Genomic DNA, 66,629 nt, shown 5'->3' with positions numbered 1-66,629 from the left:
TTTGTTAATCACGATTAACATAAAAGGTTTTTGTGTGTGTGAGTGTGTGAGTGTGTGTGTGTGTGTATATATATATATATATATATATATATATATATATATATACAAACTTTTATGGTAGATGTGATTAATCAATTTGACAGCACTAGTAGGTCAGACTTATTTGGTTATAGGTCATATTTCATATACTATGGTATTTTCATGGTACTCCAATTACTATATTACTATATTAATTTCAAATACCATATTAACATGGTACAAAAAATCCTAGCAATACCATTCTATGTACACAGGTTAATATAGGTGTGGTTGTACAAAAATTATACAAATTTAACATTAAATTTAAACTAAAGGAGACTCAAGTCTTGAATCAACAAGAATAAACTGCTTAGGGAACCCAAGAAGGAAAATTCTGTCATCATTTCCTCACCCTGATGTCATTGATAACCGGTATGTCTCTTTCTTCTTTGCAATGTAAAAGAAGATATTTTGAGAAAAGTCTCAGGACTTCAGTCTCAGAATTTGCCTTTAAAATGTCTTGCTATTGACAAGCATTGTATGCTGGTTGCCCTTTTTATGCACATTAAGTTGTAAAGTGTTGCTGTTATGTCATTAGGTCCTTTCTGAGATTATGTTTTACATGAAGGGTCTTTATTGCATTTAGGGCCAATTACTGCATTTGTTCCCTCTGCATCATATGGCAATTTCCTGTGAGCACCAGACTCTTAGCAATGCTTTCTATGTGCTTACATGTCTTAAGAGTTTATGTTTTCTGTTTTATCCCTGAATCTCCACGACAGAGATCCGATTGCTAAGAAATGGGCTGCTTATAGTGCTCACAGGAAATGAATTAGCTGGACATCTTAATCAAAGCCTCTTTGAAAATGAGACCCAATTGCCTGTAGTAGCTTGTGTGTTTTCACTGATAGTGTTTTGATATCTTTTGTTACAGAGAGTTCTGTAAACAGCTTTGAAGAGGCTGATGAGTCAAAAGATGACTACGAGCTTTCAATTCTGACATCTGATGAACTTAATTTATGGGAACCTCCCAAAACAAGTGAGCTCCTCACACAAGTATAACAGAACTGATCTGGGTGAAATGAAACTAGACATGTACCCCACTGAAAACTATGACTTTAAAGGGATTGTTCACCTGAAAATGAACATTCTGTCAGAATTTACTCACCCTCATGTCATTCCAACCCCATAAGACTTTCATTCATCTTTAAAACACATATTAATATATTTGTAAAGAAACCTAAGAAGTGAATGAAAGAGAAGTGAAAAAAGAAAGAAAGAAATGCAAAATTTGGAGACATCATTCCAGAATTTTTTTTAAAAAAGATGGAAATTCCAGAATAGGTTATGCTCCTTATTCATTCTTACATACACATCAAATATTAATTTCAACTTTAACTTGATCATTATGATTATACAGTATAATAATCACACAGAGGCTGTAATAAATTAATCCTCTGGGTGGCGATGTTTATTCATATGTCTAGACAAGTATCAAACAGTGTAAAGCCATTGGCAGACTGTCATTCACATGCAGCTACTGTAATGTTCCTGTCAAGATAAACTAACAGTGTTTTAAATACTGGAGATGCTTGATGCTTGCATCCCAGTGACTGAATAATCACTGCATGTTGGATATTTGAAACTGTCAACAAATATAAAAAAAAAAAAAAACAGCAGCAATAAAAGCAATGAACAGTACAACAAACAGCAGGTGTCTGGAACTATCACAGTATTATCAATACCCACAGTTCCCAGTTTGCTGGAAAATGCTCATGTTCGAAAGAATCACAGTAAAGTCAGGAAAAAAGCTTTGCATTTCAAATATTAGCATATTACCATTCCTGCCATTTCTTTAGTTGGGATGCACTTAAATGCTAAAGTGAAAGTATCAAAGGTTGTTGTTTTGCAAAGTTGGGAACACACTGAAACATCTTTTTATGTTTGATCACACCATAAGTAGGTAGTCCATTGAAGGGTTAGTTCACCCAAAAATGAAATTTCTGTCATTAATTACTCACCCTCATGTCGTTCCACACCCGTAAGACCTTTGTTCATCTTCGGAACACAAATTAAGATATTTTTGATAAAATCCGATGGCTCAGTGAGGCCTGCATTGACAGCAAGACAACACTTTCAGATGCCCAGAAAGGTACAAAAAGTAAAGACATATTTAAAACAGTTCATGTGACTACAGTGGTTCAACCTTAATGTTATGAAGCGACGCGAATACTTTTTGTGTACCAAAAAACAAAATAACGACTTTATTCAACAATATCTGCTTCATAAAGCATCGAAGCTTTACGAATCTTTTATTTCGAGTCAGTGGTTCAGAGCGTGATTTAAGTCACATGATTTCAGTAAACGAGGCTTCGTTACGTCGTAAGGGTTTCGAAACGTTTCAAAATTTCAATGGTTCACTACTAGGGGGCGTGACTTTGGCAGTTTGATTCACACTCTGAACCACTGATTCGAAACAAAAGATTCATAAAGCTTCAAAGCTTCATGAAGCAGTGTTTTGAAATCGCCCATCACTAGATATTGTTGAATAAAGTCATTATTTATTTATTTATTTTGCCGCACAAAAAGTATTCTCGTCGCTTCATAACATTAAGGTTGAACCACTGTAGTCACATGAACTGTTTTAAATATGTTTTTAGTAGCTTTCTGGGCATTTGAAAGAGTTAATTATCTTTCTGGCAATGCAGGCCTCACTGAGCCATCGGATTTTATCAAAAATATCTCAATTTGTGTTCCAAAGATGAACGAAGGTCTTACGGGTGTGGAACAACATGAGGGTGAGTAATTAATGACAGAATTTTCATTTTTGGGTGAACTAACCCTTAAAGACTTCTTCCTGAGGAAAAAATAAATAAAAAATTGCCAAAAGAAGAGTAATGTGTTTTATTTTAATGTACATATTTTGTACATATAATGTACAGCCTCTTTCTGAGCTGTGAGTGATGCATGTTGATTACAGTATCCTCTCCTATGGACTCTGTGGGTTGAATAATGGCATCAAATGGACTCCAAATGGAGGCTGAAGAGTCCAGTGATGTCAACAGATGGTAACACACATCCTGGCATCTCCATACAGAAGATACTGAGCATTAGGGTGAAGAAACACTCTATGATGTTCTGCCTGTCTGAGGAAACTCTAGAGATGGTTTCCAGAAATTAGAAAGCAATTAGGTGCTATGAGAATTCTTTTTTTTTTTTTTTTTTTTCAATGAAGAATTCACACCTCATTTGACTGCAGGTTAGCTTTTCTATGGAGTATCATTGGTTAACATTGCAAAACATCTTAGTTATTTAAACAATTTGCACGAGAACCAAACTTGTATGAGACTTTTTTCAGAAAATATATCTTGAATTCACTAAATTGTTTTCATGAATTCTTTTTTTTTTTTTTTTTGTCTATAAATGTCCTATCCATCTTATTTCTACGCCCCGTGACGCTTTGCGCGAATTATGGGTGTAACTTCTTTTAAGCCGTAAACAGTCAGTGAAAGGCTCGCTCTATGAACGCAATAATACGTTTTTTTTTTTAAACTGGGTACAATGAGATAACATTATTCTACTCACCCTTCAACCAACGAACATTAAAAGGACATTTAAAAGTGTAAAAGCATCAACAAGGTACTTTCAACAGGCCATGAAAAAGCGCGATTCTTTCCACAGCAATAACGGACGGGTTAAATATAACTATAGGGATATATATCTGTATTATGTAATATACGTTGCCTTAATAAAAAATGTTCATGAACTTCAGCATTGTGTGATACTATTTCAAAGTGATTTCCATCATTTTTACAGATAATAAATTGTATTTACCTGTGAAAACAAACCTGGAAAGAGAGGTGAGGCTTTGAGGAGAAAAACGAGAGATTCTTCGTGCATTCCAGTGAATTATTAATGGGATATATCGTAAATTATATCGGGAGAACAGACCACAAATGTGCAGTATGTGTTGTCATTTTTCATACTATTACAGCGGTATGCAAAGGGACAAAAGAAATAATCACGAGGATGGAAAGCAGCGGCTGAAAAGAGCTTTTGCCATAGATATTCTTGTTATAACATGTTACGTTAAAATACCAAGCGTTACGTTATTCTCATGATGTCTGAAAATAAAACATGAAAGAAAAATTGACAGCTCATTCAGTCAAACTGACGGATAAGCTTTATTTGTAGGGCAACCTTATGATTTGAAACTATTCGTTTCAGTTTTTTTAAATGGAAGTTCCCCAAACCGGAAGTGCAACCCATAATTCAAAACGCAGTAGGCCTAGGCTAGTCAGGAATAAGGTGGATGTATTTATGGTTGTATATAATCAAAATGCCTTGATTATGGTCTTAACACAGATTTTCTGGTAACTGAATAATGATGTTTATTCATGTCTAGCCATTCATGTCTAGCCTTTTTCTTCTTCTTCTTTTTTTTTTTTTTCTCAAATTGTGGACAACTCCAGTGAGCCTACAAAATGTCCCTTACCTCTCTATAATTTGCTCTGCAGACCTATTAAAACTTATTTTGTTCAGTTGTATTCCTGCAGATGCCTGAAAAGATAATACTCTCCAAAATGCATAGACTGAGCAAATTTGCAACTTTTTTTCATTGAGACGCAACATCCAGTAGATGGAAAAATGAAAATAGTGCATACAGAGCTTCAGGAGACACGCCCACAAAACAATCATCATCTATTCATAATTTAGTGCCAGTGATGTCATCATTTTCACACTCAGAAATCAAGAACGACACTGTACGGCTGTGGCTATTTAGGATTCAGAAATTTGACCATTTTAAGTTGTTCAAAAGTACATTTTACAGAGTTAGAAACTGCCAGCTGATCTGTAATCATGGGAGTGAAAACGGTCTTGCTTTTAATTATAGTTGCACAGACATGCACTGCAGTCAGTGGTGAGTACATCAACTCAACCAACATAATCTGATCATTTTGAATTCCAAGACATTTGTCAGTTATGTCTTACTGAATTGCTGTACTAGTATTTACATACTAATATAGAATTTATTAATATTTTGAATTAGCTTTTATTTTTATATTTCCATTTTAAGCTTAAGTTTTAGTAATTTTGTTAAGTGCTCTTGCCTTATGTCTTAGTTTTTTTAAATTTCTATTTAGCTTTAATTTATTTTCATTTTAGTACTTCAACTTATTTTACTTCAGTCTAATTTTTATTTAGGTTTTTTAAGTTTACATTTTCATCTAATGTTTATATTTTGGTTTAGTTTTTAACAATTTTTAATAATTTTTAACAATTTTTAATTTGATTTTAGTTTTAGTTAATGATAACACTGTGCTGTATATAATACAGATGGGTGATAGAAATCTTAATTTATTTATCATATGAGAGTAACAGCTATTTATGGGTTGGACTGTGAGGTGATCTATAGTTGTCAAATATTGCTTGATGGATGTTTGCATTTAAGGAAGTGTATTTCACAAAAGTCAGTTTCTATCAGTGGCATAGGTTTCATTTCAACATTGCAAATGCTAATTGCTGTAAATCATATTTCATCCCTCATAAGCAGCCTTTTAATGGGCACGAGTGAATATGTGTGTCTGTGTGTGGAGGTTCTGTGTTTATCTGCATGTAATGTACATCATTCATGCAATATAAATATCTCCAAGTTTGAAATGAAATTCCTCCAATCTCCATCAAAGCCTTTTTAAAAAATGTGTCCAGGTTCTTTTAATTATTCTCTGATGGTAGCTTTCACTAATGGTCTTTTTGATTATAGACTTTGCTCCGCCTCTTCCGCCTTACAGAATCAGCATTAATCTCAACTCTTCAACAACAAATAACAGTAATATGCAACACAATCTTATCAATCTCATTTGTAACTATTTACGTTTTGCAGAATTGGTGGCTTATTCATATAAATTTCATTTGTAAAGTTTTTGTACGATACGCCTCACTGCAGGCACCTTGATGTTGAAAAGGCTGTTGAAAGAAGAAATCAAACTGATGTTAAAAACTTGATGTTCATTTGACATTCACACACTGATGTCCAATTGATGTTTTAAAAAAACCATCAAATTGACATCAAAAAACAGGTCAAAAATGCAAATCAAACTGACTTGAAACAAACTTGATGTCCATTTGACATTCACACACTGATGTCCAATTGATGTTTAAAAAAAAAACATCAAATTGACATCAAAAAACAGGTAAAAAATGCGAATCAAACTGACGTCAAAAACTTGATGTCCATTTGACATTCACACACCGATGTGCAACTGATGTTTAAAAAAAAACATCAAATTGACGTCAAAAAACAGGTCAAAAATGCAAATCAAACTGATGTCAAAAACTTGATGTCCATTTGACATTCACACACTGATGTCCAACTGATGTTTAAAAAAAAAAAAAACATCAAATTGATGTCAAAAAGGAGGTCAAAATTGCAAATCAAACTGACGTCAAAAACTTGATGTCCATTTGACATTCACACACTGATGTCCAATTGATGTTTAAAAAAACATCAAATTGATGTTCAAAATCCCCAGAGTTAAATCAACTCTGCGCAGCGTACTTATGTTCCCTCTCTAAATAGTGTTAAAGTAACACTGAAGCAGAGTTCAAATTAATGAGATAATTAAGCGATTTATTAAGTGATGATTGAGCATTAGTGATGAACACCTGCTGTTAACAAGCAGAATCACTAAAGAAAAGAGAAACACAAAAACTACAACTGACTTTAACTCTGCTTCAGTGTTACTTTAACAATATTTAGAGAGGGACCATATGTACTCTAAGCAGAGTTGATTTAACTCTGGGGATTTTGCTGTGTAGGAAGCGCGTCTCTGACTGTTTCTATAGGAACCGGAGCTTCTAACAGCCACTGCAGTGATGCGATGACTTGATCAGCGATTGGCTCTTATTTAGAAGGCGGGACTTATTCTGCCATATTGCGCGTCACACTTTCTCCAATTCAAAACAATCTGAGTGATGCATCTTGTGTTAATCTATAGTCTTTGATCAAATACAAATCATTGCTGTCAATAGCCCCTTTCACACATACAGTCACATACTGGTAAATTACCAGTAAGAGATCATGTGTGAACAGGACCTTTCAAAAATACCGGTAAATTGGTTCTGGCAAACCCAGCCTTCATTTCCATTCATCAGCACTGCAGCTCTGCAGTTGTATACTATTATGCACATCTTTTTAAGGGCAAACACACGCTCCGTTTCATCGTATTTTATGCCCGTCACTCAGACATCAAAAAATGTTGTCAAATTGAACAGGTACTGAAACTAAAGCGCTTCTCCTCATGCGGGTGGATGAAGACAACAGCGCAGCATTTAAAGATCATTTCATGATGACTGACATCACAGAATTTACCGGTATTTTGGTGCTGATGTGTGAATGGTCTCTTAATGTTAAAAAGCCAGAATGCTGTTGCTTGTGTGAACAGCATATTTGTTTATTTACCAGTAAAGTCATTCTGGTAATTTTACAGGAATTTACCGGGATTGCTGTGTGAAAGGAGCTAATAGTATTTGATTGATGTAAACTGAATGTCAAACATATTGGCCTGCATATACATTAAACCAATTTCAGTGTGGGTATTAACTTCCTCTTTTCACCTAATTGCCACTGGAAGAAACTGCCGTCCAAACTGACCTTAAAATGATGTTATGCAGCATCTTGATCAAGTCTTGACTAACATTTGTTGTCAAATTGATATCAAGGTGCCTGCTGGGTTACATCTCAGTGATCGTTATGTTTAGAGGTGGATCTCATGCTTGCGTTTTTTCTAATAGTTGTACGTTTTAGTGACTTTCACTCATTGTGTTTTGTGCTGGTTACAGATTCCGAATGCCCTGGTCCAGGTGGTTTTTTAACCCATTCTAGGAAAAATGCAGCAGCATATAGTCAAAACACTACAAACCACATCCCTGAGACATTAAACATCTCAGTCAAGTCTGCTGTCTTTCTCAAAGGCCTGCTGGTCACACGCGTCATGCCCTTGTTCTACATCTTTGTCATCCTCATTAGTTTGCCCCTGAACGCTTTGGCCGTGGTGACGTTCTTCTGTAAGATTCAAGCGAAGAAACCAGCAGTGATCTACATGTCTCACCTGGCGTGTGTGGACCTGCTCTTCACCCTGCTGCTGCCTCTGAAGATCCACTACCAGCTGAACGCTTCAGATTGGGTGTTCGGTGAGGTGGCGTGTCGTGTGATCAGTGCAGCTTACTACTGCTACATGTACTGCTCCATACTGCTGATGATGTGCATGAGTGTAGGACAGACTGCTGGCCGTGGTGTATCCCGTCACCTCTCTAACCTGGAGGAGTGCAAGGAAAGCCACGTGCGTATGTGTGCTGGTCTGGCTGCTGGCGCTCGCTGGTACGGTGCCACTTCTCTCAATGAGACAAACGGCTAATATTAAGGATGTGGGCGTCACTTGTCATGACGTACTGCACCACAACGACCCTACAGTGCTGTATTATGTGTACCTGTTCTCCATCCTCTCCTGTCTCTACTTCTTCTTGCCGCTAGTCGTCACCTTAGTAAGCAACTTTACCATCATATATGTGCTCAGAGGAAAGTCTAACCGCTTAGCAACATCATCATCATCTTCAGACAACCGAAGGAGAGCTGTGATTATGGCTATCGCTGTGCTAATTGAGTTTGTGGTGTGTTTCACTCCAACCAATGGCATCCTGATGTACCACTGTGTTCGTTTAGCTGGAGGAAACAGCGGGGAGGGAGATTCATCATATGCTGCTTATCTGGTGGCTGTGTGTTTGGGGAGTGCAAGTGTTTTTCTAGACCCTCTTCTGTACTACTATGGCTCGTCTCAGTGCAGACAGAAGATCAGATCTGTTTTTTGGTGCAGAAAGCCAAAAAGAGCAAAAACACCACCAAATACATGAAATGCTCTCACTACAGCTGCACAATACAAAACAAAAATGAAGTGGATCTCTCTTAAAGCAACAAATGGCATATTCTTACTTGCTAAGTTCACTACACTGTATTTATCTGCCAGTATTAACCGACATGGAATGAAGTGTATGCACACATATATTATTCTATTTTACTACTATATGCATGCAATATACTGACAAAATCTATAGCTACCGTGTTATGTCAGTGAAGGTTTTGGAGCAGCGTTTATGATGCATAATATATTATCTGTGTATTATCATACATACATAAATTTGTCACCCATTTCCATCTATGGTAATAAAATAATAATTATAATAAAACTTGTTATAGCTTCTGATGTGTGTGCTCTGAAAACCATTTCTGTGTTCACACTTGCAAATAAGTCATATAGAATAAATGGTATGCATATTTGGCGTGCTGTCCAAGGAGATGGCTCCAAGCTCTGTATTTGGCCCGAACCCAGAGTACTCCCTCCGTATTCCTGGCTGTTGTAGGAACAAGCCAAGAGTGAGGAGTCGGGTGGTGGAGGGATGCTGAAAACTGTCGAGGAATGTAGGTGAGTCAACTGTGTGTGTGTATATATATATATATATATATATATATATACACAGGCACATTCTGGGGACACCTGAGACTTATATTACATCTTGTAAAAATGAGCATAATAGGTCCCCTTGATATATTTTATTTAATAGTTTATAAAAAAAAAAAAAAAAACATTACTGGTGTGCATCTTGAGACAAAACAATGGCTCTGACATTTTAAGACATGTCATGACATTACTTTCAGCTCAAACATGCATTTTAGTCTAGGACTAGCTTAAGCCTTGTCTATGAAACCAGGGGTTTATATGTTCTGCCTACGTAACAGGAAGGGACTAGGGATTGAAGTTCTTTTCACTTCTCTTGCAACCATTTAAGCATGCACTCTGGACAAAATGTGCCCTATAGCAGGTCCTATTAGGTCACCATGCTCCTTTTACAGCGCGTAGAATAACTTGTTGTGGGTTTTTTTAACACCTTTAAGAGAATGTCTTGGATCTTGTATTATCTGCAAAGATGAAACAAGCATATTTTTGATACCCAGGTACATCACATAATCAATTCTGATGGAAAACATCCTGGTTAACAGGATGAACCCCTCAATCTTACAGCACAGAAGAGACACAAAAGATCTTACATTTCAGAATAATCAAACATATAAGTAAGCAATAAGGTATGAGAGATTGTGCTGTATCGTGAATAAGTCACGGCTGAAGGGCGGTATTAAGCACAACGCGAGTGCCTGCAACCCCTTCAGCCATGACTTATTCATGATAAAGCACTTGCCTTGAGTACCTTATTGCTTTTAGAAAAGGGTTACCACACAATACAAATATTAAATCCAAAAATATGTATCAATGCAACTTTCATGAAGTAAACTTTCACTAAAAGCATTCCTTCCGCTGGAAAAAATAGTCCCTGACCGTGAACAGCAACAGAAGTTACATTATTACGCCATTAGATGGCGGCAAAGACTGTCTTTATGAGTGTGTCAGTCAGTAGCGAAGACTTTTACATTGAAAAGACTGAAATGTTGTGAACACGGAACAACGCAACTGACAAATGCTTTGACTAGCTGTCAGTCACAGGAAACCCCTTAACTGTTAAAAGGACAAGATATCGCAGTGGACATTTAAACAGATTTTTTTATTATGAACATTGGACTGACCTTAAGGAAAATGCTAAATCTGAATGCAGGTAATAAACTCGCTCACTCGATCTCTTTCTCACAATACTCCTCTACATAATACAGTGAGCTTCAATGAACAATATCAATTGAGAACAAACAGTTTACATTGCTAAGAGTGGTTACTAAGGGAGTTGTGTAGTGATACACAGAACCGTTGAGTGAAGCGGTCATAGCCGTGTTTTATTGTGAATAAAACACAGCTATTGACCAATCAGAATCAAGGACTGGAACTAACCGTTTTATGGGAGTATATATAGAATATATGTAAATAATTAAAGAAATCAATAACAAAAATCAATAAAGAATAATCATTCAACATAAGGAATAAATTGATTAACGATGACTAAATGAATACATAGCTATCAATGACTATAAAGATTAATAAGATTCATAAAAAGGAAAAATGAATAAAAGAAATGAATAAAAAGATATTAAAACAAAAGAATAAAATTGAATAAATTTGAATATGAATAATTTTGAATACACCTCAGATAATACTGAAGCTTTAAACCTTTGGTGTATCACAATGTAGACCAAACACCTTTCAGAAATGTACTTCATTAGTAGCCTATGCTTACTTTTTGAGTTACATTTACAATGTAGCTACTTGACATTACTGGCAGTTATTATTAATTGCAATTACTATAAAACGGTACTATTATTCTAAATCTTTTGATTGTGCATTGACTTTATTTCTTTGTCTTAATGGTGCACAGAGGGTGTGAACGATCATTTCAGGATGTCCCAAATCGACCATCTCCCACTACACATTAATGGATCTTTAAAGAGACAGTCATAAGCATCAAGTTTCAAGATCACATGGGCTCTTACGGCACATTCTGTGGAAAAAGTGCAGTAAGAGCCCAACCACATGCATCACTTTATGATCTGAGTGCAATGGTTCAGACTGCATGACCCTCAAATACATTTGCTCTCCTATTTATTGTTATTTATTGATTGTTTTTAGTATGTCTTAATTGAAGTGCTTAATTTTGTTTACAGTGTATATGAAGTATTCCTTGTGCTCTCTGTAGTTTGTTTTGCAGACCTAGTAAGACAATATAATGTTCCATTGTTATTATGCTTAAAAAGACAATACTCTCACAAATACATGGAGTCACTTTGCACCCTTTTTCTTGGAGATGTATATATATATATATATATATATATATATATATATATATATATATATATATGATCATATTAAAGGGTTAGTTCACCCCAAAATGACAATTTGTCATTGTTGTAATGACAAAATGGTAAAATTGCCCCTTCATGTCAAACATACCTAGTGTTTTCATTCATAATGGATCAGTTTGTGATCTGACCTGGATTTAGGACTTACACTGCTTTTGTTAATGAGAGTGAACATTTGTAGCCTAAAGTAAGATATTGTTTTCATGTGTATCTGATTTGTCTTTATTTGACTAATCATTAATAACTACCCACATAGAAGGTGACGTTCTCGTGACCTTGCGCAACGTTCCCTAAAAGTTTCTAAAGGTGATGAAAATTCTGAACCTTTACAGAACATTAGGGATGTTCGTAAAACGTCCTCTTTTGGTAATGAAGGTGCTGCAGTTCAAGGTTTCTTATATGACTTCAGGGGGACGTTCCATTTTGGTTATTTTGTGGTCACATAAGAACGTTACAAAGAGGACATTTGGAATGTTACAGAACGTTCCCACATGGTCCTCTGTTGTTCATTTAATAACGTTCCCGATATGACTTTAGGGGGGCATTCTATTTTGGTTATTTTATGGTCAAGCGAGAACATTACAAAGAGGACATTTGGGAGGTTAACAGAACGTCCTAGAGTAATAGTCCCCTAAACATTTCCAGAAAGTCCTGAATGTTCCCTGAAGGTCCGCCAAATAACATCCCCCAACCCTTAAAAAAACTCCACATCATGACTGTCTCTGAACGTTCTGGGAACGTTACCAGGTGACAGGTTAGATGTTGAGGTTTTATAGAAAATAATAAAGTTTGAAGTCACCGTTATGGAGTTGAGTGTTTGCTTTAGATGGGTTCTTGATTCTTGATATTTTAATGTTAGATTTTCTCTGGCTGCTTTAACTGTATTTCCAAAACATGCTTGTTACAGTAAAAATCGCAAGAGAAATTCTGATCAGATGAATTTGGTTATTTAATGATGGTGATTCAATCATCATGGAGTGTCCCGATTCACTGATCCTCTCCTGAGTCTAAACTCTGAGTGTGTTAACTGTTAGTTGCTGTTTTTTTTTTATGACAGTCAAATGTTCTTCATTATACAGAGTTTTGAGCAGTGTCTTTTAGACTCACACAGACATCACGAATCAGCGTATGAACCTCAACAATGGTGACAATAAACAAAAATCTTTTTTGTGACTTTAGTAGCTTGTTTTGTGATGCTCAGAGTTGATCTGTTTATCTGAAAATCTTGTCACCATTGTTGAGGTTCATACGCAGAATCTTGAAGTCTGTGTGAGTCTACAGGATCCTGCCTGAATAATTTCTGCATAATGACCTAAAAGCTTTAGAGAATGTCCTGAATTTTCTGTGAAGGTCTGCCAAATAACATCCCCCAACCCTTAAAAGAACTCCATATTGTGACCGTCTCGTAACGTACTGGGAAAGTTACTAGGCAACGTTCTTAACACCAACGTTCTGAGAATGTTCTGGGAACGTAAAATTTCTAGCGGGGTATGAAACATTTCCTTATATTTAATATGCAGAGGATGTGAACCACTTTAGGAAGCCCCCAAATCCCACTACACAATGGATCCTCAAAGAAACAGTTATAAGCATAATTTATAGATCTGCTCTTTACTGGCAACATCACTTGAGCTCTTACTACACATTCTGTGGTGATTTGTGTCCTACCACATGCATCACTGTATAATGTGGAGAGTGCAATGCTTCAGTCCGCAAAACCCTGCATTGTACAGTATTTCACAGAAGTGAGTACACCCCTCACATTTTTGTAAATATTTTATATCTTTTCATGTGACAACGCTGAAGAAATGACACTTGTAAATGTAAAGTAGTGAGTGTACAGCTTGTATAACAGTGTAAATTTGCTGTCCCCTCAAAATAACTCAACACACAGCCATTAATGTCTAAACCGCTGGCCACAAAAGCGAGTACACCCCTAAGTAAAAATGTCCAAATTGGGCCCAATTAGCCATTTTCTCTCCCCGGTGTCATGTGACTCGTTAGTGTTACAAGGTCTCAGGTGTGAATGGGGAGCAGGTGTGTTAAATTTGGTGTTATCGCTCTCACTCTCTCATACTGGTCACCGGAAGTTCAACATGGCACCTCATGGCAAAGAACTCTCTGAGGATCTGAAAAAAAGAATTGTTGCTCTACATAAAGATGGCGTAGGCTATAAGAAGATTGCCAAGACCCTGAAACTGAGCTGCAGCACGGTGGTCAAGACCATACAGCGGTTTAACAGGACAGGTTCCACTCAGAACAGGCCTCGCCATGGTCGACCAAAGAAGTTGAGTGCACGTGCTCAGCATCATATCCAGAGCTTGTGTTTGGGAAATAGAGGTATGAGTGCTGCCAGCAGGGGTGGGGGGTCAGCCTGTCAGTGCTCAGACCATACACCACACACTGCATCAAATTGGTCTACATGGCTGTCATCCCAGAAGGAAGCCTCTTCTAAAGATGATTCTCAAGAAAGCCCGCAAACAGTTTGCTGAAAAGAAATTTTATAACAGTGTAAAATAATTTTACTACAAATACCATAAACTATAGTGTAGCAAAACCATGGTTGATTTGTGGTTACCATGGTTAACAACAATAACCATTTTGTTTTATTTGTAGTAAAACCGTGGTCTTCTTTGAGCTATTTCTTTTGAGCTATTTAAAAGGCATAATTTATTATATTAACGTTATTATTTTTTTTTAATCTTTTCTTGTGACAACACTGAAGAAATGACACTTTCCTACAATGTAAAGTAGTGAGTGTACAGCTTGTATAACAGTGTAAATTTGCTTTTTTACACTGTTATAAAATTTCTTCAGCAAACTGTTTGCGGGTTTTTTTGAGTATCATCTTTAGAAGAGGCTTCCTTCTGGGATGACAGCCATGCAGACCAATTTGATGCAGTGTGTGGTGTATGGTCTGAGTACTGACAGGCTGAACCCCCACCCCTGCTGGCAGCACTCATACGTCTATTTCCCAAACACAACCTCTGGATATGATGCTGAGCACATGCACTCAACTTCTTTGGTTGACCATGGCGAGGCCTGTTCTGAGTGGAACCTGTCCTGTTAAACCGCTGTATGGTCTTGGCCACCGTGCTGCAGCTCAGTTTCAGGGTCTTGACAAACTTCTTATAGCCTACGCCATCTTTATGTAGAGCAACAATTCTTTTTTTCAGATCCTCAGAGAGTTCTTTGCCATGAGGTGCCATGTTGAACTTCCGGTGACCAGTATGAGAGAGTGAGAGCGATAACACCAAATTTAACACACCTGCTCCCCATTCACACCTGAGACCTTGTAACACATGAGTAACATGACACTGGGGAGAGAAAATTTTTACTTAGGGGTGTACTCGCTTTTGTGGCCAGCGGTTTAGACATTAATAGCTGTGTGTTGAGTTATTTTGAGGGGACAGCAAATTTACACTGTTATACAAGCTGTACACTGTATAACAGTGTAAATTTGCTGTCCCCTCAAAATAACTCAACACACAGGTGTCTCTCCCCGGTGTCATGTTACTCATGTGTTACAAGGTCTCAGGTGTGAATGGGGAGCAGGTGTGTTAAATTTGGTGTTATCGCTCTCACTCTCTCATACTGGTCACCGGAAGTTCAACATGGCACCTCATGGCAAAGAAATCTCTGAGGATCTGAAAAAAAGAATTGTTGCTCTACATAAAGATGGTTTAGGCTATAAGAAGTTTGTCAAAACCCTGAAACGGAGCTGCAGCACGGTGGCCAAGACCATACAGCGGTTTAACAGGACAGGTTCCACTCAGAACAGGCCTCGCCATGGTCGACCAAAGAAGTTGAGTGCACGTGCTCAGCATCATATCCAGAGGTTGTTTCTGACATTACTTGTAATGTTATTTAGTACATTATTTAGTACATTATGATAAATACTTTGCTTGTTACATATACGTGCAACATTTCAGCCGTAAATAAATTATAAATGTTTGCTAGATTATGTTAATTACCTGTCTAGCAATGTATATTTATGCTGAAATGTAATAAAATAATGGTTTGTATTTTAAAAAAAAAAATATTGCATGTCATTATGTGTAGTGAGTTTGCTCACGTGATTTAAGTTTCGCGCTTCAGAACTTACGTTAAGGGAGCATAGTGAGTGAATGGTTCAGTACCCTGGAAGGATTCTGCGATTGAGATAGCCCTTAAAATAGCCGGCTCCCTGATCAGTGCTCTGACTACTGAACTAGGGAGCTGATGGAGACACACCCTAGGAAACATGTAGTTCAACCCGGAAACCGTAGCCAAAACGCTGCACACCGGTTTGAGCTTGAATGTGCCCCTGCTGTAGATCAGCTTCCCCGGAAGTCTCCGTAACTGGCAGATTTAAAGAAAATTACCGTTGTTTGGCAAATAAATAAATTACGGACAGTTACATACGCATTACCAATCATGTAGGCTTTATGGATACACCTCAAACAAGGGATTTAATAGTAATTTATAATGGCTTGGGTATGCAGAGCATTTGCAGCTTATATGGACCGCACACCACTGATATATATATATATATATATATATATATATATATATATATGTGTGTGTGTGTATATATATATATATATATATATATGTATATATATATAGTTACACTTTGCAATAAGGTTTCAATTGTTAACATTAGTTAACTACATTAGTCAACATTAACTAACATTTACTAATACATTATTAAGATCAAAAGTTGTAGGCTACATTAGTTAATTCACTGTGAACTAATATGAACATGAATATTTTAACTAGAATTAACAAAGGCTAATGAATGCTGTAATATATTGTTCATATATTGTTAGTTCATGTTAGTTACTGCATTAACTAATGTTAACAAATGAGACCTTTTTGTAAAGTGTTACCATATATTATTTTCAGTTGTTTTTTTAACAGAAGTGCATATTATGAAGTTTTTATCATACTTTCAGCCTGTATTTTCAGTATTTGCAGTCAAGTATTACAGTCTGTAATTTGCTCCACAGACCTAGTAAAACAATATTATGTTCTAATATATTCCTGTATATGAAAAGATGGTAAACAAATTTGACAAGACACACCCAAACCATTCAATTTAACTTCTCATCTCACTCTATCGAGACTGAAGGCTTCGTGATGTCACCACATTTTATATCCTGTCCTTTTCACACAGAAGAAATCACTCATGAGTGAAGAACAACACTGTACGTCCACATCCATCCATCGTTTAAGTTAAAGTAGTGAAATACTTTAGAGTTCCAATCTGACAGCTCATCTGAATTCATGGAGTACATAAATACATTTAATCAAACGTTCAGTGGATTAAATGGTAAGTACATCAGAGATCTCATTGAGTGTCATGACTTTCACTTGTGTCTTGCTGATGTGATGAATTTAAATTTATGTACTGTATTAGGTAAAGTAGTGCAACAGAGAATGGATTTTTATTTTTTTGTCAGATGGTTTCTATTTTGCATGAAAGTCAGTCAATTAAAGCACTGATTGTGTTGTGTTTTGATTACAGATTCTGGCTGTATGAATGCTTCTCCATTTGACTTCCTTAACCAAACAAATGAGATGTTTAACAGAAATAATAGTGCAGTGACATACAATAACAAAACTATGCGATACTCTGTGAAACTGGCCATACCAAAGGAGGCAGTTATGCTATTTAAAGGCTTGATGGTCACGCGTGTCATGCCCTCGTTCTACATCTTTGTAATGCTCATTAGTTTGCCCCTGAACGCTTTGGCCTTGGTGACGTTCACCTGTAAGATTCGAGTGAAGAAACCAGCGATGATCTACATGTCTCACCTGGCGTGTGTGGACCTGCTCTTCACCCTGCTGCTGCCTCTGAAGATCCACTACCAGCTGAACGCTTCAGATTGGGTGTTCGGTGAGGTGGCGTGTCGTGTGCTCAGTGTAGCGTACTACTGCAACATGTACTGCTCCATACTGCTGATGATGTGCATAAGTGTAGGACAGACTGCTGGCCGTGGCGCTTCCCGTCGCCTCTCTAACCTGGAGGAGCCCAAGGAAAGCCACATGCGTATGTGTGCTGGTCTGGCTGCTGGCGCTCGCTGGTACGGTGCCAACTCTCTTAGTGAGACAAACTGCCAATGTCAAGAATGTGGGGGTCACCTGCTTTGATGTGCTGCAAAGACACGGCTTTTCAATGCAGTTTTACTTGTACTTGTTCTCCATCATTCCCTGCATCTACTTCTTCCTGCCGCTGGTTGTCATCTTGGTGAGCTACTCTATCATCATATATGTGCTCTGTGTCAAACCTACTCGTTTAACAACATCATCTTCTTCCTCACACAACGAAAGAAGAGCCATGATTATGGCTACTGCTGTGTTGACTGAGTTTGTAATGTGTTTTGCACCATCCAATGGCACCCTGTTGTACCGCTGTGTTCATTTATCTACTGGAGGAAACAAAGCAGTAGATACCTATGCTGCTTACCTGTTGGCTGTGTGTTTGGGGAGCTCAAGTGTTTTCCTGGACCCTCTGCTGTACTATTACGGCTCGTCTCAGTACAGACAGCAGATCAGCTCTGTGTTTTGGGGCAGGAAGGCAATAAGAGCAAAACAACAATCAAGCACAAACACACAGACACTTACCTTAGCTGCACCGTAAAATAAACTGGAACAAGACTTTACCATTTTATCATTGTTGTAATACATTATATGTATATTATCTTCACACATCTATTTACACAAATATATATATAAACACATGATAGTGATGCCAAGAAACCTGAAAAAAATAAAATAATTAAATTAAATTAGACACTTCATAAATTAAATTAGACATTTAAAACAAAAATTACATTTTTAAAAATTTTAATTGTCAGAATAGAAAAGTACATTTTCTAAAAATTCTTCATAAGGACAAAATCAACTAAAATAAAGAGCTGGACTTAGGCATTAAATGACTCTGGATATAATTTCAACATCATTATCATCGTCAGAGTTGAGGTCCGTCCTGCACTTAACATATTCACCACAATGTATTCATTTGCCAGTATTAATCAATACATGAAGTGTATGTATTTAGTGTCTCTGCATGTGAGTTGCATGTATAGATTACTGTATTATAACTTTTAACTACAACTATATGCATACAGTAGGCTATATTAATATCATGCTGTGCTAATGAAGGATCTGTCTGTCTACTTATCTATCGATGAATTTATGTAATTGTGCAATAAAATAATAATCAATAAAAACTGTAATAAGATTTGATCGTTTCTTTCTTTTAAACATTTTTTAACATGACACAGAGAGGCTGTGATTAAGCAATCCTCTAGGTGGCGGTGTTTATCCATATGTCTACCCAACGCATACGCCATAACTGGCAAACTACATATGCTGTCTTCAATGCTGTCTAGATTAAGTAACCAAAATACTCTACACCAAGCTAGTTCATCGTTAATTACATTCAAAAGGCTCTTACACATTTTGAAGGTGGTACTAAATTAATTAAATGGTATAATTGTATGCATAGAAAGAATAATTGGGGTATGGCATTTTTACAGTAACCAAGGTGACCGTGGTTAACGTAGGTGACAGAAACTATAGATATTTTGACTGCAGTAACAATAGGTCTATCAAGTGATTTATTGTTTATAAGGAATTCACTTACCCTACCTTCTCAGTAGACTGTCATCACTTCTACTAATATCTTTACTGATATAAGTACAAACCTCTTGCGGAAACTCAAACGTGGAAGCGGGAGAAATGCTAAACATTTGACGTAGACAACTGCTTGTAAACTACTGGATAAATCTAAAAGAACATGGAGATAATCATCCAACCAAAAGAATACTGCAAGCTAACTGGGAAAGTTTTGGGTAGATAGGAGATGGCAGCTAGAGATTTGGGAGTGTATGAAAAAAGGTCAGCCCAACTGTAATATGGCATGATTCCCCTGTATGGAAGCTAGAAACCATGGAAGCTGATTTTAAGTTACTTCAAGTCAAAAAAAGTAAACAGCAGTACAGATCTGGTAGCTGCTTTTAATAGATATATAGACTATAAATATAAAGATTATGTGCAGATTTATACAGATGGAACAAAGGACCCAGAATCAGGAAGAACTGGCTCTGCAATTGTCATTTTAAATCAAACAGGTGAGGTAAACAGAAGAACAACAAATGATCAAATGATGAATGTTTATACAGTTGAATTCTAAGCTATCATGATGGCACTAGAATGGATTGGGAAAAACAAAATAAATAAAACTTTAATTGGAAATGATTCGGTGTCGGCTCTGTATAGTCTTATGACAGGTCTGCAAGAATAAGGCAAAAATGCTCTGAGATACAACGGATTTGGATTCCTGCTCATATTGGCATTATGGGTAATGAGAGAGTGGACAAATTAGCCAAACAAGCTATTAAAAAAGAGAGCACTGAAGCTAATATTAAGTCGTCAAAATCTGAAGGTAAGAGTATAATATGGAAACAAGCCATTAGCGAATGGCAATATCAGTGGGACAGAGAGACTAGAGACATTTGTATGTTGTTTAAAATAAAGTTGGTGCTGTGAAGAATAGGGGAGGGAATAGAAAGTTATGACCAGATTAAGGATAGGTCACTGTAATACATTATAAGGAAGCACCCAGCTGGTTTTTGTGGCTATTGTTAGGTTTCAGAAACTATAGAACATGTGCTTATGAGTTGCAGACAATATGAAGAACAGAGGAAAAAGATGATGGAAGAGTTAGGAAAAGTTGGTCTAATAAGGGCAAGTGCTGAGAATGAACAAGGCAGAAGAAGTATTTGCAGTTTTTTTTTTTTACAAGGACTGGACCGATGAGGAGAATATGATGTAATGGACTTTAGAGGAAAATAAACCTGGAAGATGGCAGTAGTGCAATGTTAATGGATGCAAGCTGCTGTTAAGGCCCCGATATACTTCAAAGGAAGATCTTTCTTGTTCTTCATTTAGGAGTAAAACGAAGTTCGAAATAAGTTCGAAAAAAGTCTCAAAAGGGGCAGGGAAGTCACTAAATTTAGTGACAAAATCCCTAAATTGGCAACACTCCAGAGAAGAGTTCCCCGTGAAAGAAGGCGGAGCCTCAGCGCACACCTCCTATTACATTATCGTCACAGACCAATGGTAGTACAAAGGTGTTTTGCAGCTGGAGCGAACTTTTCCAGAAAGTTCACTTTGGCAAGCCATTTCGAACTCCCAAAACGAATTTCGTTTTGGCCTGATTTTGTTCGAAATGACGTCACATCAGTTCGTTCTTCGATTTTGTTTGAAGTATATCGGGGCCTTTAAACCCTCTAAAGAAGAAAAAGAAGAAGAAGAAAGCTCAAACATGCTGCGTAACCAATAAGGTTCATTCTTGTGTGTTACGCAGCATGTTTGAACTTCCGAAAGTGGTTTGTTCTTGCGTGTCATTCAGGTTCGGTTGAGCTTCTGTTTACGTTCACTGATCAAAGTACATATCTGGAAGTGCCAATCTCTTTATGAACTTTTTGAAGCGTAAAAGTTTCAGTTGTGTAGGCTATCAACGGAGGGACAGAAAGCTCTCAGATTTCATCAAAAAGACCTTTATTTGCGTTCCGGAGATGAACGAAAGTCTTATGGGTTTGGAACAACATGAGGGTGAGTAATTAATGATAGAATTTTCATTTTTGGGTGAACAGCGCCCTTTCATATCGAACACACCTAATGTTTTCATTCATAATGGATCAGTTCATGATCTGACCTGAGGCCTGTTGCATGAAGCTAGTTGAACAAACTATGAGTTTTGGAGTTGACAAATCCAGATAAATCCAACCTGGTTTAAATCAGGGGACTGTACCATGAAGCTGATTAACTCTGAAGCACATGCACCTGAAAGTGTGACATATGCGGCAAACAGCCAATCACACGGAACATGGAGAACCTCCGTTTGATTCACTTCTCACGAGAGAGACGCGCAATTCACTTCACTTCTGAAGATTAGGAGATTGTTATGAAAAATGTCATGAAATTAAATGCATTTACAAAGCAGGAATAAACACTGCTGCTGCAGTTAAAGTTTGGTGAAGTCATCGCATCACTGCAGCGGGCATTAGAAGCTCCGGTTCCTATAGAAACAGTCAGACGCGTGCTTCTTATAGATACACACACACTTAGGACTGCGCATGCGCATTAGCTTGATCCAGCCTGACAAATACTGTTTTTTGTCATGATTCAAGCGTTTAGAAACAAAATTTATGAGACAGTTGTTGTCAGATTTCATTGGTGATTTCAAATTTGAAATTTAATCGAAAGCTTGGCAAACAGCTTTGGAGAATTTGATGTTTCCTCATTCAAAGGGATCGGAGCTGCACTTACATGCCCAAGAGGCGTTTCTAAGATGGCCGCCGAGTGAAATTACTTGTCTTAAAGGGACTTTGATTATACATAATTATAATTCATATAATATAAATATAATAAATAATTAAAGCAGCAAAAGATGAGCAATTTTGTCTTTAAATTGTTTTCACTATAAACTGATTTAATTTGGAGCGAGAGATACAGGGGGCTTTATTGCATCAGATACAGGTCACTTTACTCACAGCTGATTGGTCGAGTTTTGGTTTGCAATCTCTTACCCAGAATAAAACCTGCTCCGGAGCAGGTTAGCCATGTAGTGTAAGTTACCATAGCAATGAAACCCGCTAAAACCAATCCACCTTCGTGAGCCCGAAAAAACAGAGTTTTCTCAAACTAATCTTGAACTTACCTGGGTAAAAAATGAAACCGGCTTTGTGGAACAGGCCACTGGATTTAGGACGTAAGCTGCGCTTTTGTTAATGAGAGTGAACATTTGTAGTCAAAAAGTAAGAAACTGTTTTCATGTATTTCTGATATGTCTTAATATGCAGAGGCTGTGAATGTGCAGATCACTTTAGGAAGCCCCCAAATAATGGATCCTCAAAGAAACAGTTATAAGCATAATTTATAGATCTGCTCTTTACTGGCAACATCACTTGAGCTCTTACTACACATTCTGTGGTGATTTATGTCCTAACCACATGCATCACTGTATAACTTGGAGAGTACAATGCTTCAGTCCGCAAAACCCTGCATTGCATATTCTCCCATATATACACTTTACAGTAAGGTTTCAATTGTTAACATTAGTTAACTACATTAGTTAACATCAACAGTGAACAATACTTCTAAAGCATTTATTAATCTTAGTAAATGTTAATTTCAACATTTACTAATGCATTATCAAGATCAAAAGTTGTATTTGTTAACATTAATTAATTCACTCTGAACTAATATGAACATGAATATTTTAACTAGAATTAACAAAGGCTAATAAATGGTTTAATTGTCACAGGTTGAGTTTTGTTCATGTTTAGAGTTTGTGTTTTTATCTGTTCTGGAGGCTATTCCAAAAAGCAAGGTTAACTTAACCAAACCATGCTTACTCCAGGTATGCTGGTTCCAAAAACGCATCGAGTTCAGCCAACCCAGAGTTTGTTCCTGGTTAACACACAAGACATTCTCAACAGAACGACGAATCAATGATTCACCAATGGAAACCGATGCTAAGAAAAAGAGTGACATTCTACTTTCTCCTTCTTTTGTTTAATGACGATTTACATAGCCTACATAGTGCACATTGCCACCTGTTTGGTGGTTGTGCAAAAAAATTTTCAATCTTTTCATTTAATTAGTAATCTTTATTCACTTAGAACAAGAATAATATTGTTTGATGCTAATTATTTCATAAGATATGACAAAGCCTGTAGCCTATTTTACTATAGAAATAGCGTGTATCAAACTGCCAAAGTCACGCCCCCCAGTGGTGAACTATTGAAATTTTAAAACACTTATGATGTAACAAAGCCTCCTTTACTGAAATCATGTGACTTTAGCAGTTTGATACACGCTCCAAACCACTGATTTGAAACAAAAGATTCGTGAAGCTTCATTATGACATCGCCCATCACTAGATATTGTTCAATAAAGTCATTTTTTTTTTTTGGTTTGGTTTAGTTTTATTTGCACAAATATAAAATATATACAATAAAAACAAAAGTACAATCCATATACTGTGCAGGGCGAGGCAGAAAACCCAAAGGGCTTATTTAAAGCCTCCACCTTAACAACAACAAAAAAACTAAACTCCAAAAACAAACCATATAAGGTGCATAAAATACATGAAACATCAATAAACAAAAAAGCACAATTACAAAGCAGCAATTCTTTATACATCTTTTGTAACATATTAAAGAAGAACATTTTTCTGCTAGATGGGATAAACCATTCCATAATTTAATACCCCTAAATCGTATAGAGTATTGACCTCTACAAGTGAGAATATTAGGAAGATGCAAATCTGAGCATTTATGTTAAAATCACCTAAAATATAACAGTATTTATGCTCATTATTTATCAAATCAAGTGAGTTGGCCAAATTTTCATTAAAATCTTGAATACTAGAATCAGGTGGTCGGTAAATAACCCCAACAACAATGTTCTTTCCTCCAAAACCAGTAGAAAGCTCAACAAATAAACATTCCACTTCATTTCTATCTGATTTTAAGGCGAGATCATCCATAATTTTACATTCATACTCTTCATAAATAAACAGAAATACTCCTCCTCCCAATCTATTTTCTCTAACATAATGAACAGAGTTGTATTTGGTTAATTTAAAAATTTCTCTAGAATTCTCTGTACATGTTTCAGATAAAGCAATAACAGAAAACTGGTGTTTTAGTAAAATAAATAGTGAATGAAATTGTCATAATTCCTAGAGAGACTTCTTATGTTCAAATGAAAAGTAGAAAAAGCATTAGCAGGCAGAGATCTACATAAATCATTCAACTGTGTTTCAGTATAAAAAGTACAAAAATTTAAAGCACCCAGTGATGAAAAAAAGTTAAAATCTGGGTCAACATCAAAATTAGAAGAATTTTGTTTTTTTGGCACACAAAAAGTATTCTCATCGCTTCATAACATTAAAGGTGCAATATGTAAGATTTTTGCAGTAAAATATCCAAAAACCACTAGGCCAGTGTTATATATTTTGTTCACTTGAGTACTTACAATATCCCAAATATTTCCAACTATTTGTAAATTGTGAGAAAATTGCAATTTTAACCAAGGCTCCGGGACGTGTGAGGAGTCGCCTGTTAATTGCGTCATAGCCTACCCGCGTTACCCTCGGTTTCCGGTTTTATTTTGTAAAAACCATGGAAACACCAAAGACGCTTTATATATTAGATGTTTTAATAGACAAGGGAACAACTGTTTTGATGTATTTATAGACAGAAAACTAATTGTTGTTATATAGTTCAACACGTTTAGTCTCATTGTTTAAATTTTTTTTGTGAGCAACATTCTTTACCATGCCTCAGAGAAAAACACTATTTTGTGAAGTAGCTAACATAGCATAATAAGATGCAGCTTTATTTTTAGTAACAGTAATACAGAATTTTCTCCATCATACAATAAGTTTTAAAATTAATTACATGCCATTTATCAACACAAGCCATCCAGCATTTAATATGATATTCTAAAATCTTACTGCAGTGTGTCTCACACAAGTGTCTCGCAGCAGCCGCTGAGCGAACGCACAGAGTAACGTTATAACATCATTTTCAACACTCTCAAATGTATCTAATATGATAAACAGAGCTGCGTTACCTCATAATCATGACCGGAAAAGCGGAAGTGGCGCCGGCGTCTGTGGCACAATAAAAGTTCCGCTGCTCACGGCGTGTTGCGCAATCACTCCAGCGGCCTCGTTCAGCTCCCACAACACTCGGTCCTGCTCTACTTCATACTAACGTTAATAATCTCATCCATGAACATGATTTCTTCCTGAGTCCTATTCCGATTGTTTCTACCGTCCGTTGAGGTGAAGACCACATGTCCCAAGATTCCACGCTCAAACTTGCCGTCATCAAGCTACGCCTTTGTTTTGAATAGGCCTCCAGCGACCTCTAGCGGGCAAAATTTTTACATATTGCACCTTTAAGGTTGAACCACTGTAGTCACATGAACTGTTTCAAATATGTTTTTAGTAGCTTTCAGGAATCTGAAAGTGTTAATTATCTTGCCGTCAATGCAGGCCTCACTGAGCCATCAGATTTGATCAAAAATATCTTAATTTGTGTTTCGAAGATGAACGAAGGTCTTACGGGTGTAGAACGACATGAGGGTGAGTAATTAATGACAGAATTTTCAATTTTGGGTGAACTAACCCTTTAAGCACTGTGTTTCAGTCTGTTCCTTGTCTGTTATTGTTGTGACAGTAATATATTGTTTGTTTATTGTTAGGTCATGTTAATGCATTAACTAATGTTAACAAATGAGACCTTATTGTAAAGTGTTACCATATATTATTTTTAGTTGTTTTTTTTAACAGAAGTGCATATTATGAAGTATTTATCATACTGTATTTTCAGTAATTGTAGTCAAGTACTGCAGTCGATAATTTGCTCCACAGACCTAGTAAAACAATATTATGTTCTAATATATTCCTGTATATAGATGAAAAGACAATACTCTCACAAACACATGGACTGAGCAAATTTGCACCCTTTTCTTTGGAGAAGCACCATTTTGTAAAGGTAATGGACTATTTATGATATTGAAACAAATGCTTTATAGTGCATCCAAACAAACTGACAAATGTAGGAGACACACCCAAACCAATCAATTTATCTTCTCATCTCAGTCTATCGAGACTGAAGGCTTCGGTGATGTCACCACATTTTAAACCATATCCTGTCCTTTTCGCACAGAAGAAATGAGTGAAGAACAACACTGTACACCCACGTCTATCCATCGTTTAAGTTAAAGATGTGAAATACTTTAGAGTTCCAATCTGACAGCTCATCTGAATTCATGGAGTACATAAATACATTTAATCAAACGTTCAGTGGATTAAATGGTAAGTACATCAGAGATCTCATTGAGTGTCATGACTTTCACTTGTGTCTTGCTGATGTGATGAATTTAAATTTATGTACTGTATTAGGTAAAGTAGTGCAACAGAGAATGGATTTTTATGTCAGATGGTTTCTATTTTGCATGAAAGTCAGTCAATTAAAGCACTGATTGTGTTGTGTTTTGATTACAGATTCTGGCTGTATGAATGCGTCTCCATTTGACTTCCTTAACCGAACAAATGAGATGTTTAACAGAAATAATAGTGCAGTGACATACACTAGCAAAACTATGCGATACTCTGGGAAACTGGCCGTATCAAAGGAGGCAGTTATGCTATTTAAAGGCTTGATGGTCACGCGCGTCATGCCCTCATTCTACATCTTTGTAATGCTCTTTAGTTTGCCCCTGAACGCTTTGGCCTTGGTGACGTTCACCTGTAAGATTCGAGTGAAGAAACCAGCGGTGATCTACATGTCTCACCTGGCGTGTGTGGACCTGCTCTTCACCCTGCTGCTGCCTCTGAAGATCCACTACCAGCTGAACGCTTCAGATTGGGTGTTCGGTGAGGTGGCGTGTCGTGTGCTCACTGCAGCTTACTACTGCTACATGTACTGCTCCATACTGCTGGTAATGTGCATAAGTGTAGACAGACTGCTGGCCGTGGCGCTTCCCATCGCCTCTCTAACCTGGAGGAGCCCAAGGAAAGCCACATGCGTATGTGTGCTGGTCTGGCTGCTGGCGCTCGCTGGTACGGTGCCAACTCTCTTAGTGAGACAAACTGCCAATGTCAAGAATGTGGGGGTCACCTGCTTTGATGTGCTGCAAAGACATGGCTTTTCAATGCAGTTTTACTTGTACTTGTTCTCCATCATTCCCTGCATCTACTTCTTCCTGCCGCTGGTTGTCATCTTGGTGAGCTACTCTATCACCGTTTATGTGCTCTGTGTCAAACCTACTCGTTTAACAACATCATCTTCTTCCTCACACAAGGAAAGAAGAGCCGTGATTATGGTAACTGCTGTGTTGATAGAGTTTGTAATGAGTTTTGCACCATCCAATGGCACCCTGTTGTACCGCTATGTTCATTTATCTACTGGAGGAAACAAAGCAGTAGATACCTTTAAGATTTACTTGTTGGTTGTGTGTTTGGGGAGCTCAAGTGTTTTTCTGGACCCTCTGCTGTACTATTACGGCTCGTCTCAGTACAGACAGAAAATCTGCTCTGCTTTGAGATGCAGGGAGGCAAAAAGAGCAAACACATGATAGTGATGCCAGGAAAAATAAAATAATTAAATTTAATTAGACACTTTGTAACTTAAATAAGACATTTAAAACAAATTACATTTTAAAAAGTTTTAATTGTCATAATAGAAAAGTAAATTTTCTAAAAATTCTTCTTAAGAGCAAAATCAACTAAAAATATAGCTGCAAGCAGCAATTACGGGGCCAAGCACAAAGAGCATGATAAGCCATGCCAACATGGCTGTGAGCGTCAGACCAGCTGCAACAATAAGCAAGTAACAACATTTTAAGATGATTTTAGGCAAATTGGCTGAAAAAACATAAAAACAGTCATTATGATTGAAATATGATTGAAAGATTTATCATAGTCGACCAATTGGTGTCGCTGTGACCAAACTGATGTGGAGTAAGGTTACAACAAAACATGCAAAGTTTGGTGTCGATAGGGCAAAGCAGTGCAGAAATACAGCTTCAGAGACATTTTGGCATCATGCCTCAATTGTGTTGCTGCGCTTTCCAAAAATGGTTTTGTCTATCAGCACAAAATCCATAACTTTTTGCCAGCATGGTCTGAAGGTGATCTGACTCAAATTTGGTGAAAATCGGTCTAGGTGGAGTTTTAAAAAGTAGTTTTGAAAAAGCTTGGCCAAATATGGCAATATTGGTATATCTATGTTCTCTGCATGACCCAAGGAATCTATTAAGACCATTGACAATAGGTTAAATAGGTCAAAAGCTATCAGCATTTTTCAAAATTTCATTATAACATTTGACCACAAGGAGGTGCTGTCTCGAAACCTTCAGTACCTTCAGAACATGGTGCCTGGCACATACTGAGTTTCGTAATTGTTCACCAATGCATTTATAAAAGATAGCATTTTATATCATAATACTGTATTGTATTAATGGCAATTTCATGTTTTGTTTAATTATTGTGCCACAAAGAGGCAAAATCCCACCATTTTTTTGTGTCCTCAAACTGAGCCCATACATGTGTTTCAAATTTGGTGAAAATATCTCATTTCATTTTGGAGTTATAGACATTTATGTGTATGAGAACATAAAAAATGACCCATGGGCGAATTTGATTGGATTTTTTTTGTCACTTACTATCAAAATTTTGACATTTGGGCTTTAGCACTTAGTTAACAAACTATGGTTCTAAATTTCCTATGGTGGTTTCGTCTCAATCAGCAAAAGTTTTTTAAGCGCCAAATCACCATGTTGCACAAACCATAAGGCAAAACCTAGCATGTTTGTATCGTTGGACTCGCCAAGGATTTGACTCCCATGAAAATAATTATAAGCATATAAATATTTTTCTCCACTAGGTGGAGCTGGTTTGAATCTTCTCAGGCTCCTTCAGGGCATCATGCTGATGACCCAAACCGATACATTCATAAAAAAAATTTAACCAAAATGGCCGATATGGAAAAATTGGATATCATTCGACTCAGCATGTCGCCCTGAATCTAACAAGGCCAATTTTTGGGCAAACTGTTCAGGAATTATAAGCAAAAAAAGCCATTTTTTGTATCACCTGACCAGTAGGTGGTGCTGCGCCAAAACGCAGCACATAACCTCAGGTCATGCTTATGATGACATGGACCAAATTTGGTCTGAATACAATAAAGCGTTAAGGAGATACAGCCTTAAAGGGATAGTTCACCCAAAAAATGAAAATTTGATGTTTACTTGCTTACCCCCAGGGCATCCAAGATGTAGGTGACTTTGTTTCTTCAGTAGAACACAAATGATGATTTTTAACTCCAACCGTTGCGGTCTGTCAGTCGTATAATGCATGTCAATGGGAACTCCATCTATAAGAGTCAAAAAGACACGCACAGACAAATCCAAATTAAACCCTGCGGCTCATGACGACACATTGATGTCCTAAGACACGAAACGATCGGTTTGTGCGAGAAACCGAACAGTATTTACCATCATTTTTCACCTCTAAAACACCACTATGTCCAACTGCCTTGCGCATCCGGTTGGTGAGGTCTGAATGCACTCTGACGACGGAAGTGATGATCAAATTTTCATTTTTGGGTGAACTATCCCTTTAAGTCTATTTTCGCAAGCACTACGTAAAATTTTTTTGCGCATTTTACGAAAACTGCTTTACAAATCGACTTGAATTTCATAACTGAATTCCACGAAAATAGGAGAAACGGCCTTCGGAAAATTCAAAATAACGGAAGAATGTTCATGACTAAAAATGACGTCATAGGGTGCAATTGAATCATCTTGAGCCAAAAAAGATTTTTGTTTCCAGCCACTACAGTTCAAAAGTTATTAGCATAAACATGAGCAAACTTTGTACAGGTGGTGGCACTATAGGGACTGAGCTAGAGACTCCAAATTTGCTATGGTGACAGTTCCAACTGCCCTCTATCAGTGTGCCAAATTTCACAACTTTTTACCATACGGTTCTATGGGCTGCAATAGACTCCCAGAGCGGAAGAAGAATAATAATCAGAACGGCAACTATTTCAATAGGTGCTTGGCCCCTAATAAAAGCTGCACTTAAGCATTAAATGACTCTGGATATAATTTTAACATCATTATCATCGTCAGAGTTGAGGTCCGTCCTGCATTTAACATATTCACCACAATGTATTCATTTGCCAGTATTAATCAATACATGAAGTGTATGTATTTAGTGGTTCTGCATGTGAGTTGCATGTATAGATTACTGTATTATAATCTTTAACTACAACTATATGCATACAGTAGGCTATATTTATAATATGATGCTGTGCTAATGAAGGATCTGTCTGTCTATCTATCTATGAATTTATGTGATTGTGCAATAAAATAATAATCAATAAAAACTGTAATAACACTTGGTCGTTTCTTTCTTTTAAACATTTTTTAACATGACACAGAGAGGCTGTGATTAAGCAATCCTCTAGGTGGCGGTGTTTATCCATATGTCTACCCAACGCATACGCCATAACTGGCAAACTACATATGCTGTCTTTAATAATGTCTAGATTAAGTAACCAAAATACTAAAATACAAAATATACCAAACAATGACTAGTCCATCGTTAATTACATTCAAAAGGCTCTTACATGTTTTGAAGGTGGTACTAAATTAATTAAATAATAGCCGAAAATTGAAGGCGTAGAAACAATAATTGCTGTGTAGCATTTTTGCAGAAACCAAGGTGACCGTGGTGAACCTGGATGATAGAAACTATAACTAGGGATATTTTGATTGCAGTAACAATAGGTCTATCAAGTGATTAATTGTAAGGAATTCACTTGCCCTACCTTCTTAGTAGACTGTCATCACTACTGATACTAGGCCTACATACATTCTTTATAGTCTTTGAACTGTCGAAGTACTAGCCTTCTTGACGTCGTGTTTTTAAAGAATTCTGGCGAGCGTACTGTGTGAGGAGAAAAGAAGTAATCGCTCAATTTGTTAATTTTCTGTGTAGCTACTCGATTTAGTGAGACCGTTGGTCGGCGTATCTATGGGCGTATCACCTCAGCAGCTGACAGCGCGGATGGTTATTTTAACTGTATCGCACTATGGTGTGGAACGCGCCTCACATAGCCTATGATACAGCGGAATGGTTAGTTCCCATTCATAAAGGGGAAGAGCGAATTTGTTTTTGTTTTCAGGTACACTGGAATTATGCATTTGCAGCATGTAACTGAGGAAATATATACATAATATTTAAAACTGTCCACAAAATACCTGTGTAAATACATCGCTTGTGCGAAGTTCTGAAGGGCGTATCCCAGGTAAGGTCACATGACTGTGTTGGAGGGAGTTCCGCACCTGTCTATAAAGAGCATTCAGGACGATAACAGTCAAGCTCGGTTAATCACAGTCGTTCCAGTCAATTCCTCAGGAATAATGGCTCACCGATTGATCTGGATTTACGCTGTGCTTCTGTTAGTCAGCGTGAACGTGTCCAGTCAAAGTAAGGATGTGTTTTCTTGTTTAAATTTAAAGAGAATTGTTTTAGCCCAATACTTTCATATAGCCTACGAAAACGTTTAATTTGATATTGAGAACCACTTATAAATGTTACGTAAACAGTTATATTGAGATTTACTTTTTGATTTGTTTAAAAAGAATAATAAGTAAAATTTTTATATAAATATATTTTTATAATATAATATAAAAAAGGACCATGCAGTTTAAGGTATTTAGGTATTTGATTTCACATTGTTTAAACCTGCCTCACCTACAAAGCATATGCCTGAGGTTTATAATGCATGTTTTCTGCTGCAATATTTAGCCTTTGCTATGAGTACCTAATGATAGCGTTAAACACAACAGTCATTTTGTTCCTTTACAGTAGACAGATTTCATAGCTTACATGCTGATGCAGACTGTAATGAGTATCTATCTATCTGTCTAGATTCTAACATGGACAGAGGCTTTACTGGTGTTGAAACTAAGGAGGGTGTTGCGGTGACGGACACTGCTCTTGCTGTACTGAACAGCAAGCTTACCCAGATCTTCTTCCCATTGGTGTACATCGTTGTCTTCATTGTGGGCCTGCCGGCCAACGCTATGGCCATCTGGGTGTTTCTCTTTAGGACGAAGAAGAAACATCCCTCATCCATTTTCATGGCCAACCTTGCACTGGCGGACCTGTTGTTTGTAATCTGGATTCCTCTTAAGATCGCGTACCATTTTAACGGGAATCACTGGATCTACGGAGAATCCCTGTGCAAAGTGCTGGTGGGCTTTTTCTATGGGAACATGTATTGTTCAACTGCTTTCATTATGTGTATTAGTGTCCAGAGGTATTGGGCCGTAGTACATCCTCTTTCCCAGCAGAAAAGGAACAACAAATTGGCGGCGGGTGTGTCTGTGTGTGTGTGGCTGGTTGTGTGGGTTATTACGGTACCTCTCTATCTTTATGACCAGACTGTGAAGGTCACCAACCTTGATATTGTCACCTGCCATGATGTCACTCGTCCTAGTCAATTACGCTACCCTTCTATCTACTTCCTGATTATGGGAGTTGTGGGATTCGTAGTTCCCTGCATAGTATGTATAGTGGCAAATGTGCAGATGCTGCGTTCCTTGAAGAGCTCGATGACAGATGCTACCATCAGTCAGAAGCGGAGGAAGGCTATCATCCTCATCGTCACAGTGCTGGTGATGTTCTTGGTGTGTTTCACCCCCAGTAACATCATGGTTATAGTGCATTACTCCCTGCTCTTTACCGGAGTACAGGACAGTGGCTACGGCTTCTACATCACCACGCTATGCCTGGCCAGCCTGAACAGCTGCGTCGACCCCTTTGTATATTATTTCATCTCAGATGAGTTCAGAGAACATGTCAGAAACACGTTTCTTTGTCGCAGCGAGCGCACTGCACAGCGGATGCGAGTTTCCTTCAGCGCACTGAAGTATTCAAAGAAAAACAGTACCTACACGTCAGACTCTGGAAACACGCAGAGTACTTCCTACTAAGAATGATGTTCGACAACCATAAACTGTTTTAAAAATCTGTGATCTGCTCTACAATACCTCTTGAATACTATAGGAGCTCTTATTTTATTATAAAATGTTGTAAGGGCTGGAGGGATAAGCTTCTGAAACGTGCACTGAATTAATATAAACTAAATGAAATTTCGCCCATATCTAAAAATAGGCTCTTAAAAGGATACCCATAAGGGTTTCAAACCAGCATTTCTTGGAACTCCAAATTGGCCTCCTGTTTGACGACATAGTCACCATAGAGATGTTGAAGGGTTTGCCATTGTGTCACAAGATACAGGTTGCCTTAAGTTGAGATTGGAGGCCTGGAATTTTGTGCACTTTGTTTTGTCTGTCTGTGTTAGCGGGATTTCTCAGAATCTTCTCTCAAATGGCCTTTAATCCAGTTCTGTGAAAGTAGGCTAGTTGACTGAATGACTGAAGCTGTATTACATTTTGAGCACCTGTTACAGAAACCATTTTGCATTTATTCCTATTTACATACTGTAGATGCGTGTAGAAGGAGCTCTGAAAGAATGTGAATGTGTTCTGCCAATCACACCATAAGTGACCGATTTTAGATGTGTGAATGTATAACCAGCAAGAATAACCTCATTCTGATTTGTTCTAAAGCACTAAATGCTGAAGTGGTAGCACCATTCACCATTGTTGTTTTTATCTGTGAGTGTATTTTGTATTTGTATTTTTTTCTTAAAGAACTGTCTGAATGTATTTATCAATAAATTTGTCTTTCTATGTTCCTTATGATTTGCTCTGTATGTGTTGGGCTTGTCCTCTAAACAAGACAGACCACAGGTAGAATATGGCCAAAGTCCACAGAGCAACTTTTTATTTGACGAGTCAAATCATAAAATCTATTTGCAGTTGTTTGACACACACATCAGTTGACAAAAGTTCATTGTCCTTTTTCAAATTTACTCTTCATTGATTTTTGAGAAATAGAGAAAAGGCAAAATATGGAGGTAAAACATATTGTGTGGCAAGAAATAATTTTAGAATAAACCATTCAAAGAAATTATATTTGAGATGGTGTTTGAACATAATAAGAGATAGAATATATAAGCACAATTACCTATAATGACAAAACTACAAAAATCCAGAGCTGAAATTATAGTTGGTGAAATATGGAAAAAGGGACCTTCAGGATAAAGGATTTATAGGCTATTTATATTATACTGTATTTTTTTAAATATCTGATGTATCAGTTGTGCAACTTTATCAAGAGGTAGCCATTTTATTTTTAAAATTAACATCAGTCTTATTTGTCTTACACCATTTACTAATGTTTTTCTGAAGATTAATATATTGTTTTGAGTTATGTTCAGTGTTAATTTAGTATTTATATATATATATATATATATATATATATATATGTATTTATATATATATATATATATATATATATATATATATATATATAGTTTTCATATTCTGTCAAGTTTTTGTTTTGATTTTTATCAATTATTATTATTTCTATAGGTTTCATTTTTATTTCTGGTTTTACTAGCCTACTTCAAGTTAAACTTAGTCATTTTGTTGATAAGGCAACATTTCTCTAAGTTTTAGGTTTTCTTTTAATATTTGTTTTATTTTATTTCAATTTAATTGTTTCACTTTGTTTTGGTTTTAGGTAATAATTAACAACACTGTACTTTGTGATCTGAGAACAAGGTAGTTATAATGTAATGTCATTTTGATCAAATAAAGATGACCAAATGTGTATTGACTGACTCTATTGTGTATTGACTCTTACTGTATATTGTTCTAACTGGTTACTTCCCCTTATTGATGTCTTTGAATGTTATTTTTTCTTCTGTCCTGTCGTTCTTGAGAGCAATGAAAGGAATTTCATTAAAAACGGATGGCACGTAAATACCCTTTACTATTATTGTTAATACAGACAAATGAATGGTTTCAATATGACCCTCGATACAGTCTCAGTCTCTCTCTCTCTCTCCTCCCACGTGCAGATCATGCGGTTGATTTCGGTCAAAACTCGAAACTCACGCGCGACAAACTTTAACCGAAATGCGTCATGCGTGTGACGTCATGCAGGTAAGGAAACTCGATGCGCTTAGGTTACAGCCCTCTGCGAGTTAAGGTGTGTCCTTCCTTTTTTCATCTCGACTAAAAACATTTCGCGGAGAGGAACAGCTCATACACAGCTTCAAGAGACAGACTGCTATTCAACTTAGGAAATAACTAAAAGTTTGAAAAACTCGGATTATGGCTGTCACCGCTACTTACCAGATCTTGTTTTTTTCCGCATTTATGGTTTTTGCGTCGGCGGAGGCAGAGGCAGGTGAGTCGCTTTAATTCGTCCGTATTTTACATTTACTTGTTTTTCTGATGCACTTTTGTTTGTAATTCACTCATTTAAATATGAATCAATGTGTTTTTTTTTTCAGCTAAAGGCAAAGGACGAGGTTTAATAGTCGTGGAGAATCCTGATTCAAACAGTGTGATCATTGATCAGGTCACCGCAGATACACTAAAGGGCAGTCTCACAACCGTCTTCCTGCCAATTATTTACATAATTGTTTTTGGATTGGGGTTGCCAAGCAATGCAATGGCGATATGGGTCTTGCTGTTCAGGTCAAAGAAACTTCACCCTGCTGCCATTTACATGGGAAACTTGGCACTGGCTGACCTGATGTTTGTTATCTGGACGCCTTTAAAGATCGCTTATCATTTAAAAGGAAATAACTGGACTTTCGGGGAAGGGATGTGCAAAGTGTTGGTGGGTTTCTTCTACGGCAACATGTACTGCTCCATCCTCTTCATCACTTGTTTAAGCGTCCAGCGGTACTGGGTCTGCGCTCACCCGCTCTCCCAGCAGAGGAAAAACAACAAGTTTGCTATCATCGTGTCAGTGTGCATCTGGATCTTCATTTGGGTCAGCACTACACCTTTGTACCTCTATAAGCAAACAGTTGAACTCTCAGACCTCAACATCACCACCTGCCACGACGTCAACCTTATCAGTCGGGAGAACTTCGAGTTGGGCAACTTGTTCCTGGACGTTCAGCAGCCCTATTACTATTTCATGGTGATGGCAGGTCTTGTGTTCTTCATCCCAATGTTGGTCATCATAGCGGCTTACGTTCTTCTCCTACGCTCGCTTGGGAACTCTGCAATCGAGGGCACTGCCAGAAAAACCCGCCAACGAGCTGTGGTCCTCATTGTCACTGTGCTCATAACGTTCCTGGTCTGCTTCATCCCTAGTAATGTGATGCTGGTGGTGCACTATTCTCTCCTGCGAAAAGGCTGGGTCAATAACGGCTACGGCTTCTACGTCACCACGCTGTGCCTGGCCAGCCTCAACAGCTGCTTGGACCCTTTCATCTACTATTATGTCTCAGAAGAGTTCAGGGAGCACGTCAAGAACACGCTGCTGTGCCGCAGCAGTCGTACGGTGGAGAGGATGAGGGTGTCGTTCAGATCGATGAAGTACTCTAAAAGCACCAACACGTATACTTCCAGCAAAGGCCAAACGGAGAGCAGCACCTGCTGAGAGCAGGTCGACATGGACCATGATAGACAAGAGTTTATGTATTGAGTGGCGGCACTGTGGATTTTACTTCACATTCATGCTCCGTGTTCTTCACTGAATAACATTGAAACTGTCGGAACCACATGAAGCTGTATGTAATGATATTTTGTTTCAGCTGTGAGACCTTAGTAAACCCAAAGCTGAAGGAGCCACAGAGTTTGAACAGAACAACCTGTTTCTTCATCACATGACTGCAACGTTCAGTCTAAAGCTCAGGGCCGTGAAGTCAAAGCAGATTCATAAAACTTGAAGAGAAGCATCCGAGCCAGATTTTTCTGTTGTTACATTTGATATTGTTCAGATGGGCCTGGCAAAATGATATTTAATGTGAATATGTCAGCCCGTGACGGGTTAAATGCTATGCTTTAAAATTTAAGTATGTTTTAACTTTGTCTTTTATTTTTTCTACTGCATCAAACCTGATCAGCAACTATCTTTTGTTAGTCAAAATTAATATTTTTTTTTTATACCTCACTGTATTATATAGCCATAATAAGTACAGCAGCTATACTTTTGTGTGTGTTGCACGTTTGAATATGTTCCTAAATTCATGCATATTTGACAGTTTAAAACAACTGTATCTCTGGAAACAAACCTTTATTATATCTATAAAGGAATTCTAGAGTTTGGTTCCGTGTTATTTATCGTATCATATATCACAATCCCCTTTTTTTAATCAGACATCACTGTACCTCTTCCCGGAAAATGTAGCTGTTAAAACATGTATCCCGCTATACCCCTATAGGCACAATTCCTTTTAAATAAATGTTTTGTTTCCTTGAAAATGTTTTGCATTGAGCTGAATTGTTCGTTTCTTAAGAATAATTGAATCATTTTTCTATTAATAACTGTGTTCCTTGGACACCTGTGGAGTACTTTATGTATGTCTATCGGTGAGTCATATGTTGTTGCTAGAAACTGACAAATGTCACCATCACAAACTATGAAACTTGCCAACAATGTGACATAAGACTTCATGATGGTATCTTTGAGGCTACAAAATGTTAATGTTCAATTGGTTGAACACTTTTAGTAACTGTTTTGGGGAGACAAAATTGTTTTTGATAAAACATTGCCTAAATAAATGTAAAACCATTTACTACATTTATTACATTCACTTTTAAATGTGCAGGTCTATGCAGTTTTGATTATGAGCATGTTTCATATCAAAAATCTCTGTATGATGGCACGTCTCACTGTATCTGTGAAACTGCTGCTCTTGTGAATTCACACTGTGGTCCTTTGATTAGAGATAGCGCAACACTGTCCACTCCCTGGTTTAGCAAATGTTTAGCATTCCAACTAACAATTTCGTCTATGTCTATGGAAACCCTCTAAACCTGTTCAACTAGCTTTAGTCTTTTAACTGAACTTGACTTCAGGTTTGAACTGTTTTTTTAAGGGAGGGAAGCGTCTTTTTGGACAAAAAACTTAAATAGAATTTAAATGTTTTAAAGATTTTTTCTTTCTTTTTACATTTTCATCGTCTACCAGGTGAAATGTATGAGTCAGATTTCTTAAAAAAATTACTAGCACACATCTGCTCGGCAAGTAGTTAATAATTTCTGCACCTCATGCAGTAGTAAAAGTGATGCCAGCTTTTATATTGAATGAAACTGATTAACTACTTTATTGGCTTGAGTTGACTTCTACTTATAAAAGTCCATTTAGAGTAAAAAAAAAAGAAAAAAAAAAGGTTTTCTCATTCACAATTTATTTATTTTCATTGTAAATTTAATCTACCGTTCAAAAGGTTGGGGACGGTAAGATTTTTACGCTCACCAAGGTAGCATTTATGTGACCAGAAATACAGTAAAAAAACTGTAATTTTATGAAATATTGTTGCAATTTCAAATAACTGTTATTTATTGTATTATTTTTTAAAATGTCATTTATTTCTGTGATGCAAAGCTGAATTTTCAGCATCATTACTCCAGTCTTCAGTTTCACATGATCCTTCAGAAATCATTCTAATATGCTGATCTGCTACTCAAGTAACATTTCTTATTATTTTCAATGTTGAAAAAAGTTGAAACATTTTTTTCAGGATTCTTTGATGAATAGAAAGTTCAAAATACATCATTATTTTGAAATAGAAACCTTTTGTAACATTATAAATGTGTTTACTGTCGCTTTTGATCAATTTAATGCATCCTTTCTGAATAAAAGTATTCATTTTTTTCAAAAAAACATTTTACTGTCCCCAAACTTTTGAATGGTATGTCTTATATAATATCTTACAATGACTTTAAATCTCACAAATGTCATTTTGTTTCCCTAATTGTGACTTTATATCTTTTAATGCAAATGTATTTCTTGTTTTCAAATGTATCTCACATTACCTTTTTACTCTTCTAAACTGGACTTCCATATCTATCAGCCCCTCTGGTCGCATCGATTTATGGAAGAATTGAAAGTGCACATTCATCTCACTCATTTACATTTCCCTCAGTCTCAGGTGACTATTGTGTTTGGTCAGTCAGATATATGTAGCCTCCAGGCTGGGCTGTGACCAACCACAATCTCAAATAAGATACACAAACTCTCTCTCTCTCTCCCGCTCACTCTTTTTCTCACGCTGTCTCACTCTCTGATGATCCAATTTCACACAAGCAGATTCTTGATTCTTGACTTCACAGCTTCCTGACCATTTCTAGATGTGTTTGTCTTTTGATGTTGCTATGGATACAGCACTGGTCTTGTTCGTGCCATTTAGGTTGCAGTTTCTCACTGGCATCATTGGAATAATTATTAGACTGTGATAGAAGGATGCATTTGCATGCAAGTGTTTGTCGTGTTGTGGATGAAGATAAACTCAGTGACACTGTCATGTAGATTTTTATATTATGCAAATTTGTCTGAATTTAACAATGGGCCATGGTTTACAATTTTCCCATTTTTGGCTTTAGTTTGAAGAGAATAATAGGTTTAGATTTTTACATATTGTGAAGAAAATGTGAGTTGTTTTGTCAATGTAGAACTTGCCCTCTATAGATATATGAATGAATATGTAGAATAGCCCTGTCTTTATGATATTCTGGTCTGTAGATACAGCATGCCCCTCCTTCAGTGTAAATTTAAGTGATTTTTTTCACCCATTTTATCATCAACCAAATGAAAACTGTAAATCGGATGACTAAAGGCCAAAGTATACTTCACTTTTTACGCGAGATAGCTCAAAACTGCGCATGCGTCGAACGTCTGTGTACGTGTACGAGTCAAATTAAGTATACTTTGCAAGGCTGTGCGTTCGACTGTGCGCGTACACTAGCGTACGAGTAAAAAAAAAAAAACGAAGTATACCCAGGGCTTTAGGAAAGTAATAGCAACCATTTCCTCAAAAAGCAGCACAATTTGAAGTAACTGATGTCAGTAACATAAACAAAGCAGAATGCAAGTTTAATACTTATAAGGTTTAGATGTTTGTTCAAATCTCTAACTTGAAGTATGAGTAATAGTGACACTTGCCTTAGCAAACGCTTCTTTTAGGTTTTCGTGTACAGATATTTTAAGGTAAAAAGCAAACATCTACAGTTCTTTTAAAAGACAGAAAGATTGTGAACTTTGGCCTTTGCTGTTTATAAGAGACCAGCAGTGTTTAAAGCGAGCGAAGTTGCTATTGCATAACACTGACAGCACAGAGAGGAAGACGTTATTTATCTTTCTCTCATCTCTCCTCCTCTCTGTCCTCTCTTTCTTTGTCTCTGCACTCCCTCTTTCCAGCCTCTCTGTGCCTAACAACCTGTTATTCAGCTTTGCATTTTCCCTGGAAGAACAGAGCTCAGAAGTAAATAAACTACAGTGAGAGAAAACGAGTCTGTGAGTTAATGAGTGTTAGTCAGATTTGACTGTAGGAAGTAAGTATTGACATTTCGGATAATTTCCTGATTGATTTAAAAGAGAGAAATTATTAAAATGTACGTGGTTTTGTGCAAACAACACCAAATAGTCTCCACCTCTCTCAATCGGCTATTCGAACACGTGCAGACCACGCTGACACCTGCTATTTAAGATTCAGGGTCATTTCTCAACGCACAATCATGGATTGTTTACAGCTGTGTGTTGGGGTATTGAATCTTTAACGGGTGTGTGTTGGCCTATATTTTAAAAATAGGACCAGTCTGTGAATGTCTTTGTGTCTTGTGTAGTATAAACACAGCGACTGGTCAAACCGGTTCAACTGAGCATGTTGAAGCAGGTTTGTTGTTGGTGGTCAAGTTAGAGAGAATTCACATTTCACACACTCTCTTTCTCCTAATCTCTGTCAATCTAATCTCCTAATCTGTCATTAATTACTCACCCTCATGTTGTTCTACACCCGTAAGACCTTCGTTCATCTTCGGAACACAAATTAAGATATTTTTCATAAAATCCGATGGCTCAGTGAGGCCTGCATTGACAGCAAGACAATTAACACTTTAAATGAAAGTTACTAAAGTTACTAGTACTAAAATCTACTAAAGATGTATTTACATAAATCTACTAAAGACGTATTTACATAACAGTTCATGTGACTACAGTGGTTTAACCTTAATGTTATGAAGCGACGAGAATACTTTTTGTGTTTTTTGTGTGTGTTTGTGCCAAAAAAAACCCAAAATAATGACTTTATTCAACAATTTCTAGTGATGGGCAGTTTCAAAACACTGCATCATGAAACTTCAAAGCTTTACGAATCTTTTGTTTCAAATCAGTGGTTCGGAGCATGAATCAAGCTGCCAAAGTCACATGATTTCAGTAAACGAAAGAATAATAGTAGTTAATAGTGTCTTATTGGCCTGTTTAGCTGAGCCAATAAGAGATTATTAACTACTATTATTCTTTTTAATTATATAGGCCTACTAATGTATAATTAAAACATCTACAAATGTATAAAACTGATCAGAGATCAGGTAAAACCCATAGACTTGATTCATGGGTTCACAGAGATCATCGCCCCCCCCAGTGGTGAACCATTGAAATTTCGAAACGTTTCGAAACACTTATGACGTAGCGAAGCCTCGTTTACTGAAATCACGCGACTTTCGCTCCGAACCACTGATTCGAAACAAAAGATTCGTAAAGCTTCTAAGCTTCATGAAGCAGTGTTTTAAAAATTGCCCTTCACTATTTTCATTTATATAATTTTTTTTGCTGCACAAAAAGTATTCTCGTCGCTTCATAACATTAAGGTTGAACCACTGTAATCACATGAACTGTTTTAAATGTCTTTAGTAGCTTTCTGGGCATCTGAAAGTGTAAATTAACTTGCTGTCAATGGAGGCCTCACTGAGCCATCGGATTTTATCAAAAATATCTTAATTTGTGTTCCGAAGATGAACGAAGGTCTTACGGGTGTGGAACAACATGAGGGTGAGTAATAAATGACAGAATTTTCATTTTTGGATGAACTAACCCTTTAAGTTCTAAGGTGGCACCAGCCCCTGATTTGGCAGCGCTGTGAGGGCTGACAGAAAAGCACTGAGCTTAAGTTGAGATGCAGACACTATTACCTTTTATTTTATTGTTAATAAATATTAAAAATATATACTAGGGTGTGGAAATGGCTAATAAGCCAATAAGTGTTCCTCTGCAACATCTGCTACAGTGGTAATTTGTCTTTTTTTATTTCTAAATAAGTGTTTGCTTTACTACATCGTGAAACTTTTAGTTTTACAAATGGGGACAACTATGAAGGATGAACAAATAATGTTTTGGATGTCACATTAAAAATAACATTCAAATTGGGCAATATTTAAAGCTTTGAAGTGCTGGGAAAAGTTGTGTGAAACACTTAAAAGCACTCGAAAACATTAGACCATTTCTGCCACAAGTTATTTCTGTTAGCGTTAGTGGCATGATGTTTATCATGGTTTCCAGATTACACAGCACTGCGAAGAAAGCACTTGAATTCAACGCAGAATTGTGAAATCTTGTGAGAAGCATTTACCTTCGTTGCAGAATTATCTGGTAAACCACGATATGAGATCAAACAGTTTCCATGTAAGCACTGTTTGATCTGATACCTCTGTGGTATAACAGAGAATTCTGCGTAACTTAAACGTAACTAAGTAAATGTACTTCGTTACTACCCACCTCTGGCAACGCAGGCCTCACTGAGCCATCGGATTTCATCAAAAATATCTTAATTTGTGTTCCGAAGATGAACGAAGGTCTTACGGATGTGGAACGACATGAGGGTGAGTAATTAATGACAGAATTTTTAATTTTGTGTGAACTAACCCTTAAATAAGCCTTTATAGGACCGGGTTCTGTTGTGCTCTAAATCATTCACAAATCTTTTGATGGTTCCACAATCTCTATTCAGTTTTCACAAAATATTAGTTGTTTTCATGACTTTTGCAAGACATTGCACCATTTCATCATTCAACATCAAATGTTAGTGCAGTCTTTTTTTTTTTTCTTTTCTGTTTTTTACTTACCTAACTGTGTATGTAAAGTACAATGCAAATGGACAAATTACCTTAAAGGGTTAGTTCACCCAAAAATGAAAATAATGTCATTAATTACTCACCCTCATGCTGTTCTACGCCCGTAAGACCTTCATTCATCTTCGGAACACAAATTAAGATATTTTTGATTAAATCCGATGGCTCAGTGAGGCCTGCATTCACAGCAATGACATTTCCTCTCTCAAGATCCATAAAGGTACTAAAAACATATTTAAAACAGTTCATGCGAGTTCAGTAGTTCTACCTTAATATTATAAAGCGACGAGAATATTTTTGTGCGCCAAAAAAACAAAATAATGACTTTTCAACAATATAGTGATGGGCGATTTCAAAACACTGCTTCGGAGCTTTACGAATCGAATCAGTGACTCGGAGCGCCAAAGTCACGTGATTTCAGCAGTTTAGCCGTTTGATAGGAGATCCGAGTCACCGATTCGATTCGTAAAGCTCCGAAGCAGTGTTTTGAAATCGCCCATCACTATATTATTGAAAAGTCATTATTTTTTTTATTTTTTTTGCCGCACAAAAATATTCTCGTCGCTTTATAACATTAAGGTAGAACTACTGAACTCGCATGAACTGTTTTAAATATGTTTTTAGTATCTTTATGGATCTTGAGAGAGGAAATGTCATTGCTTTGAATGCAGGCCTCACTGAGCCATCGGATTTAATCAAAAATATCTTAATTTGTGTTCCGAAGATGAATGAAGGTCTTACGGGTGTAGAATGACATGAGGGTGAGTAATAAATGGCATTATTTTCATTTTTGGGTGAACTAACCCTTTAATATAATGTGGAATAATTTGAAATTTATTGAGGTTAAAGTAGAGTGACAGTGTTTTGTACTATATTACAGTTATCTATAACTAAAAACAAAAGAAAACCATAAAAATAATTTTCGTTACTTGAAAAAAGAACATTAACTGAAATAAAATAAATAAATAAATCTTTAAAAAACACTATTTCAGCTAGTTGCCAAGGCAATATTTCTTATTTTCATTTAGTTTAACTTGATGTACTAAAATAACTAAAACTGAAATAAAAATAATAAAAGATATATAGACATTTAAGAAAAAAACTATAAAAAATGTCAAAAACACAACAAAATAACTAAAACCTTGAAATTAAAAATGAAACAAAAATATGAAAATAAAAACTAATTCAAAATATCAATTAAAACTATAATAGTATCTCAATCATACTAAAATAACACTGTTATGTACTCGATTTCTCAATTGTATCTTTTACTATGAATGACTACAATTATCTCTCAGTATCAGTCACGTTGATGGACGAGTATTGAACACAGCGACATCTACTGTACAGATCTGGTAAGTGCAGCACTTGATTTTTCATGTATGTATTCAGTGGCTGTTCAGAATGGAGGACCAGTGTACTGCACAGTATGTACTGTATACTACCTACTGTTTTTAAAATAATATGTAAAATATGCAATATTAAACAATATATTTCGAAAGGCAGTATGCTGCACGGTTGTCCCATGACCAGTGTTGCATGGTTAATTTAGACGGTGTCTAGTTATCATCCCAGAAATAGTTATTTTGCATCCTTATTCCAGTTTTTGAGTAAAAATGTGCCACTATTGGCAGTCAAAGAGAGAGAGAGAGAACATTCAAGTCAAACACATTGCATTTTTGGAGTGTAGTGTGCTCTGCTGTTTGTTGCAAATTTTGGCAGATGTAGTAGGTCATATGGGCGTTGCATACAGAATATTTGCATAATGTAACATTTTGCATTATACATTAGCCAATCATATTGGTGAACTTTGATGATTATTCTGAGATATAGACCTATTTTGTATTCAGAAGTGAGTTTATTTCTTGGTATTTTAATGTCAGTTTGGGTGATCAATGTCTCTCATTGTTCAATACAAATGCAAATGGAAGGTGAAAATGTTTCTGGTTATCATTTATAATAGATCATAGATTATTCTATTGAGCATTTAGGGGATTTATATCATGTCATATCACTCAGATGTACACATTTAACCCGTTTGTGTGTCTCAGTATTATCTTATCTCTCCTGCATAACTACTTGCTTAAAACACAGTCCACATTTTCTCCCAGTTTCCACATTCCTAAAGGACCCCTCTGTTGCAGTGCCAGAGGGGGAGGCGTCCACAACAGTGCCTGATGGGAAATGGTCCAGGGTTTCCTGTGCTGAGCTGCAGATAACAACTTACTGTTTAGAGAGCTCAGCCTGAGGTCTTCAGAGATACTGAGCTGCTGGACGAGAGCCAGGTACTGCTCAGCCTCGCATGCACAAACACCGCAAAGCTCAGATTTTTATGTTTGTTTGTTTGTTTGGCCTCCTCCAAACTAGTCAAAGGTTACAGATAGCACCTCCGCCCCCTTTGCTAAAGGTCTTCCGTTTTATATGACATTGCATGCTGGCATCTTAATGTGAAAAAATCAGAATCATATCCGAAATTGTTCAGTTCTTGGTGTCATAAGCCAACTTTATCTGAATTTCTCTTTCTCTCTCTCTCTCTCTCTCTCTCTCTCTCTCTCTCTCTCTCTTAAAGCATGGGGAGCTATTCTCCATGTGCCAGAGGGATCAGTAGGAGGCTGAAAGAGAAGATGATTAATTAGCATTGCCTCTCTGCTTTGGCTGTAGACTGATCTCAGCCCAGATCCTCTGCGGGCTTCTCTTATGTAAAACTGTCGAATAACATAGTGTGGCATAGAACCGAACGACGGCAGAAAACAAACACTGCATGCTGTGGCGTATGTTCAGGCCGGTTGGACATCCATATCCTGAAGAGTAAATACATTGTTCTTATAGTACATCATTTTTGTAATCATTTACGTTCCCTCCTTGTCGTTTCAATCCATTAAAGTAGTCCATATATGACTCATACTCTATATATTCAGTTTTCTGAATCTGTTTGATAGCTTTGTATGAGAAACAGACCAAAATTTAAAGTGACAGTTCACGCAAAATAGAAAATTCTCATATCGTTTACTTGCCCTCATGTTATACCAAACCTGTTTGATGTTCTTTCTTCTGCAGAACATGACGAAAAATATTTTGTTTCAACAGTTTTTGTATGTGCAATTTGAGTCTGATGTTCTTCAAAATATCTTCTTTTGTGAAAAATATCAAAATAACTAATTATCATGATGACATAATTTTTATTTTTGTACAAACTGTCCCTTTAAGCCCTATGCAGTTCTCAAATGTCTTTTACAGTCAATTTTTTTTTCAACTTTCCATATTATGATTGGTCATGTGATGTCATGTGATTGGTCATGTGATGTCCAGCCTGGCGTAAGATCTGGTGGCTTAGTTTTTTACACTAGTCTATCATATGGCTTCAAAAGTCTTGTAATATGGTGCACAACTATCATTTTATGGTGCTTTTTTTTTTTTTACAGCTTGGCTGAATAACCACCCACTTTCACTGGAAGTGCAGCTCGGACATTCTACCGAACATCTCATGTTGTGCTCCACAAAAGAAAGAATATAATATGGACTGGGAATGACATGAAGGTGAGTAAATTCTGACAGAATTCTCATTTTTGGATGAACTGTCCCTTTAAGCCCTATGTAGTTCTCAAATGTCTTTTACAGTCACATTTTTTTTCAACTTTCCATATTGCGATTGGTCATATGACATGCGAGAACCAATAGCGTTTGAGCTCAGTGATGTCCATCCTGGCGTGAGATCTGGTGGCTTAATTTTTTATCTGTTTCTTACACAAGTCTATCAGATGGCTTCAAAAGTCGTGTAATATGGTGCACAACTCTCATTTTATGGTGCTTTTTTTTGTTGCTTGGCTAAATAACCACCCACTTTTGCTGGAAGAGCAGCTCAGACATTCTATTGAACATCTAATTTTGTGCCTCACAAAAGAGAGGATATCATATGGACTGGAAATGACATGAAGGTGAGTAAATTCTGACAGAATTCTCATTTTTGGATGAACTGTCCCTTTAAGCCCTATGCAGTTCTCAAATGTCTTTTACAGTCAAATTTTTTTCAACTTTCCATATCATGATTGGTCATGTGATGTCATGTGATTGGTCATGTGATGTCCAGCCTGGCGTAAGATCTGGTGGCTTAGTTTTTTACACTATTCTATCATATGGCTTCAAAAGTCTTGTAATATGGTGCACAACTATTATTTTATGGTGCTTTTTTGTCTTTTTTTACAGCTTGGCTGAATAACCACCCACTTTCGCTGGAAGTGCAGCTCGGACATTCTACCGAACATCTCATGTTGTGCTTCTCAAAAGAAAGAATATAATATGGACTGGGAATGACATGAAGGTGAGTAAATTCTGAATGAATTCTCATTTTTGGATGAACTGTCCCTTTAAGCCCTATGTAGTTCTCAAATGTCTTTTACAGACACATTTTTTTTCAACTTTCCATATCGCGATTGGTCATGTGACATGCAAGAACCAATAGTGTTTGGGCTCAGTGACGTCCATCCTGGTGTGAGATCTGGTGGCTTAGTTTTTTACACTAGTCTATCATATGGCTTCAAATGTCTTGTAATATGGTGCACAACTATCATTTTATGGTGCTTTTTTTTGTCTTTTTTTACAGCTTGGCTAAATAACCACCCACTTTTGCTGGAAGTGCAGCTCGGACATTCTACCGAACATCTCATGTTGTGCTTCTCAAAAGAAAGAATATAATATGGACTGGGTATTACATGAAGGTGAGTAAATTCTGACAGAATTCTCATTTTTGGATGAACTGTCCCTTTAAGCCCTGTGTAGTTATCTTTTACAGACACATTTTTTTCAACTTTCCATATCGCAATTGGTCATGTGACATGTGAGAACCAATAGCCAACCAATAGACACATTTTTTTGGGCTTCAGAAGACTTAGAATATAGTGCACAACACTCATTTCATGGTGCTTTTTGTCTTTTTTTATTGCTTGGCTGTAAAATCACCTTCCACTTTCACTGAAAGAGCAGCTCAGACATTCTACCGAACATCTGATTTCATGTTTAATGGAAGAAAGACAATAATGTGAAGTTGGAATGACATGAGTCCGATTAAATTTATAAAACTCTCATTTTTGAGTGATCTGTACCTTTAAACTTTACAATAGTTGTGTCAATCTAATTACCAAGCTCATATTGTCTGTGCTTTGAGCATTTTTTATTTATATTAGCAAATGCAAGCAGCACCAGTGATGATGTAAGTAGTCTTAGAGCTTTCTAGCAGTCACTGTTAGCCAACATGCCTGTGTGTACCCACAGTGTTACTTCATACAGTCCTCTCCTCTAACGATTGTAACGGTCAGTGCTTTTTTTAGAGCAAACCAAAGGTTGCAAATGTCCTCAAATGCATATCAACACAGCTGAAGGCAAACTTAACAAACAACAGCATTTTATTGACTGAAGTTTAGTGAAAAATACAATAACAAGCATTGGAACACAAGCAATTTTGAACACAAGTAACCTCTTTAAAAAGACATCGCGAACATAAGGCCAAAACTACTAACCTGAGATATCCCACAAAACCTCCATAAATTGGCCAATGCTGAAGAGGTTTTTTTCATTTTAGAAAAATAGATAGATTTGCAAGAAAAGACACTTTTATACATTCAAGAACCATTGGGAATGTTTAGCTCTGCTTCTCCTCTACTGGTTTGTTAGTAAGACACTTGATCTGCAGTTCGGGAAGAAGATGAATAGCGGCGGGGAATGTGTGAGACAGGGCGGGACAGATGGAGCGAAAGGAGAGAGATGAGAGCGAGGGTGTGAAAGGGAAAGCGAGCCTCAGGCTTCCTTTTCGTCCTTTTCTCTCTGTGTTTTTGTCTTCACGGGAGCCGGCATGGTCGCCGTGCCCCCCAGCCAGTCCCAGTGAGCGAAGAAAGGCGCAAAGTTGGTGCCCGGCTGCTGATGGTGAGCGTCGTGCCGCAGCGCGCCGCCCCAAAGGCCGAAGGGAACCAGACGGTGCATCGCCCAAGGGAAGTCGTACCCGCAGTGATCCTCGGTGGACACCCAGATGTTGAACAGCATGAACGCCCAGGCGGTGAGACAGTGACACTGGAGCAGCAGAGGATCCACGGTGGTCCAGAAGCCCACGCTGAAGAGCTCCCAGGCGGACAGGTACTGCGTGACCAGGCTAAAGGTTTGCCGGTACTGATGGTGGAGCGCGTGGAAGGTGCGGTACAACCAGCCCACGCGGTGATGCAGAAGGTGCCACAGGTAGTACTGGAAGTCGAACACCACCGTGCAGCCCACGATGCCCAGCAGGAAGGCGGTGAGCGTGGGCGCCTCGCGGGGCAGCGGCACGGGTGGCCGCCAGAGCCACTGGGCCACGGCGGCGGGGAAGATGTAGAGCAGATGGTTGTACGTGGTGAGCGCCAAGGTGGCTCCGATGTTGGACCAGGTGACGGTGCGGTCCTGGTGGATCTGGTAGCGGCGGATGGAGGGCCAGGTGGGCGCCAGCAGGTCCAGCACGGTGTAGAAGAACACCAGCACCAGGTACATGGACACCGAGAGGATGACGGGAAACAGCGGCGAGCGCAAGCTGCTCTCGTGGTTCTGCTGGAGGTAATCCCACATGGGCTGCAGCACGGAGCGCTCCGACAGAGCCCAGGTTGCGTTGCTGATGTCCAGCATGCCGCGCATACTGCCAGGACTCATGGCCAGCTACGTGTTGTTGATGCAACAGCCGGCGGCTGTTACTGCTGCTGCAGGATGGTGAGGATGCTGGCAGCGGCCGGCGGCGACTTTCTCTTGTTTTGAGTGGTGGATGTTGCTTTTTGTAAATGATCTGATCTGCACCAAATGAGGCAGGCCTTTACGCCTCTAAAATGTGTCCAAGCACCACCTCCTGCATCTGTAGCGTCTCTCTCTCTCTCTTTCATTCTCTCTCTCTCTCACACCCCCCCACCACGCTCCCCTTCTCTTGGTATGGTGTGTGTCTGTGTGAATGCTCTTTCATTGGTAGTTCGAGGATGATCCAACATTTGACCAGCCGAACCGTTAAGTCCCTGCACCACTCATTTCTGGCCTAGAAATGGAGAGAAAGAGCCAGAGAGATCTCTGTTTGTTTGCTTGATATCAATCATCTGTATTGCACACAAATTACTAACAATGGAGATCAAAATGATGCATTGTAATTCTGTCTCAAACAATGCACAAAAATTCATGTTCAGAATGGAAATGTCATTGTTAATTCTGTTCAATGAGGTGGTGTAAATGTGTTTACAGTGTGCAGGTATCATACACTTAAAAGTGCACAGCCGATAATTGACAATAACAAAGTTTAAGGCTGTGATACCAACTTTCTTTTTCCATGTCAGATCAGATATATCTTGGTACAAGTTTTATGCACAATATTTGCATAAGATTTACAATGTTTGAAATGTTGATATTGTTAACTAAAACTTTTTATAACTGTATAATTTAATATATAATATATAACTTTTATAACTATATATCTGTATAACAAAACTTTTTTTGGTTAATTGAAATAAAGCTAAAATAAAAGTTGATAATAAATAAACTTGAACGAAAATTAGTACTAAATTAGTACTCTTTAAAATTCTTAAAGAAATAAATATAACAAAATTATTAAAATGGAAAACTAAAATATAAATGAAATATAAAAATATAAATGAATAAAAATAAATACTATAATAGTATATAAATTATACTAAAATAATACTGTTTGTAAAAAAATAGACTTGCATCAGAAATCAGAAATTATTTTGGAATTGGATTGTGAGTTATAGCTCACTTAAAGCTCACTTTAAAATTAAAATTTTGGCAATATTTACTCATGTTCTTCTAAACCTGTATGACTTTTTTTCTTCCTTGAAAAGCAAAAGGTGATTTTTTTTTTTAATTTATTTATTTTTATTGATGTATGGGTTGCCCTTTTAATAAAATTGCAATAAATTGCGATTAAAAACTGTTTTAAGTGTCAAAAATGCACCTTAAAAGTATCATGGTCCATAACTTCTGAAGTCAAATGACAGCTTTTTGTAGGAAACATAACATTTTAGTCATTATTTACTGAAAATCCTGCCATTTGTCTTAGCTTTTGCTGTCACATTCATGACATAAGTAACAAAAAAGACCTGAATCAAATAACGATTTGTTCACGAATTAGTGCTACATTCACTCACGGTGTCTCACCGAAAGCTATTTTATGACTTCAGAACGCTTACATTCTTAAAATAAACTTTTATTATAAACCAGGCTTTTTTGACTAGTTTTATAGTGCTTTTGCATCCTTTTTTAGGCTCCAGTTCCCATTCATTGTAATTGCACAATATTTCTCCATTTTTGTTCCACATTTGTCATGCGTGACATGACACAAGGGTAAGAAAACTGACAATTTTTATTTTAGGTGAACTATTTCTTTAACTGCTTTACGTTGTGTTTGTGTAACAGACAAATGTTGAAACATATATGTAGAGCAACTGACCTCAGCATTACAGCAGATTTTTTTTTTTTTACCACATCATCTCATTGCCTGTTGCACCTTCCAAAACCTTCTATTAATATAAATGGATTAGCATGACATTTACATAAACTGACATTATACAACATTTTCATTAATATTCATATGTTTGTTTGGCTAGACTTGAGTAGAAAATGCATCTTGAACAACCCATCTCTGTATAAGGATGAGTAGGCCTGTACAGCCCAGTTTTCTCTCTCTCTCTCTTTGTCTTCTGTCTCTCATTAATCATAGCTTTTCTGTCAGTCCTTCACTGAGATGAAAAGCCCTTGTTTATATTTTGATGTTTTCAGACCAGGAAGTTGCAGTTGGATGTCACTGTGGTCATGCATAATTATTTTAACAGAATAAAGTAGTTTGTTCAAACAGAAAAAAAGCTGAGAGCAGGAGAGGGCAGACAGCCACTGAGCCGCTCTCTATGGAGTCAGTAATGATCCACTTCTCACGCAAAAAAAAACAACAAAAAAACATCCTTAATGATAGGGATGACATCGTTCTTTGATTTGTATGATTTTTAAGGATATATATCTGTAAACTAATTGTTAGCACAGGATGTATAAATAAATCATAGAAAATGGTGGAATAAAGCCTAGATACAACTACTAAATAAAAATATGAATCACTTATGAGTCATTTAGTGGCTGACAGACATGCTTAATGCTTAAAGGTGAAGAGTCATGGTTTTCAGCTATTAATGTGCTGGGTAGTAACTGATTACATGTAATCTGGATTGCATAATCAGATTTCAAAAATTAAGTACTTGTAATTAGATTATATAATCTATCATAATCAGACTACATGATTACATATTATTCACACAATGGCAGTAAATCATTCATACACTGTAAAAAAGGATTGTTGGTTTAACTTAAAAAAGTAAGTTGCCACCTTAAAATTTTGAGTTTATTGAAATTAAAAATTTGAGTTAATACAATGAAGGCGATTGATTTAATCAACAGAAACTCAAAATATTATGTTATCTAACCACATTAATTATTGATTTGACAAAAGAAAAAATGTGATAACAAATCATGAAAATCATTTTTTACGGTGTAATTTAGTGAATCTCCCTAATTCTTATTTTTTCATGTTTTAAACATTAATTATTATTTGAATTATCTCTCAGTAAGTCATTCAACCATTGCTGTATCTTTGATACAAAATGTAAAATGATAAAGAATATATTTCTTGCACTTTGCATTTTTGGTTACAATTTATTTCGCAGTATGTGTACTTACAGTGTAGGCTACTTACCCAAGAATGTACCGGTAACTACATGGGTTAAGGTTAGATTTAGGGGTTGGTTCAGGGTTAGTACCTTGTTATAACCCAGTTATTGTAATTGCTATAGTAAGTACATAGCAGTACATGCTGAATAGGACTGTACAATAAAGTGCAACCGTATTTTTATATCAATATGGTACAATATTATCCTATTAAATTCAATGTAATAAATGAGTTATGTCAAAAGTAATCTAAAAGTAATCAAAAAGTAGTCCGATTATATTACCTAAAATGTGTAATGTAATGGATTACGTCATTAACTACAATTTTTGTCATGTAATTTGGAATCAGTAACTGATCACAATTTGTAAGTAATCTACGTATAAGATATTCATATCAATGCATAAAAAATGGCATTGATATAAAATTGACTTGACTTTTTTTTCCAGAATGTGACATTTTAGTTTGACAGTATTTCAAGTATGTGAAGACTGGCTAAACACCAGTGACCTTAAAGGGTTAGTTCACCCAAAAATGACATTTCTGTCATTAAGTACTCACCGTCATGTCGTTCCAGACCCGTAAGACCTTCATTCATCTTCGGAACACAAATTAAGATATTTTTGATGAAATCCGAGAGCTTTCTGACCTCCCTATACACAGCAATTTCATAACCAATTTCAAGGTCCAGAAAGGTAGTAAAGACATCATTAAAATAGTCCATGTGACTGCAGTGGTTCAACCTTAATGTTATGAAGTGACGAGAATATTTTTTGTGCACAAAAACAAAACAAAATAACGACTTTATTCAACAATTTCTTCACTTCTTCTCTTCTTTCTTCTCTTTTGTAAACACAGTGCAGCGCTTCTGGGTTCGAATTGCATGGACAAAAAAAAAAAAAAAAACACCCACAACAATTTTTCCAAATATATATCTTTCTTGTTTCACAGAATAACAAAATGCATACAGGTTTGAAATGAGTAAATGATGATAATTTTCCTTTTCAAGTGAGCTGTTCCCGTTCGCATCTATTGCATAACAATGTATATTTGTTCTTTCATTAGCATAAAAGTGTTTTCAGCATTTTTGTGATCTGTTGAGACTTGAACTGGCATTGTTTCTCATCACAGATGCTCAATCAAAGCCACTACAGCTTGACGGAGGTTTTCAGCCCAGTTCACTTGCTGCGAAGAGCACCAGGATTAGCTGTCTGCTCCTGTAGTTGCTCATCATCATCTGGTTGCAGTGATTTCTAGCCTGCAGCTTTCACAGACATGAGGCCTCCAGGTATTTCACCTTTACTATTCTGGAGTTTACACTCTTGGAAGGAAAGGTTCTATATAGAAACTTAAAGGTTTCTATCAGGTATTTCTTATAGAACTTTTATAGGTGCCCATCATGGGATCATTTTATGGATTTAGTTTTAATTAAAGGTACACCATGCAACTTTTTTGTGTTTAAAATTATCATTTAAAGTCCCCCTGTGGTGAAAATCAAGTTTTTAATGTTGTTTATATGTCTATGTGGTGTTTTTAATATGTTTTAAGACAAACCATGTGCAAATTCATGTCAACACCATTGCTGAGTATTTTCTCTTTAAAACTGCATTGATCTAAAGACTCTGACACTCGCTGGTGTTTCTTACGTCACAGACTACCTTATAACATTGTAATCATCATGCTGGCAGGCTTTAGCATATCATTAACTATAAACGTTCTGAGGCAGGGGAGTCTCAAGAAGCCAGGTTATCCCGGTATATTTTTCTGTTGATATGGAAAATCGTGTCGATTTAGCAATAATAGCGGGTGTATGATGTATATTACGATGTTATGATGAACTATATACCTTACTCCACTGACATTCTGAGTGCTTCAAAGCATTTCTAAGGATGCTGATTTTTGTAGAAGGCAGTGGTCTGACTCTGAGATTGCAAACGGGAACATGGTTTGTGTAACATTAGCAAAACATTTACCTCAGTAAGTTGACCGAGTGGATCTCTGAGATCGTGCGAGTTAGTGGAGGCGGAGCTAATTAGCATATTCATTGATCCACGTATATTAAATGAAGCAAGGGTGTAGAGTTACATTCAAGCTATTTTATAGCATGAAGAAATTTTTTTTCACAGGAAAAAATGTTTAAATATTTTATTTTGGTGATCAAAATGGGGACTTTAAATAATGTTTAAGATAAATGATTATTTAACCACTAGAGGGACAAAAGTTTACCTTTAATTAATTTGGTTGTTAATTACACTAGTCTGTCTGTTACATGTTTCTTTAGATTGGATGCATGTATAAAATGGTTAGCGTGTTTTTGCACCTATCTAAACATAACAAAAGTACATTTTTCTACTTGTAAATGTTACATATGAATACTTAAGTAAATGAGACCAAATTTGGTACTTAATTGCCATGATTATGTGTACATACAGTATTGCCAAAACATTATTACACAAAACTAATAATGGCAAATAAGATAAATACAATATAACAATACCAAATATTAATATTCTGTGTTGGCAATTGCATATTGGGCTATAAGGCTTAGGTGTGGCTCAGTTTTGATATTGACTGCATGACTTGCGGTCCCTTTATATTGGTTACTCCGAAAGACATCAATAAAATTCATTTTTCCGGACATTCTTTCTCATAACAAAGCAACAACTTCTACACATAATTTTAATACCATTTTGCACTATGTTGATATATGATGATATAAAATCATGCCAGAATAAGAAATATATACATTTATTACATTTTAAGATATTTTAATCACAAATTAAATGGCTGTATTGGCCTTTGGACGGTTAAACCGAATGACCTTTTGACACTTCAGAATATTTTAAATACCTTTATATGTAGAAAAATATAATTAAAACCTTTTGGATTCAATAAAAGAGATCTAGATGTACTACCTTACATACTTTGGATGTCATATCTTTGTTTTTTATTATTATTAAGGCCTTGGGACAAAAAAAAAATGACCCGTCACGTCATTGACCCGTTTAGAGTTTTGCAAAAAGAGTGCATGAGATTTGCAAATGGTGTCTAACTACCTGAACTTGTTTAAGGTTTTGAAGAAAGAGTGATTTATTCGACAAATGGGTTGAATTTGGTTGAGAGAATGGGGTTTAGCGTCTTAGCAATTGTGAAAAACTGTAATATCTTGATAGCCTACTAAAATGACACTGTCAAAGTTGAGCCACTAGAGGTCAGAAACACATCGCCATTAAAACAGCAAGCAGAAACGAGCCATCACAAGATGATGAAACTAACATGTGCTGCATTTTGCTGTCTACTTCAATGATGTTTAGACAATTACAGTAGTATGAATACTGAGAATTTACATGAAAAATTAACAATTTTTGCGTGATTATTGTCACTCATTGCTCATAATGCAAGTTCAATAGATTCTCTCACTCTAATTCACACAGCAGTTCGAAGGGAAACGTTTCATCATCTTAATGAACGGAAAACACTTTTAGCTGGGAGGGGTGGGGGTGAAACACACCTGAGCCTCATCCTGACCCCCCTCTGCTCTCTCCCTCAGGTAAAATCAGGAGGAAAAAATAGACTCGTCTTGATCCTTTGAGAGATAGGTCTCGAAACACGACGACACTTTATTAAGTCTGCATTTTCGTTCTTTTAATATTAAATAAATAATAGATAAATGTTGATTTTCACAAATTAATGTCCTTAAGTTTTTTTAAACCTATAGGAGCAAACTCCATGGGATTATTAGCCCAGGTTTAGGAAAACAAGAACGCCACGTACGTCATCGTGTCCCGTTCCTTTGAGCAATAATAGTCGTGACGTAAACGCTTTTGCTCGGAGGATGATGCTGGTGTTTCCAATCGAAGCACTGAACCTCTCTGAACATGCAGAACCAGACAAAATAGAACAAAAACAACTAGAGTTCACACCAAGGACGATAACGTTTTAATAATCGCTTAATAAAAGTTTTAAAAATTCCATGAGAAAAGAGATGTCCACACCACAATAACGAAAACGGTTTTCCAGCGGATGAACGATAAAAACATTCCCAGCCAATCAGAATCAAGTGACTTTAAATCAAGTGAATTTAAAGCTGCAAACAACAATAGTGCAGCGCCTGCTTATAATAATCAGAAAGTTATTGTGCCTTAATATAGTTAGCCTATCTTTATCGTTCATGGTGTGAATGGGCCTTTAATTAATTAAAGGGATAGTTCACCCAAAAATGAAAATTTGATGTTTATCTGCTTACCCCCAGGGCATCCAAGATGTAAGTGACTTTGTTCTTCAGTAGAACACAAATGATGATTTTTAACTCCAGCCGTTGCGGTCTGTCAGTCGTATAATGCATGTCAATGGGAACTCCATCTATAAGAGTCAAAAAAACATGCACAGACAAATCCAAATTAAACCCTGCGGCTCGTGACGACACATGTCCTAAGACACGAAACGATCGGTTTGTGCGAGAAACCGAATAGTATTTATATCATTTTTTACCACTAAAACACCACTATGTCCAACTGCCTTGCGCATCCGGTTGGTGAGGTCTGAACGTGCTCTGACAACGGAAATTATGTCTCGCACCGTCATCAGAACGCGTTCACACCTCACCAACCGGATGCGCATTTGTGTTCTACTGAAGAAACAAAGTCACCTACATCTTGGATGCCCTGGGGGTAAGCAGATAAACATCAAATTTTCATTTTTGGGTGAACTATCCCTTTAAGCCACATACTGTAGTAGGCTATATCACAAATGAAACACAACCTTCATGTCTCTCTCTCCAACTGTGTTCATATTCTAGATCTGGACTTCTAGTACTATGAATCACTAATAATCACGTGATTAAATAAATGAGCTCTGGTCAAGTGATGAGCCAAGTAGAGAACCTTAATAATAGTCTCTTATCATCTCTCTCACTCACGCTCTCATTCCCCAGGCGGTAATAGGCCTTGTTATTTGATTAGTTGCAGTGACTTAATGACAAAAATGAGCCTTTTTGTATGCATCAAGGACAAATGCTGATGTCTGATAAACTGCTTTTAGAGGGGCTTGATAAGGCAAGCATCACTATTATAATTCTTCTAACTGTACCTTGTTAATTTTGTTAAACACGTAGCCTTCCGTTTGTGCTGCGGACATGAATTAAACTGAGTCATGTGTGATGTCAGATTCCATGACTCTGAACCCTTCCTTTGGTGCTCCAGCTGTATTGAGACATGAGGGTGGCCCTTTTGACGTGGGGCAGGCAGTGTACAACCCAGGGGGCCTTTGCCATATCTAGGCACCAAAATGCCTTAGAGACAAGGTGAACTGTCCTGCCATGCATCTCCATCATCATACTATAATTATAATTCTTTGAATAAATTCTCTTTAAAAAGGTTCTTTGTTTTCTGTTTCACTGCTTTGTATTTTTCTAGCTTCAGTTCCACTGTAGCTTACTAATGAAAGCATGGATTTCTATATGGTCCAGGCTGGTTTATGCTTGGCTAAAGCTGTTTTGGTGTTGGTCTGGTTGGTCAACCAGCATAATATTTCTGGTGAAGCAGGTTGACCAAGAATGTCTTGCTGGATAAGCTAGTTTAATCAGTCTATAGTAAAAGTTTGGGGCTGGTAACATTTTTTAATGTTTTCAAAATAAGTTTCATTTGCTCACCAGGTTGAAATTGCAAAACAATAATATGGTGAAATATTATACAGATTAAAATAACTGTTTTCTATTATAATATAAGTTAAAATGTAATTTATTCCTGTGATCAAAGCTGAATTTTCAGCATCATTACTCCAGTCTTCAGTGTCACATGATCCTTCAGAAATCATACTAATATGCTGTTTTGCTGCTCAGGAAACATTTTCGATTATTATCAATGTTGAAAACAGTTGCTTAATATTTTTGTATAATATTTTCAGGATTCTTTGATGAATAGAAAATTCAAAAGAACAGCGTTTATTTGAAATAGAAAGCTTTTATGATATCATAAATGTCTTTACTGTTGTTTTTGATCTATTTAATACATCCTTGCTGAAAAAAGGTATTTAAAAAATCATACTGACCCCATACTTTTGAACAGTAGAATGTCATTGCATTATATAAAAAATGAATAAGGCCATTTATTTCGAAGGAAATTGGCACAAGCAGTTTTTAAATGAAATATAACACAGAAATGACTTGTGTTAAGTTTTAAATGATTAAAAATAGATATGCTGTTCAAGAATTTGGAGACTTTGTGTTTGTGATGCTTTAGTGGATCATGTTCATAGTTGATCTGATGAACATGCCACCTGTGAACTTGAGGAAAACTGACTTCATGCATCCATTGAAAATCACCAAAACACCAGTAGATTATAGCAGAGCATAAATGGCTCATAAAAGTGAAGTTAGTTCTGCATATGCGCTTTGTGTGTGTGTGTGTGTGTGTGTGTGTGTGTGTGTGTGTGTGTCTGTCTGTATCAAGGACTCTCAGGAGGCCGCTGCTCTTTTATTTCGAGTGTGTTTTCAGTGCAGGTGTGTGGCAGGGTGCGGATCAAGATCACAGGGTTACTATGGTGCAACACCTGAGCTACGACACATCGTCACAACAGAGGAGGGTGTTTTCCTGCACGGGTTACCTCATAAACAACTTCAACCCACTCCAGAAAACAATTTGTTCGCAAACGCACTCAGAAGTTCACTTCTCTGCTCTGAACAAGGTAAGACACTTTTCTCTTAGCCAACAAACTTTAGACCTCAGTTGATGTTTGAAAGAAGGCTCTTTTACTGTGACAGTACCACAATATAGTGATGGTACTTTGATATACATCATGGAACTGAATGATTATCAAATTCATATGCCAAAGTAATTTCATGGTACCATGTCCAGAAGGATATCAGGATATTTTTGAAGTGTTTATTAGTGAATATGGCCACTAAATGGTAAGCTAAAATGTAACCTTTAAGATAGAACAACATTGAAAGTATTATAATGCATGACCAGCAGCGGTCGGGTTGGAACGAACTGAACATGTCTCCTCTCTGCTCCACAGGTGCTCTGCAGCAGCCATGCCCAGTAAACTGGAGGGAGCCATGGATGCCCTCATCACAGTCTTCCACAACTACTCGGGGAGCGAGGGAGACAAATACAAGCTCAGTAAAGGAGAGCTGAAGGAACTTCTAAACAGCGAACTCACCGACTTTCTCACGGTTAGCAATCTTCACACAGTCTCTGCTTTAGCTTGATCATTTGCGTAGATCTTTCTAGCTTTTATCAGAATATGATATGTTATTGGCCCCAAGGGGCCTGCATTATAAAGACTGAAATAAACAAATCTTAATCCACACTGGGAAATTATATTTATCATTAAACAGAATTTATACTATTTATATATGCACATTTAGAATATATATATATATATATATATATATATATATATATATTTGTATTTATTTATTAATAATTGAATTTATAGAAATGTATATATATATAATATATATATAATTTTAGAAAATATATAAATGTATTATTCTAATATATGTATTATTAAATATAATTCATACATACATACATACATATATATATATATATATATATATATATACACACAATAAATATGCTTTAAAAGTGAAGATGTGCATTGTTTTCCATAAGGAAATATTTCTGAACTTACTCTTAAAAATAACTTTTGTTGGTGTAACCTAATGGAGTCAGGTTAATTCAGTCATATATGATATATTTGCATTTTTTAAAATGAATAAAACAAGTTAATTTACAGTAGAAGTTATGGCAAGAAGTTACCTACCATAGTGCATTTGTCACAATCAAGATTTATATTGGATTTTGACAGTGCGTATAGAAGTCAAGTTTATTACACTTTGGATGTTTATGAATTTCTTTGCAGCCTGTTTCTTGCAAGCACTGGAAACTGAGGTTCATTTTGGTTTCCTTATCAGGAAGTGAATTTAAATAATGAGAATTAAATAATCTTTTGACCTCATGTCATATTGAGAGCTTATATATGAACACACACACAGAGAGCAAGAGGGAAAAGTTCAAAGCGCTCTCTTTCCTTCAGGAAAACAACCCATAACATCACCTCACTGACTGCTTAGTCAACCCTAAATAATCCTTTAATTCCATCTATTAAGATTTAAGATTTCATCTTGACATCCAGCACATATCCCCACTCTTATTCATGTGAGTGAGTTTTTGGCTCCGGCGTGTTGATTAGTGATAATGATTTGGTTAATTTCTCCATGAACTTTTCATCTTGTTTACTGTGTTTGCGTTGAATTCATTTCCTGTGTACACAGGCGTGTAATTCCAGCTCTCACACTGGGACAGACCTCTTGCTGAGCTGGCTGCAAATCTGAGGAAATGAATTAAATGAATTATTTCTTTCCCATCAGATACATTATCGTTACATAAAGCTAGCCCCATTCATAATTAGGAAACTTTATCTGAATATTAATGAGACGAAGTTCATGAAAACAGAGCTTGGGTCAAACCGCGTCCTGGTGTGTCTCTCTGATGAAGTAGGGTATCCACACAGATCCTTTTCGCATTTGTGTGTGTGTGTGTGTGTGTGTGTGTGTGTGTGTGTGTGTGTGTGTGTGTGTGTGTGTGTGTGTGGAGGAGAATAAAATGCCTCTCCTCCCACTTTGAGTGAATCTCGTGAACCTGTATATAACCAGTGTTGGATAAGTTATTAATTACTAAAAGTAATTAATTATTAGCTACTAATTACATCTTCAACATATTACTGTACTCATTACTCTCTCTAAAAAGTTTTGCATTACTTATTATAATTTCTAAATCCCATATCAACCTTGACCAGTTGAACAATACAACATTAAACATGCTTTTATTTTATTATTTTATTTTTTCAAATAAATAACATGAAACTGCATAAATTATTCTTGAACTGACCAAAGTATTTCAAGGGAGAAGGTTACAATTAAAACATACATTTTAACATTAGACATTAAATTTAATGTTAAATCCACTATTGTTTCATATAGAACTGTTCTATGGTCTATATAGTATTTAATGTAATTACATCAGAAATAACTGTAATTACAGAAAAATTAAGAGTAATTCCTTAAAGTAATTAAATTACAGTAATTAATTAGGGAAAAGTACTGCCTTTCACCCAACAAAGAACGCATTTGAATCTTATTTCACCCCAATAATAAAATATTGAAATAATAAGTAATATTTAAATTATTAAAAATTAATTACTGACTAATTACTGAAGGAAGATCTATTTATTCTATTTATCTATTAGGACCGTTTTTTAGGATTCCTCCCCCAATATTCATAATTGTAATGCAAAAATAAATGAATAAATACACACACACACACACACACACATATACCTATATATATATATATATATATATATATATATATATATATATATATATACATACATATATATGATATAGGTTACGTTAGTAGATTAGTTTCTGTTGTTATGTCTTCATTTGTAGTGATTTAAATAAATTATGCTGATTTATACTAATTTATACAGTTGAATACTGTTGAATGCGACTGAAAGAAGTAAAAACTGAAAAGGATGTTATGATTGCATTATAATTATGGGGACAAATGTGCATAATTGACATGCAAATAATGTCTCAATGCAACAAAATTTTAATGATTCAAAAACAGGCATTTTTTCCCCCCATTACGTTACATAATTATTCATTTTCTTCACTTAATTTTTTGGGTGAAATATGAGCTGGATGTGTTTTCGTGAGATGTGGGTCTCAGCTGTGTACGCATCATCAGAAGGAGGCTGTTGCTTACGCATCATCAATTACTGGCTGGAACACAGCCCAATATAGATTCGCACCTCTCCCTCGCCACTACACACTCGCGCTCTCTCTCGGGAGTGTGTACTGTAACATTAGGAGGCAGAAAGAGTAATGAGTGAGATGTTAAACTGTGTCTGGTGGCTTAATGTGTTAACCGCACACACACACACACACACACACACAGATAGTCAATCATACAGTGTAGCCACAGGCTGATGGACTGATGTTACTGATGGTTTTACAGTCACGGCTCAGTGGTTACCAGCGTCACTACTGGGATGGACACATGGCCACTGGGTTATGCCCAATCCTGCTCATGTTGAATGAATGTCAGGATAGATGGATGGACATCCATGAGACCGATCTGATGATCTTTTTTGGATGGTCTGGAAATAGGCTATGGCAACAGGATTATTGACATAGAGTTAGTGCTCATATCAAAACAAACATATACACAACCTTAAGCAATTTCTGTAGGAAAGCAATGCATTTTAACAACAAGTCTCTCAGATTTTATCAGTGTGTGATATGTTATTGGCCCCAAGGGGCCTGCATTGTAAGCGATAATACAGCAATACAATAGAACAAATCTTAATCCAGAGTGGGAAAAAAACTTCAATGAAACAGTTCTACAAAGATCTATCTTACTAAATCAATATATATATATATATATATATATATATATATATATATATATTCTATATATTATATATATATATAAAATATTTAATATTATATATATAAATATATTCATTAATATTAATATACATTAAAATAATTTAAATAAGGCTGCAACATAAAATGTGATCAAAAAATTAAAGGGTCTGAATACTTTCAGAATCCATATACATATACTGTCAAATCGAATTAATCATGATTAATTGCATTAAACTTAAATGTACACACACACACATATATATATATTTATATACACTATAATATATATACAAACTTTTGTTAGATGCGATTTATCACGATTAATCGATTTGACAGCACAAATATGTGTATGTATAGTATTTATATATATATATATATATATATATATATATATATATATATGATCACGAACACGTTTAATCAATTTGACTTAAAATCGATTAACCGATTGAAATTTGATTAACCGATCGATTTGACAGCGTGTGTGTGTGTGTGTGTGAGAGAGAGAGAGAGATATTGCGATTAATCAATTTGACTCGACCCGATTAATCGATTAATCGTGAATCGATTATCTGATCAAAATCATGAATAATCTATTTTATAGCACGAATATGTTTCTGTGTACAGTATTTTTTAATATATATATATATATATATATATACACTAAATATGTTTTTTATGTTTTTTGCATTTTATGTATTTATTGATAATATAATTTATAAAAAATATTATAATTTTAATATTATATTATATTATATATTTTATTATATTTTATAAAATGGTTAGTTCCTGTCCTTGATTCTGATTGGTCAATAGCTGTGTTTTATTCACGATAAAACACGGCTATGACCGCTTCACTCAACGGTTCTGTGTATCACTACACAACTCCCTTAGTAACCACTCTTAGCAACGTAAACTGTATGTTTGATATTGTTCATTGAAGCTTACTGTATTATGTAGAAGAGTATTGTGAGAAAGAGATCGAGTGAGCGATTTTATTACCTCCATTCAGATTTAGCATTTTTCTTCAGGTCAGTCCAATGTTCATAATAAAACATCTGTTTAAATGTCCGATGTATTATCTTGTCCTTTTAACAGTTAAGGGGTTTTCCCGTGACTGACAGCGCTAGTCAAAGCATTTGTCAGTTGCATCTTGTTCCGTGTTCACAACAATTCAGTCTTTTCAATGTAAAAGTCTTCGCTACTGACTGACACACTCATGACAGTCTTTGCCGCCATCTAATGGCATAACTTCTGTTGATGTTCACAGTCAGGGACTTTTTTTTCCAGTGGAAGGAAGGCTTTTAGTGAAAGTTTACTTCATAAAAGTTGCATTGATACATATTTTTGGCTTTTTTGGCTCGTGCCTAACAACGCCCTTCAGCTGTGACTTATTCACGATACAGCACAGCCTCTCATACCTTATTGCTTACATATATAATACAAAATATTTTAAAACAAAATATTATACATTTTATTTTAGCATGGCTGGAATGTTGATTTGACCAATCAGCATCCAGTACCAGAACAATTGGTTTGTAAATGCACAAAATAAAACTGATATATTACATACTGTGCTGAGTTGTTTTGTTTATCCTCTCTTTGTTTAGTCTCAGAAAGACCCCATGCTGGTGGAAAAGATCATGAACGATCTGGACTCCAACAAAGATAATGAAGTCGACTTTAACGAGTTTGTCGTGCTGGTGGCGGCGCTGACGGTCGCGTGCAATGACTTCTTCCAGGAACAACAGAAGAAGAAAGGCAAATGAAAGGGATGCATGAAAGTCCCTGCATGTGTAATGCTCTATGATGCATTAAACCATTTGTTATGAACCATGTTATGAGTCCTCATGTCCTTATGTTAGCAGCTGTCTTTTCCTTGATTTCTTTCCAAAAGCAAACTGAACATTAAATAACATTTTTTATAAAAATTTCAATTATTTAAAATGAAATTTTTCTGAAATGAAAGGAATGTATTTATTGATTGCTATACTTCATTATTCTTTTGTCTGTAGAATACAATGGTTCAGAATTCTGATAGTGTTTGACGTCTCTGTGAGCTCTGCTTCTATGTTAGTAATTTTTCATTCGTTAAATTATTAAAGTCACCATGAAATCAAAAATTGACGGTCTTGTTTTTTTTTTTACAGAATATTGGTGTTTATTATAAATGATTTATTCATGCACTACATTATTTTTTTAATTCATGTAATCACGCAATCTTTAACCAAAATAACTAACCTCTTGCAGTGACAACTCTTCTTTTCTTTAATGACATGTTTACTGGCATGAGGGCGGGGCAACCTGTCACTCACACGAGATCCACCAATAGCAAACCACAACCATCCAATCAATTCCCGATGGATACAATCAAGTTGTGCCCTACATTTATTCTTGTTTGAAAAGCAATTTAACTGGGATATTCATAGGGAAGATAAGACTATCACAACTTGCATTGCATACTGCTTACTATTTTGCTATGTGAAACAGTCTGCTACTATATTTCAAACTGTAGTTTGTCCAGTTATTATTAAAAATGATAATTTTACTTGTGTGAATTTTTCCAAAAGGAGTTCAAAATTACAGCTGAAACATCCATTTTATTCGTCACACTGGAAATGGAAGGTTAATTCAAATGCACTTCTGTGTGCTGTTTCACTGTTTCACATATTTTATCTTTTGTTGTCCACAGAAGAAAGTCATAAAGGTTTGGAATGGCATGAGGGTGAGTAAATGAGGACATAATTTTCATCTTTGTGTGAAATATGGAGTTTGGGATGTCTGTTTGACTGGAATGTTGTTCTGGGAAGAGTATTTAAAAGATGTTGGTCCAGGAACACATCTTATTTTATCACCCTGCTCTCTGCTCTATAAAGTTCAGCCGTGCACTAGATGACTGTGTTCTTGCGGTTTATAGTCCATCTTAAAGTTTTGAAGTATTGGGGAATACATCAGACAAAAGACACATTATTTACCAGAAGTCTTGTTTTCCCGTGAAACACTGCTGT

General features: G+C 36.4%; 5 protein-coding genes and 2 pseudogenes across 6 annotated transcripts; 6 read left to right on the top strand and 1 right to left on the bottom strand.

The window, feature by feature from the left end:
* Positions 1 to 7,319: 7,319 nt before the first annotated feature.
* Positions 7,320 to 9,065, top strand: LOC127504299 (proteinase-activated receptor 1-like; annotated as a pseudogene).
* Positions 9,066 to 17,476: 8,411 nt separating this feature from the next.
* Positions 17,477 to 18,494, top strand: LOC127504298 (proteinase-activated receptor 1-like; annotated as a pseudogene).
* An 8,550-nt stretch (positions 18,495 to 27,044) lies between these two features.
* Positions 27,045 to 28,774, top strand: LOC127503991 (proteinase-activated receptor 1-like). The gene has a single exon (XM_051878286.1). The coding sequence runs from the start codon at positions 27,047 to 27,049 to the stop codon at positions 28,019 to 28,021; it is 975 nt and encodes a 324-aa protein (XP_051734246.1). The 5' UTR covers positions 27,045 to 27,046; the 3' UTR covers positions 28,022 to 28,774.
* Positions 28,775 to 31,775: 3,001 nt separating this feature from the next.
* f2rl1.1 (coagulation factor II (thrombin) receptor-like 1, tandem duplicate 1) lies at positions 31,776 to 34,225 on the top strand. The gene is made up of 2 exons (XM_051878652.1): positions 31,776 to 31,943; positions 32,388 to 34,225. The coding sequence occupies exons 1-2, from the start codon at positions 31,877 to 31,879 to the stop codon at positions 33,452 to 33,454; spliced, it is 1,134 nt and encodes a 377-aa protein (XP_051734612.1). The 5' UTR covers positions 31,776 to 31,876; the 3' UTR covers positions 33,455 to 34,225.
* A 1,288-nt stretch (positions 34,226 to 35,513) lies between these two features.
* f2rl1.2 (coagulation factor II (thrombin) receptor-like 1, tandem duplicate 2) lies at positions 35,514 to 39,226 on the top strand. The gene is made up of 2 exons (XM_051878692.1): positions 35,514 to 35,783; positions 35,890 to 39,226. Exons 1-2 carry the CDS (start codon positions 35,708 to 35,710, stop codon positions 36,993 to 36,995), a joined length of 1,182 nt encoding a protein of 393 aa, XP_051734652.1. The 5' UTR covers positions 35,514 to 35,707; the 3' UTR covers positions 36,996 to 39,226.
* Positions 39,227 to 45,600: 6,374 nt separating this feature from the next.
* On the top strand, positions 45,601 to 65,760 carry s100z (S100 calcium binding protein Z). 2 transcript variants are annotated; one of them, XM_051878706.1, is made up of 8 exons: positions 45,601 to 45,747; positions 46,885 to 46,999; positions 47,666 to 47,780; positions 48,063 to 48,177; positions 54,309 to 54,465; positions 59,672 to 59,861; positions 60,195 to 60,351; positions 65,232 to 65,760. In XM_051878706.1, exons 7-8 carry the CDS (start codon positions 60,211 to 60,213, stop codon positions 65,388 to 65,390), a joined length of 300 nt encoding a protein of 99 aa, XP_051734666.1. In that variant the 5' UTR covers positions 45,601 to 45,747; positions 46,885 to 46,999; positions 47,666 to 47,780; positions 48,063 to 48,177; positions 54,309 to 54,465; positions 59,672 to 59,861; positions 60,195 to 60,210; the 3' UTR covers positions 65,391 to 65,760. The 2 variants fall into 2 exon arrangements, with proteins under 2 accessions (XP_051734666.1, XP_051734667.1); XM_051878707.1 differs by lacking the exons at positions 45,601 to 45,747; positions 46,885 to 46,999 and adding an exon at positions 47,126 to 47,397.
* Positions 48,844 to 50,750, bottom strand: ch25hl2 (cholesterol 25-hydroxylase like 2). The gene has a single exon (XM_051878705.1). The coding sequence runs from the start codon at positions 50,123 to 50,125 to the stop codon at positions 49,253 to 49,255; it is 873 nt and encodes a 290-aa protein (XP_051734665.1). The 5' UTR covers positions 50,126 to 50,750; the 3' UTR covers positions 48,844 to 49,252.
* Positions 65,761 to 66,629: the final 869 nt, after the last annotated feature.

Source organism: Ctenopharyngodon idella, chromosome 21 (assembly GCF_019924925.1).
Source record: "Ctenopharyngodon idella isolate HZGC_01 chromosome 21, HZGC01, whole genome shotgun sequence".
Taxonomy (NCBI): Eukaryota; Metazoa; Chordata; class Actinopteri; order Cypriniformes; family Xenocyprididae; genus Ctenopharyngodon; species Ctenopharyngodon idella.
The sequence above is the reverse complement of the archived record's forward strand: the minus strand, read 5'-3'. Positions and strand labels throughout refer to the sequence as shown.

Bases quoted from the DNA above. Each gene is read 5' to 3' on its own strand.
- ch25hl2 (XM_051878705.1), bottom strand. From the start codon at position 50,125: ATGAGTCCTGGCAGTATGCGCGGCATGCTGGACATCAGCAACGCAACC.
- f2rl1.2 (XM_051878692.1), top strand. From the start codon at position 35,708: ATGGCTGTCACCGCTACTTACCAGATCTTGTTTTTTTCCGCATTTATG. The intron at 35,784-35,889 runs GTGAGTCGCTTT...TTTTTTTTTCAG, and splicing joins GTCGGCGGAGGCAGAGGCAG to CTAAAGGCAAAGGACGAGGT.
- f2rl1.1 (XM_051878652.1), top strand. From the start codon at position 31,877: ATGGCTCACCGATTGATCTGGATTTACGCTGTGCTTCTGTTAGTCAGC. The intron at 31,944-32,387 runs GTAAGGATGTGT...CTATCTGTCTAG, and splicing joins CGTGAACGTGTCCAGTCAAA to ATTCTAACATGGACAGAGGC.
- s100z (XM_051878706.1), top strand. From the start codon at position 60,211: ATGCCCAGTAAACTGGAGGGAGCCATGGATGCCCTCATCACAGTCTTC. The intron at 60,352-65,231 runs GTTAGCAATCTT...CTCTTTGTTTAG, and splicing joins AACTCACCGACTTTCTCACG to TCTCAGAAAGACCCCATGCT.
- LOC127503991 (XM_051878286.1), top strand. From the start codon at position 27,047: ATGCGATACTCTGGGAAACTGGCCGTATCAAAGGAGGCAGTTATGCTA.